The 72,089-nt window shown below is 36.3% G+C and overlaps 1 pseudogene; it reads left to right on the top strand.

Annotated features, from left to right (window-relative positions):
• Positions 1–40,165: 40,165 nt before the first annotated feature.
• LOC133090648 (uncharacterized) lies at positions 40,166–69,778 on the top strand (annotated as a pseudogene).
• The last annotated feature ends 2,311 nt before the right edge of the window (positions 69,779–72,089 follow it).

Here is a 72,089-nt window from a genome sequence, read left to right as displayed (position 1 = left end):
ATCAGGTCAAACCTCCAACAGTCATGGAAACACTGATATCTTGGAGGTACTCAGCTCTCCCAACTATAATCTCCTGCCCCTCCCTAACCTCTGTCTGTCTTTTTGTCTTGTCTGTCTGTTTTCCAGAAAGGCATGTGCATGCAACAGAGAGACCTAGGCAGGAGACCTGACTGGATTCTGGTTGCACCATTCTGCATGGCCCTGAGCATTTTCCTGGGAGTCTTTTAACTGCTCTGAGCCTCAGGACTCTGCTCAGTGACAGTCCCCTTGGCCTGCATGGGCAGAGGCACAGCTGTGCCTGCCAAGCTTGTAACCTGAGCTCAGCCCTGCATCATCTGAGCTAGAAAGGGAAAGGTACACACATAAGTTGTGCAAGATTTTATGTGAACCTCGACATGCCCCTCCCTTTGGTAGATGGTAACCCAAGAAGCAGGAAAAAAGGCTCAGGAATTTCCCTATAACTGGAAGAAACTTGTGTATTTACCTCTTATGGCAATTGGAAGAGCTTGGAAGAGCTTTGCCCATGTTAACTCATTTAATCTTCACAATTATTTAGCAAAATAGGCACAATTATTACCCTCATTTTATGGATGAGGCATGGAGTGGTTAAGGAATTTGATTAGGGACACACAGCTGACCCAAGATTCCAATTCAGGCAGCCTGTATGGGTAGTCTGGGCTTTTCATAGTGTGCTGAGTTACTGCTCACTAAGGCATTAAGCAATAAATTCCACAAATGATTTTTAAATTACTGCTCTGATAAAGGCTACAGACAAGAAATGCAGAGAGAAGATACAGGGAGGTATTCCTTAGTCTATGAGGTCAGGGAAGGCTTCCATGAGAAGTAACTTTGAAAGTGAGATGTGGCAGATGAATAAAAAGTAGCAGGAAAAAGGGAGGGGACAGGAATTTCCACATCTGGTAGGACAGAGGGGAATAGGCCAGAGTAGCACCAGACCTTGTACTTTACCTTGAGAGTCCATTTGGACAAGGATGTGGCATATCTAATTTTGTGTTTTCTAAGATGTTTCTGCTGCAGTGGGGTGAAGGGGAAGGAGTACTGGGGCTACTGGAGAGGGGCAGCAGGTACAGGGGAGATAATGGGGTATAGGGGAGGGTCAGTGCAGTTCAGTGTAAGGCAGTACAGTACACAGGAAGAGCAGTGAGATTTAGGGGTGCAGAGGAGTGGCAATGAGTTTTAGGAGAGAAACAGTGGGGTGCAGAGGAGGGGCAGTGGGGTACATTGTAGGGGCAGTGAGTTTTAGGGTAGGGACAGTGAAGTCAGGGGAAACGGGCAGTGCTGGGGATTTGGAGGAGGTGAGTTTCAAAGCTGTTGAGCTAGGACAACTGAGATACCAATCAGGAGCTGCTAACAGCAATAGAGGTGCAGAGAAGTAGAGAGATCTGAGAAATATGTGGGAAGTAAGCAGGGGAGAACTTCCTAGTTTCTGACTTGAACAGAAGGGTGATATTTTGAGGAGGAAGGAATATTTCCACATGAGTTCAGTGTGAGACTTGCTGAGTTTCAGGGTAGCCACAGGGAGGAGCAGCAGGATATGCACATCTGGAAATCAGGGAGAACTTCAGGCTGCAGGGGAAACACTTGTCACTGTAATTAAAGGTGTGAGAGTAAATGAGATGGCTATGGGAGAAAACACATAAGGGCAAGAGACCCTGGATGGAGAGTCCTAGGAAACATCTATATTTAAAAGCCTCAGTCCATACCATCAACCAAGAAAAACGCAGAAGGCTGCAAATTAGAAAAGAGTTTATTTGGAGTCTTAGAAATTGCAATTCAGGAGACAGATTCAGGTAAAATCCAAAGAGTTTTCTGGGAAGGAAAGAGTCAGTGGCTTATAAAGGCAAAAGCCACAGAGCTGTTAAAGTTGTCTGGCAAGAATTATGATTAACTCTGATACAAGAAAGAAAATATTTGATGGGTTAGCTAAAGATGGTGGAGTAGAAGGACATGTGCTCACCCCCTCTTATGAAAACACCAGAATCACAACTAATGGCTAAACAACCATCAAAAAAAAAAAAAAAACCACTGGAACCCACCAAAAAAGACACCCTACATCCAAAGACAAAGGAGAAGCCACAATGAAGCGGTAGGAGGGGCACAATCATGATAAAATCAAATCACATACCCGCCAGGTGGGTGACACACAGACTGGAAAACAATTATACAACAGAAATTCTCCCACTAGAGTGGAAGTTCTGAGCCCCATGTCAGGCTTCCCAGCCTGGGGGTCTGGCAATGGGAGGAGGAATCCCCAGAGAATCTGGCTTTGAAGGCCAGTGGGATTCATTTGCAGGACTTCCATAGGACTGGGGGAGACAAAAACTCCACTCTTGGGGGGCACACACAAAGTCTTGTGTGCACTAGGACCCAGGGGGAAAAAGCAGTGACCCCACAAGTGACTGGCCAGACCTACCTGCTAGTATTGGAGGGTCTCCTGCAGAGGCAGGCAGGGGTGGGGGGGGGGCTGTGGCTCACTGCAGGGACAAAGACACTGGGAACAGCAGTTCTGGGAAGTACTTATTGGTGTGAGCCTTCCTGGAGACTGCCATTAGCCCCACAAAACAGCCTGTAGGCTCCAGAGCTATGTAGCCTTAGGTCAAACAACCAACAGGGAGGGAACACAGCCCCACCCATCATCAGAGAAGTAGACTAATGCTTTACTGAGCATGGCCTTGCCCACCAGAGGGACAAGACCCAGCTCTACCCACCACTAGTCCCTCCCATCAGGAAGCTTGCACAAGCTTCTTAGATAGCCACATCCACCAAAGGGTGGACACCAGAAGTAAGAACTACAATCCTGCAGTCTGTGGAATGAAAACCACAATCACAGACGTTTAGACAAAATGAAACAGCAGAAGGTTATGTCCCAGATGAAGGAACAAGATAAAACCCCAGAAAAACAACTAAGTGAAGTGAAGATAGGCAACTTTCTGGAAAAAGAATTAAGAATAATGATAATGAAGATGATCCAGTATCTCAGAAAAAGAATGGAGGCAAGGATTGAGAAGATGCAAAAAATGTTTAACAAAGACCTAGAAGAATTAAAGAACAAACAAACAGAGATGAACAATACAATAACTGAAATGAAAACTACACTAGAAGGAATCAATAGCAGAATAACTGAGGCAGAAGAACGGATAAGTGACCTGGAAGACAGAATGGTGGAAAACACTGCCATTGAACAGAATAAAGACAAAAGAATAAAAGAAATGAAGACAGTCTAAGAGACCTCTGGGACAACATTAAATGAACCAACATTCACATTATAGGTGTCCCAGAAGGAGAAGACAGAGAGAAAGGACCTGAGAAAATATTTGAAGAAATAATAGCTGAAAACTTCCCTAATATGGGAAAGGAAACAGTCACCCAGAGAGTCCCAGTCATGATAAAGCCAAGAAGGAACACACTGAGACACATAGTAATCAAATTGACAAAAATTAAAGACAAAGAAAAAATATTAAAAGCAACAAGGGAAAAACGACAAATAACATACAAGGGAACTCCCATAAGGTTGTCAGCTGATTATTCAGCAGAAACTCTGCAGCCTAGAAGGGAGTGGCAGGATATATTTAAAGTGATGAAAGGAAAGAACCTACAACCAAGATTACTCTACCCAGCAGGGATCTCATTCAGATTCAACAGAGAAATCAAAAGCTTTACAGACAAGCAAAAGCTAAGAGAATTCAGCACCACCAGATCAGCTTTGCAACAAATGCTAAAGAAACTCCTCAAGGCAGGAAAGAGGCCAGCAACATAAAACAACCTTGTACATATATAGACTGCTATATCAAAACCTCATGGGAACAGCAAACCCATAAACTACAATAGATACACACATAAAAAATAAAAAACAAAACACTAAAGATGATCACCAAGCCCAAAGGGACGAGAACAAAAGAGGAAAGGAAGAAAAAAGACATACAAAAAACAAACCCCAAACAATTAAGAAAATGGTAATAGGAACGTACATATCGATAATTACCTTAAATGTAACTCGATTAAGTACTCCAACCAAAAGACATAGACTGGCTGAATAGATACAAAAACAAGACCCGTATATATGCTGTCTACAAGAGACCCACTTCAGACCCAAAGACACATACAGACTGAAAATGAGGGGATGGAAGAAGGTATTCCATGCAAATGGAAATCAAAAGAAATCTGGAGTAGCAATACTCATATCAGACAAAATGGACTTTAAAATAAAGACTGTTATAAGAGACAAAGAAGGACACTACATCATGATCAAGGTATCAGTCCAAGAAGAAGATATAACAATTGTAAATATATATGCACCCAACATAGGAACACCTCTATATGTAAGGCAGATACAAACAGCCATAAAGGGAGAAATCGAGAGTAACACAATAATAGTGGGGGACTTTAACATCCCACTTTCATCAATGGACAAATCTTCCAGACAGAAAATCAATAAGGAAACACAAGTCTTAAATGACACATTAGACCAGAAGGACTTAATTGATATTTATAGAGCATTCCATCCAAAAGCAGCAAGGGGAGTTCCCTGGTAGTCCAGTGGCTAGGACTCTGTGCTTCCACTGCAGGGGACACAGGTTTGATCCCTGGTAGAGGAACTAAGATCCTGCATGCCACGTGATGGGACCAAGAAACAAAAAACAAAACAAACAAAAAAACAAAACCAAACAAAAGCAGCAGACTACACATTCTTCTCAAGTGCACACAGAACATTCTCTAGGGTTGACCACATGTTGGGCCACAAAGTGAGCCTTGGTGAATTTAAGAAAATTGAAATCATATCATGTTTTTTTTTTCTGACCACAACACTGTGGGATTAGAAATAAACTACAAGGAAAAAAAAAACCTGTAAAAAACACAAACAAGTGGAAGCTAAACAATATGCTACTAAATAACCAATGGATCATGAAAGAAATCAAAGAGGAAATCAAAAAATACCTAGAGACAAATGAAAATGAAAACAAAACAATCCAAAGCCTATGGAATGCAGCAAAAGAAGTTCTAAGAGCGAAGTTTATAGCAATACAATCTTACCTCAGGAAACAAGAAAAACTCAAATAAACAACCAAACCTTAAACCTAAAGCAACTAGAGAAAGAAGAACAAACAAACCCCAAAGTTAGTAGAAGGAAAGAAATCATAAAGGTCAGAGCAGAAATAAACAATATAGTGACAAAGAAATTAATAACAAAAATCAATGAAAGTAAAAGCTGGTTCTTTGAAGGACTTCCCTAGTGGTCCAGTGGGTAAGACTCTGCGCTCCCAATGCCAGGGCCCCAGGTTTGGTCCCTGGTCAGGGAACTATATCTCACATGCATGCCACAACTAAGAGTCCACATGCTGCAACTAAGAAGTCCACAGGCTGCAACTAAGAAGTCCACACTCTGCAACTAAAAAAAAAAAAAGATCCCGCATGCTGCAACCAAAAATCCTGCATGCTACAACTCAGACCCAGTGCAACCAAATTAAATAAATAAATGAATGAATAAATAAAATAAATAAATAAATATTAAAAAATACAATATATAAAAGTTGGTTCTTTGAAGAGACAAACAAAATTGATAAACCTTTAGCCAGACTCATCAAGTAAAAAAGGAAGAGGGCGCAAATCAATAAAATTAGAAATGAAAAAGGAAAAGTTACAACAGACACCACAGAAATACAAAGGATCATAAGAGACTACTACAAGCAACTATATGCCAAGAAAATGGACAACCTAGAAGAAATGGACAAATCCTTAGAAAGGTACAATCTTCCAAGACTGAACAAGGAAGAAATAGAAAATATGAACAGACCAAACACAAACAATGAAATTGAAACTGTGATTTAAAAACTCCCAACAAACAAAAGTCCAGGACCTGATGGCTTCACAGGCAAATTCTATGAAAAGTTTAGAGAAAAGCTAACACCTATCATTCTGAAATTGTTCCAAAAAATTGCAGAGGAAGGAAAACCCCCAAACTCATTCTATGAGGCTACCATCACCCTGATAACAAAAGCAGAGAAAGATACCACAAAAAAAGAAAATTACAGACCAATATCACTGATGAACATAGATGCAAAAATCCCCAACAAAGTACTAGCAATGCAAATCCAATAGTACGTTAAAAGGATCATAAACCATGATCAAGTGGGATTTATCCCAGGGATGCAAGGATTTCTCAATATTCACAGAACAATCCATGTGATACACCACATCAACAAAGTGAAGGATAAAAGCCATATGAGCATCTTAATAGATGCAGAAAAAGCTTTTGACAAAATTCAACATCCATTTGTGATAAAAACTCTCCAGATAGTGGGCATAGAGGGAAGATACCTCAACATAATAAAGACCATATACAACAAACATATAGCCAACATCATACTCAATGGTGAAAAGCTGAAAACATTTCCTCTAAGATCAGGAACAATACAAGGATGTCCACTCTTGACACCTTTATTCAACACAGTTTTGGAAGTCCTAGCTATGGCAATCAGAGAAGAAAAAGAAATAAAAGGAATCCAAGATAGAAAAGAAGTTAAACTGTCACTGTCTGTAGATGACATGATACTATACATGGAAAATCCTAAAGGCACTACCAGAAAACTACTTGAGGTCATCAGTGAATTTGGTAAAGTTGCAAATTACAAAATTAATATTCAGATATCTGTTGCATGTCTATACACTAACAAAGAAAGATCAGAAAGAGAAATTCAAGAAACAATCCCATTTACCATTGTATCAAAAAAAAAATACCTGGGAATAAACCTGCCTAAGGAGACAAAAGACATGTGCTCTGAAAACAATAAGATGCTGATGAAAGAAATTGAAGAAGACACAAACAGATGGAAAGATATACCACGTTCTTGGCTTGGAAGAATCAATATTGTCAAAATGACTATACTTGGACTTCCCTGGTGATGCAGTGGTTAAGAATCTGCCTGCCAATGCAGGAGACACAGGTTTGATCCCTGGTCTGGGGAGATCTCACATGCCGCAGAGCAACTAAGCCTGTGCACCACAACTACTGAGCCTGTGGTCTAGGGCCCGTGAGCCACAACTACTGAGCCCGTGTGCCTAGATCCCATGCTCCGCAACAAGAGAAGCCACCGTAATGAGAAGCCCGCTCACTGCAATGAAGAATAGCCCCCACTCGCCACAACTAGAGAAAGCCCGTGCACAGCAACAAAGACCCAATGCAGCCAAAAATAAATAAGTAAAAAATTTAAATGACTACACATACTATAGAAGGCAATCTACAGATTCAATGCAGTGCCTATCAAATTACCAATGGCATGTTTCACAGAACTAGAACCAAAAATCTTAAAATTTGTATGGAGACACAAAAGACCCCGAGTAGTCAAAGCAATCTTGAGAAAGAAAAATGGAGCTGGAGGAATCAGGCTCCATGACTTCAGACTATACTACGAAGCTATAGTCATCAAAACAGTATGGTACTGGCACAAAAACAGACATATAGATCAATGGAACAGGATAGAAAGCCCAGAAATATATCCATACACCTATGGTCAATTAATCTATGACAAACGAGGCAAGACTATACAACGGCGGAAAGGCAGTCTCTTCAACAAATGGTGCTGGGAAAACTGGACAGCTACATGTAAAAAAAAATGAAATTAGAACATTCTTTATCACCATACACAAAAATAAGCTCAAAATGGATTAAAGACCTAAACGTGAGACTGAACACTATAAAATTCTTAGAAAAAGAGTTTTACATAAGCAGAACTCTCTCTGACATAAATCTCAGCAATATCTTTTTCAATCTGTCTCCTAGAGTAATGGAAATAAAAACAAAAATAACAAAATGGGACTTAGTTAAACTTAAAAGCTTTTGCACAGCAAAGGAAACCATAAACAAAATGAAAAGACAACCCACAGATTGTGAGAAAATATTTTCAAAAGATGTGACCGACAAGGGATTAGTCTCCAAAATTTACAAACAGCCCATGCAGCTTAATATCATGAAAACAAACGACCCAGTGAAAAAATGGGAAGAAGGCTTAAATAAACATTTCTCCAGAGAAGACATACAGATGGCCAACAGGCACATGACAAGATGTTCAACATCACTAATTATTAAAGAAATGCAAGTCAAAACTACAACGAGATATCACCTCACATCAGTCAAAATGGTGATCATCAAAAAATCCACAAACAATAAATGTTGGAGAGGATGTGGAGAAAAGGGAACCCTCTTGCACTGTGGGAATGTAAACTGGTAAAGCCACTATGGAGAACAGTATGGAGGTTCCTTAAAAAACTAAAAATAGAACTACCACATGACTCAGCAATCCCACTCCTGGGCATATATCTGGAGAAGAACATGGTCTGAAAGTATACATGCACCCCAGTGTTCATTGCAGCACTGTTTACAATAGCCAAGACATGGAAGCAACCTAAATGTCCATCAACAGAGGAATGGATAAAGATGATGTGATACATATATACAATGGAATATTACTCAGCTATAAAAAATATTGAAATAATGCCATTTGCAGCAACATAGATGGACCTAGAGATTATCATACTGAGTGAAGCAAGTCAGACAGAAAAAAAGAAATATCATACGATACTCCTTATATGCAGAATGTAAAAAAGAAATGATTCAAATGATCTTATTTACAAAATAGAAAGAGACTCACTGACTTAGAGAACGAATTTATGGATACCAGGTTGGAAAGGTGGGGGGAAGGGATAGTTAGGGAGTTTGGGATTGACATGTACACACCGCTATATTTAAAATGGATAACCAACAAGAACCTACTGTATAGCACAGGGAGCTCTGTTCAGTATTATGTAACAACCAGATGGGAAAAAATTTGACTAAGAATAGATACATGTATATGTGTAACTGAATCACTTTGCTGTACACCTGAAACTATCACAACATTGTTAATCAACTATACTCCAATATAAAATAAAAAGTTTAAAAAAGAAAGAAAATATTTGTCTTTTAAAGATAAAGTGTCATGAGTCATTTCGGGTAAGCATCCAATAAGTAGTTTGGGCTTCTGGCAGATGCCTACATTAAGACAATCAGTGGTCAAAGTTCAGAGTCCATCTGAGATGATATGTGCATAAATCATACTTCCTCAGTGGCCTCCTAGCTCTATTTTAGACAGCTCTCTTAGCAATACTGACCCCATTTTGGTTTTCCTTTCACATTCTCACTTTTGATATAGATCTTTCTTTGTGGAAAGTATTGATGATCAACCATTTTGTTATTTGTCACTGGCATCTACTTCTTTGGCCCTGGGAATGCTCATTCCCAGAGAGTCATGTACCATGGAGGAGAGGAAGAGGTGGTGTGCAAGAGGTTGTGCTCTTAGAGAGTTTTTGGCCACATTAGAGCAACAAGCAGCCATCTAAGAAGTGAGTCTTAGGTGGTATTTGAAATAGGAGGAGATGGACTTCCCTGGTGGTGCAGTGGTTAAGAATCCACCTGCCAATGCAGGGGACATGAGTTTGAGCCCTGGTCCAGGAAGATACCACATGCCATGGAACAACTAAGCCCATGTGCCACAACTACTGAGGCTGAGCTCTAGAGCCCTCGAGCCACAACTACTGAGCCCACGTGCCAAAACTACTAAAGCCTGCATACCTAGAGCCCTTGCTCTGCAACAAGAGAAGCCACTGCATTGAGAAGCCCATGCACCGCAACAAAGAGCAGCTCCAGCTCACCACAACTAGAGAAAAGCCTGCATGCAGCAATGAAGACCTGACACAGCAAAAAATAAATAAATAAATAATTTAAAAAAAGAAATAGGAGGAGTTAATGAATCTTCATAAGGAGGAACTTTATAGAAGTGCTCAATCATCTCCAGATGTCCACTATCATTATTGCTATGGAGTGTGTCCTAGTACAGCAGTGAGACATACAAAGCATAAATAGTTTAAAAGCAGCAAATAGAGAACAAATTTTTAAAATAGTCAGTATAACTAGTTGCAATCCAGATCACAATAAGACACCAGGTCCAGAGAACAGCAACTGAAGAAGATTTCCAGGATCGAAGCATCTTTTGCAGTTTGAAATATCTCTGATTATGTCACTGTGTGTTTAGGTAAACTTTCTGAGTGACTCATACAGCTTTAGGCATGAAGATTGTCTGTACATGAGCTGTTATGGTGATTTCTCTGAAGTTTATATCACATTATCCAATTTTAGCTTGAATGGCTTCAGAAAAAAAGCAGTCTTAGTTCTTAATGATTCCAAGTCAAAAGAATGGGAGAAAAACTGGAGACATTCATTTGGATAGTCATAGCCAGATAGTGGAGAAAACTAGAAGTATTAAGGAACTCTTCCAGTTTACAGGTAAATACCAAAACCTCAAAGACAATAACAGCACTAGAATGTAATATCCACAAATGTGGATAATACCGAAATATAATATTTTCTCTCTAAAATTACCCTATTTCTACCAAATATAGCCAAATTAAGACTAATTTGATTTCAAAATAAGTCTAGTTTCAATAAAATTGGCCTGATTATTTACATAAGTGTACCAAGAATAGTGATTTATCATATAGGCTCTTTTTTTTTTTTTTTTTTTTTTTAATTTTATTTATTTATTTATTTATTTATGGCTGTGTTGGGTCTTCGTTTCTGTGCAAGGGCTTTCTCTAGTTGTGGCGAGCAGGGGCCACTTCTTCATCACGGTGCGCAAGCCTCTCACTCTCGCGGCCTCTCTTGTTGCGGAGCACAGGCTCCAGACGCGCAGGCTCAGTAATTGTGGCTCACGGGCCTAGCTGCTCCGCGGCACGTGGGATCTTCCCAGACCAGGGCTCGAACCCGTGTCCCCCGCATTGGCAGGCAGATTCTCAACCACTGCGCCACCAGGGAAGCCCCTAGGCTCTTTTAAATCTGCTTAATGGGAACTTTTCATAAAGAATCTCAGATTGAACTTTTAAAGGCCTCTCAAGGCCAGGAAAGACAAGCCAATGGTTACCTTCAGACTTCACCTGCAATACCTATAGATTTAGGAGAATTCCTTTCTTCTTTAGGTTCACAAAGATCTTGATGTTCCTGGACCTGGCATAAAGTGACCTTCTTCACTTACACTGTTAGGCTGCTGGGAACCCTGTAAGCAAAGTACCAGGCCAACTTTTCAAGGGTCTTTATTGGCTTTATAAAGTCAGTCTTATTTCCTTAAAGCTGTCTGGTCATATCTGAGTCAAGGCATGTCTTGGTCAAATATGACATTCCAGTCAAAGCCTTGGTAATATACCCAATGTTTCCAATTGTGTTCTGTTGTAAGAACAGGTTCTTATTGAACTAATACAGATAACTATATTGCCATGAAAATAAAAATACTCACTAAAAGTTTCCAAATTCTGGAGGAGTCAGGCAGGAAGAAAAAGATAAATGTTTTATATTTGTTTACAAAGATATGCTTTATCAAATTGCTTCATGTCATAGCTTGAGAGAAACCATTTCCTTAAATCTGGGAGAGCAAAACGCAAAAGAAGCAGCAATGTTTAAAACAAGAAGTCATAACATTTACAATCATCTTCATTAGCTCATTCAGTTTCATGTAATTAATTCTTGATCTTGATCTTTTATTAGCAGTTTTATGAAGCCATCAGTTTCTTTGAGTTCTATAAATTCTTAATCACTTTAATGGTATTATCCAAAAGTTTACCAGAAACCTGTAGTTTAGAGTGCCAGAGTCTTTTTCATGAATCTCACTGAAGATAAAACATTTGTAAAAGCATCAGAGTTAAACAATAACTCTCTGTAAATGACAAAAACTTAAAAATTTCTGACACTGAATATCTGAGAGTTTATTTTAAAGGAATTGACAAGGAAATTTGGTTATTTCTGTGGCACACAAAATTTTAAGATAATAACTAGAATTATGAATAATAACATACCAGGACATATCAGATTTTCAGGAATTGCACATACTTTCTGAAATACTTATAACATATACCTATACAGACACAACATAAAGAAAACTTGTTTACTTCTATTTGATAATGCATCCCATGTGATTTAACAGAAAAAATAAGCCTAATTATTCTAACATCTTTCTTTTTATAAGGAGAGGAACAGATCTTTGAGATATAGCAGGACCCTCTGAAATCTCTCATATCTCAAAGTTATTTCTAAGTCAAAAAGTCTTCACTTAGAATTCAGATTTTGGAAAATTAGATTTTGAGAAAATTTTCAAAAATATCAAAAAATTAAAAAAAATTTTATTGGAATATAGTTGATTTACAATGTTATGTTAGTTTCAGAAACCTGTAGTTTAGAGTGTCAAAGTCTTTTTCATCAATGTCATGAAAAAATCTTTAAAAAAATTTTAAAAACACTTAGCCAATAGGATCATAGGTCACTGTGAAACAATGCTTAGTTATCCATTTAACCAAAATGACAAAGACTTCATAAGCAAATATAGAAGGTTATATAGTTCTGAGAAAAAATTAACTCTTTTAATATCAAGAGAACTAGGTTTACTTAGGTAATCAAAGATCTGATAAAACAACATAGAACATGAGTGTTTTGACAAAACATAAGAACTTTTTTCCCCCTAAGCATATTACTTAAAGGTAAAGATATGTATTTGTCTAAGAAAATTGTTTTTTCTTTTAACAGAGAGATTTTAATTTTACACCAGCTTACTTTGATATTAAAATTCATTTACTTAATTAAATTTATTCCAGCTCTAGCCAGTCCTGATGACACATACAATTCCTTTCTAAAGATTCTGGGGTTTTTTTCCACAAATCTTTTACAAGATTTTATATATCTTTTTATATCCATTTTATTTGTACCTTGTTTTTAGAAATAACCAGCTTTAGGACAAAATCCCTTTTTTTTCCCCCTTAACAAAATTCATTTCTTTTCCTTATCCCTTTAAAAAAAAATTCCTTGATTACCAAGATATTCTCCTTATTAGTTTTAGTAGTTTTAATTATATATATTAATTAAGATTTTTAACCCTTAGAAACCTTAATTTCTAGTAAAAACTAAGAAGTAAAAAATTGTGAACTGTTATGCTAGTATTTTTTTGGATTGGCAAACTTGTGAATACATTTTAAAATTCTAAAAACACACATTTCCTCATAGCATATTTTTTTTTTACAATGTGTTACAAGACATGTTTCTTAGGGACACAAACATCTTCAATTTTTCTGTTATAAGAAGACAAAGTCAACTTAGACTTGTTTAGCAATTAATATTTCAGTATTTTTCTTATTTGGAAATGATCTAGCCATTCAATGAATTCCCATTATTTAATTTAGCAAAAGTCTAAAATTTCAAGTTACCAAAAGATTTTGGAAGCTATTTTTCAGTAGACATACCATAAAACATAATTATTCTTAAAGAGTTCACCTAAAAACTCTTATACCAATTACATTTAATTGACTCATGAAAGTTTCATCATACCATGTTAGTTTTCTTGCTGACAAATTTTGTAACAGAGATACAGTGAACTTATTTGACTTTTAGTAAACCTAAGTACACTCAAACTATTATACTTAATGTTGATAACTCTAAAGATATGTCCATATTAATTAAATCAACAAACTTAAACTGTCTTTAATACCAAATATTTTCCCAGGTCACGTGAACCTGAAGTTCATTTGGGTTAGTTTTTATTATATTTCTGAGAGTATATTCAATTTATACAACACTTTTTGTTTTTACAAATTAATTTTGGTAACACCATCTGGAGGTAGAAAAATACGGTATCTACAGTATACATATGTACAGATAAACACAGACAGAGATCTGTTTTCATTTTAAAACTGTAGTCATGAGGGGAATTCCCCAGCAGCCCAGTGGTTAGGATTCTGTGCTCACACTGCTGAGGGTCTGGGTTCAATCCCTGGTTGGGGAACTAAAATCCCTCAAGAGTCAGGTATGATACAGAATTCACTATCTTATAAATAACAGTTGGAATAAACTAAATCTACTTGCTCAGATGGCTAAAGTCTTTTATTATTTGTGGAGAAGATTTTTAAGATATGTATTTGTCCTTGACAAGCAATTTTAAGGAGGCTGTTTGGGCAAGAGAGTTCTTTTAGTAGTTTGTGTTTTAAAAGACTTTTCCCCCCCTCCCTCCCATCAGTCTTATGAATTGGAGATGGTTGAGATAAGAGTTCCCAGAGAGTTTATAAAACTTTGGAGATAAATAAGGGAGGTTTTGGATAAAAAGAAATAAATGGAATTTGAATTGCCTCTAGAGCTGCATTTCCAGTCTTGCAAAGATTTGTAATATGTAACTTAAATGACATCATATGTTGATCCACCCTTCCAACTACATTATGCCTAATTTTGAAAGGAGGGGCATTACAGGAGGGGCAGTATGGCTAGCCTTCTGTGGAGGATCAATCTTGGTATTACAGAAAGGAAGTTCAGAGAGAGATGAGTATCAAGGAGATGAGCATTGTGGTGGACCTTCAGAGGAAGAGGAAGGAGTAGAGGGAGCTAGAAAGAGAGAGAGAGTTCTCAGAAGCTTCAGGATTTTTCCAATTTGGAAATCCTTTGAGATAATTGTGAGTTATTGCTTTCTCCAAGGGAAGCAATAATGGATTTATTATTACATTTGGAGACCTCAAAATGGCAACTGAAATAATGCTTCCCATGGTGATCATTTGTAATGTATAGAAATATCAACTCATTATTTTGTGCCCCTGGTTGTAGACCAATTGTACTTCAATTTAAAAAATGCCTCCCATTCCTGTTGTCTTATTCTATTGAGTGCACAAATAAACTAATTCAGCACTCTCAAATGAACCCCAAGGTGGCCACTTTAACTGTAAATCATCTCAGGTAATTATAGTTTAGTGAGATAAATACTTGCAGTATGAGTGCCCATAGTTCTTGTACCTAAAACTAGCAGGAGTTCCAGAAAGAAGCTGCTTTGCAGCCTTCCCCTTATAGAGTGAACTTACCATTACATTATTCCAAAAGTAATTATTCACCAAGACAACACAGGAGATAAAGTCCCAAGAACATAAACCACCACAGAGTACACCCAAAGAAACTAGAACCTCTACCAAGGCAGGAGGCTTAGGTACAGGAGGGGTCACCACTATGACCCAGGATCACTGAGGAGACTCGCTATAATATTTTATCAATGAACTCTTATAAGTACCTTACTCAAATCAGTGGTGTTGCTGGAGGAGGGGGCAGGTTGCTCTGTATCTCACTTCTGACACCATGTAATGTTGACCCCTCCCCCCAAAAAACACAGAAGGCTACAAAAAAGAAAATAGTTTATTTGGGGTTCTTAGGAATTGCAATTCAGGAGACAGATTTAGGTAAAACTGAGAGTGTTGTGGGGAAGAGAGAGAGAAAGTAAGGGGCTTATAAAGGCAATAGTCACATGGCTGTTAGAGTTGTCTGGCAAGAATTATGATTGATGCAATAAGGGAAACATTTGTCCTTAAGGGATATACTGTCATGAGTTATTTAGGGTAAGGGTGTGATAAGTAGATAGGCTGTCATGAGTTATTTAGGGTGATGGTCTGATAAATATCTTGAGTTTCTGGCATGTGTTCTGGATGCCTGCATTTAGACAATAATTGGTCAAAATTATTGAGGAATAATAAAGAGCTCTCTTAGCAATACCAATTCCATTTTGAATTTTCTTTCACCATACTGATAACTGAATGTCATGTGGAGTCCTGGAGGGATCCTAGGACAGAAAAAGGGAATTAGAAAAGAACTAAGTAAATCTGAATAAAGTATCAAAGTTACTTAGCATTAAAAACATCAAATCATTAACTGAAATTACTCTTTTTATTTAAAAAATCAATCCTTCTCATTATACCACAAAGAAAACCCACCTTCAATTATAGGATGTCTTTATTGTTTCTATGACACTTTGTAATGTCCCATTATTTAATAAAGACAAAATCATAATCCTAGGCAGAAGCAGTATTATTTACTGTTTAATAACACTGTTTTGTTTTCTTTGAGCTCATCCTCAGGCACTCTTTTTTATGGCAAATTATGCTAGTGATATGAAGCTTTCTTTTTGCACTAGTGTTGTGAAGTTTTCTTTAAATAACTTGATTAAAAGTTTTAAAGAAAAACATTAAGCATCATAGTTGAGCATATTGAATCTTTCCTCAGCCCTGTTAGTGAGGGTTGAAGAAATTCCCCCACGCTTTGTTTTCTGGAAATGGCTTCCAACAAAGAAACCCTTCTGCATACGACTTAGAGAAGATCTGTGTATGCACCCTTGTTTACCTAGGATAAAGTCAGACATGAACCTTCAAAATTCACATTCTTTGTCCCATAAAGGATTAGATGAAGTGTTTGCCTTCACTGATTATTCAGCACAAAATACTTGTGAATCAGTCTTTCGTTAAATTTCTTCCTTCCCTGGAATTTCGACCCACCCTCAGGCTGAGCCAGCAGAGCCTTCTCCTGAAAATAGTCTAGCCTTAGGGTAAAACATTCTCTGATCAACTGTCCCCTCAGGCTACACTTTCATCCCACTTCCACAGTCAGGTTATTTTTAGTCTTTATTCACTCCTCCCTGTAGGAGAAAAGCCCCTTTCTGTCTGACCTCTGAGGTGCTGGCATATCTCATGATGAGAATATTCTCCCTAATGCCATTGTTCATTACCCCAGCCCTTGAAATAATCTTTTTGAATAAAGTCTCTCCTTAATAAATCTGGATTTATGTTAAATGCTTTTTATATAGGGTATCAGAAAATGGCAGTATCATGAAAGTGGTCTGTGAAGAAATAAAGAATCAGAAGTGCTATATTCATGAAACAGAACAAGTCTGTAGTTTTTGGAGAGAATGTCCTGCATTCATTTTGAAGTCCTTGCTGTTCAATTCCATGCTGTAATTACTATGAGCCCTGTTAAAGACAAGACAATGGGCCCAAAATGAAGTCGCTTATGCTATTCCCCACATCACCTAACTGAGACTTAATTACACTTTTGGCTCTCCCAGAAACAGAATCTTAAACCAGCTAATCAGAAATCACCTGATAAGCATTAGTTAGGTACTCTGCCTGAGAAACCACTGCCATCCTCTATAAGGAAAGAAAACTTGCAAAAAGCAATCCATTTTTGCCGGGTATGACTGCCCTGTTCCTGTTCCCTTCTACCTATAAAAGTCTGTCATTTTGTACATTTGTACATTGTCATTTTGTATTCGAAGCTCCTTTGAACTGTTGGATTGGATGCTATCTGATTCACAAACCACTGAATAAAGCTAATAATATCTTTAATATGTTCTCATTTGAATTTTGTTCATTAAGAGTGCCATGTTTCTGTCACTCACTTTTGCAGCATCAAAGCCTACAGGTCCTGGATATTGTAGATGCTTAATAAATATGTTCAATAAACTCATCCTACTCACTATCTTGCATTGTGACAAGGATTCTGTAGGGGAGTGAAATTTGCCACCCCACAATATGCCTTTTTGGGGTAGGTATTATTGATGAAAAAAATAATCAACAGTCAATTTAAGAGAGAAGTAGAAAATTTAATTCAAGCTAAACTGAGGATTATAACCAGGGAGACAGACTATCACAAAGCTCTGGAACCTGTTCCACACATTAGAGGTCAAAGCAGAGTTATATATGTTTTTGAGACAAACGGTTATACATTAAATGATACATTTACAGTTTACACAATCCAGATTTGCCCATATTAAGTGAGTACTTGGTCACTGTGATCCTTTACAGGATTAAGAAGGAATGTTATCTCCTTAGGCAGTCTGGTTAATGCATATGACCAATATACACTAGAGGCGTTGGAAGAGGCTCATATAGGCAGGGGAAATTTTTATGCTCAAATTTTTCTTGTCTTGCCATAAAATATGAGTTTTATTTCATCAATTTTTCTCTTTCAGTTATTAATCTTTCAATAGTAAGCATTAAGGAACCAAATGTATGGTCCTTCAATGCCAGGGTGGTTGCTTACCTGCCCTGGGTCCATCATGTCCCGAAATTTAGTTGCCTGGTTCTTTCTTTCCTTTTAGGGGTTGTAAGATGTCTGGAAAAGACTAAAGGTCAATTCCAAATTGTCCAATAGGTCTTATGTCAATTTTGCCTTGCATGTGCATTGTGCATGTTCTTTAATTTATAAAGAACTATAGATGTGATCAATAGTTTCAAGTTGTTTTGATATCCTCTTAGTAGGAGTAGGAGATACACAGTGCAAAAGGCAAGAAACTATCGCTTTATAAGTTACACAAACTGTAATGAGAATTGCTAATAGGAGTAACAATGTTATTAATAAAGATTTAAGCTGAGATCCTCCTAAATCAAACTATTTTCCTAGTATTTTCTCAAACTGGGAAGAGGATCATTCAGAGCAGATATCTGATTCTTTATATGTGTCATCAGATGAGTTACATTAGAATACTCATCAGGTATAAAAACACAACATTCAGCATGTATTTTTTTAGCACAAGTTACCCCTTGGGAAGCAGTTAGTATACCAAAGGCCGTGAAATTCTGTAGGAACACTTTTCTCATCATGGAGATTACTGAATTGAGCAAGCTAGTGGCTTGATTGCTATCATTCAAAGCTTGTTGAGTAAATTTTGTTAAAGCCTCTGTGTAAGTAATGATATCTTCTATTCCAGGTGAAGGAACAAATATTGCAGCCAAATGGTCATGCCATTGGAAAACTGATTGAACTCAGAGTGCTCACATTAAAGTCAGATTGGCAGGAGCTGTTTCCAAGGCTACCCATAGGTGACCTTGAGCCCAAGGGAAACCAACTGTGCAACTTCCTAACCAACCTGTGGAGAGTCAAGACTATAAACTTGTTCTATAAATCTACTGGGTCCCATTAGGAGCTACCCAATATTTAACATCTGGTGAAAAGGAGTATTTATGGCCAGGTTCAGAACTGGTGTCATTCATTGGCAAGATAAGATGGTTCTACTTAGTGATATTGATGGTAGCATGCATGGTACTAGAGTTTCTTTCTTATAAAATTTCTGTCATCTAATTAAAACTTTGGAGAGGAGAAATCCACCAAGGTAACCCAGGAGTACTAGACATGAGTAATTGGCCACAAATCCAGAAATTTTGGATTGATTTTTGAAACTTGTATATGACTGAGCCCAAAAAAGAAATATATTTGGTTCATAAGAAAAGCATAAGTAATCATCAAAGTAATTAGTGTACAGGCCTGGTCTGGCATCTTGGGTCAGATGTCATCTTATTCTCATCCTGGTCTGGTGGCGCTGGTATTAGTTGAAGTTGGGTGTCAGAAACAGGAGTTGCATTCATGAAAGGAGGTCTGATATCATCCCTTTCAACGTGGCTATGAAGAATCATTTATCTGATTTCTTTTCCAGTATGTATAATCTCCTCATTGTCAGTCATGGGACATCTCCATCCAAAGAAAAATTACTGGGATAAGCTTCAGAAACAAACTTAGAATGTCCTTCTAATAATTTAATTAAACTTTACAATAATGTAACATAACAACAAGGAGCCATCTGGGAAGTGAGTCTTAGGCAGTAAATACAAAAACCTCAAATACAATGACAGAAATTAATATTTACTACATATTTTTTCATTTTAAAATTATCCCATTTCTACCAAATATAGCCAAATTAAGACTAATTTGTTTGCAAAATAAGTCTGGTTTCAATAAACTTGGCCTGATTGCTTACATAAGTGTAATAAATCATACAGGCTCTTTTAAGTTGGCTGTGCTGGAATTTTTTTTTTTTTTTCTTTCTTTTGGCCATGTTGTGCAACATGTGGGATCTTAGTTCCCTGACCAGGGATTGAACCTGCATTCCCTGCAGTGGAAGTGTGGAGTCTTAACCACTGGACCTCTAGGGAAGTCCCTGGAACTTTTTATATGGTATCTCAAATTGAACTTTTAAAAGGCCTCTCAAGGCCAGGAAAGCCATTCCAAAGGCTTGCCTTCAGATTCTGCCTGTGCCATCTATAGATTTAAGTAAATTCCTCTCTTCTTGAGGTCCCACGAATATCTTGAGATTCCAGCACCTGCCAGGAGGTAACTTTCTTTATTCATCTGATAAGGATGCTGGGAAAGAGTTTCCAATTTCTAGAGGGATCAGGTAGAGAGAAAAGATAAATCTTTCAATTCTTTTCACAAAGGTTAAGTCATAATTAGCTTGAGGGGAAATTTTTCCTTATATTTGGAAAACAAAAATTAAACAGCTTTGTGTAACTAATTCTTTTTGTTAGAAGTTATGAAGCTATCAGATTTTCTATTAGAAGTCTTTAATTTCTGGGACTTCCCTGGTGGTCCCGTGGTTAAGACTCTGTGCTTTCACTGCATGGGGCACAGGTTTGATCCCTGGTCAGAGAACTAAGATCCCACATGCTGCACGGTGAGACCAAAAAAAAAAAAGAAGAATTCTTTAATTTCTTACCTAGTTTGGCAGTATGATCTGAAAGTTATCAGAAACCTGTACTTGTCAAAATGTCCTTTCTATGAGTCTTCCTGAAGGTGAAGCATTTAAAAACACTTGGTCAAATAGGGTCACAGGTCACTGTGAAAAAATACTTATTCACTTAACCAAACTGACAAAATATTTCAAAGACAAACATAGAAAGTTACAACACGTTAATTAAAAGGTAAAGAAATTTTACAATCTATTATCAAAAGCAAATCAATATTGTAAGAAAACTTTGCCCCCTTAACAGACAAAGAAACCAAATTCAGGTTTTGCATCATGTAACCTTGTATATTAAAATTAATTTACTTTATTAAATTTATTCTAATCTTAGCCAATCCTGATCACACATAGAATTCCTTTATAAGATTGTTTTTTTCCCTCACAAGCCTTCTACAACTTTCTGTATTCATATTAATTTGTCCCTTATTTTCTATCCCATTTAGAAATAACTGACTTTAGGACAAAATTACTTTCTTTTCCCTTAACAAAATGCATTTCCATTCCTTATGCCTTCCCCCACCTTTCATACAAAGATATTTTTCTTATCAATTTTTAGTTGCTTTAATTTCCTATTTTAATTATAATTCTTAACTTTTTAAAATTTTTATTTATTTATTTTTGGCTGCATTGGGTCTTCATTGCTATGCATGGGCTTTCTCTAGTTGCGGCGAGTGGGGGCTACTCTTTGTTGCAGTACGCAGGCTTCTTATTGTGGTGGCTTCTCTTGCTGTGGAGCATGGGCTCTAGGCACATGGGCTTCAGTAGTTGTGGCATGCAGGCTCTGTAGTTGTGGCTCATGGGCTCTAGAGTGCAGGCTCAGTAGTTTTGGTGCACAGGCTTAGTTGCTCCACGGCATGTGGGATATTCCCAGACCAGGGATTGAACCTGTGTTCCCTACATTGGCAGAAGGATTCTTAACCACTGAGCCACCAGGGAAGTCCCTACAACTCTTAACTTAAAAACCTTACTTTCTAGCAAAAATTGAGAAGTAATCAATTATAGACTGTGTTTTACATTAGCATTCTGAGATTTGTAAACTAATAAATACTATTTATGGTTTCTAAAAAACGTGCTATTTTATGGAAAAATTTTTTCATTGTGGTGATGAAAATTGAATTAACTATCAAGAAGAAAAAAAAAAGAATTTTCTGTGAGCCAAATTTAGGATTATAACCAGGAAGAATATTCTCAGTAAGCTCTGAGAACTGTTCTGCCTGTTAGAAGTCAAAAGCACAATTATATACGTTTTCTAGACAAAGGATCTTACATCAAAATGACATACTGATATTTTACATAAAGTTCATGAATGATACCTGTCCAGGTAAGCACTACAAAGTGAGCAGCGAGTCACTATGACCTCCTACAGAGCTTGAAAAAAGACACTGTTCTTTTAAGACTTTACACTGCTAGCATCAGAAAAAAGGAAAAAGAAATGATCTTTATGGTCAAGCAGGCAATCCCATCTTTGTGGAGCTCTAGTTAATTTGTAATAGAGATGCACCATGCACATTAGGGAAAGAGAGAGGAGGTCCAAACAAAGGCAAAGAGAGAATTTTATGCTTAATTTTTTCTTGTCCTGCATTAACATACAAATTTTGTTTCATCATTTCCCCTTTTTGATCATTAATCTTTTGATAGCGTTAGGTGATCAAATATTTGGTAATCCAATGCCAGGATGGTTGCTTGCCTGCCCTCGATCCATTATGTCTCTTGATGTCAGGTCTTAGTAGCCCAGTTCTTTGTTTCCTTTTAGGGCGTTAGGCTAATAGAATGTTTGGTAGGGACTGATAGTCAATTCTAGGTTGTCCAATAGGACTTATGCCAATTTTACCTTGTATGTGCATTGTGTATGCCCATTATTTTATATAGAACTATATACATTATCAAAGTTGCAAGTCACTTAGATATCATTATTTCAGTTGGTGTTTTGAATCTATATGGAGAGGCACAAGAGATTATTATTCTATAAATAATATGACACAATTAATATAGCCAACAACAATGACAAATTCAGAAGCAGAGATTTAAGCTCCTTAAGCTTCCATAGCATCAGATTTGGAATGCCCTGGTGTTTTAATTATTGCTGTTTTGGCAGTTGTATAACAATTAATGACTCTGCAACCTATTTTCTATTTTTTAAAATAGGTTATCCTGTAGAGGTTAAAAACTTCATTGCTTTCGTAGCATTCCAAATTTGTGTGCCACTCCAGAGGCATAGTGCTTGTCAGTATAAATGTTATCTGGTCTTTAGCTAGTTGACAAGCTCAGGTTAAGGCAATTAATTTGGATTGTTGTGCTGATTTTGCTTCTGGTAAGTAAGAGGTTTCAATTATGTCCACTGTGAATGTTATTGTATATCCAGCTGGGTAATGGCCTTGCTCATCCCTTAAGTAGAAACCATCTGTATTTAAAATTAGGTCAATCTTATCAATATGGACTTTTGTAAGTCATTCCTGGGAGCAAGAAGTTAATCTGTTAACAAAATACAGTCATGGTTGTTTCCTTTCTGTTGTGCTGGAAGCAAAGTTGTGAGGTTAAGTTTATTACATGGAGTCAAGGAAGTATTAGGTGAAGAAAGCAAAAATACCTCATACGAAGTTACAGCTAACAGAAGAGTGTTGAGTGTGGTGAGAGTTTAGAAGAGATTCAACTGAGTGTGGGACATAAATAGTTCAAGGAGACTCTATTACTATTTCTGTAGTAGCCTTACATAAGAAAAGCCATTGCTGAAATTGCCCTCCTATAAGGTGGAAGTCCTTTTGTTACCAAGTCTAATTAATTTTGGAGCATAAAAGCAAATTATCTATAAGCACTTTGTAAAAGCATCAGAGTAAGACAATAACTCTCTATAAATGACAAAGGACTTAAAAAGCTTGATAAAGACTTGATTATAATGCACTTGTCAAGGAAATTTGGCTATTTCTTGACATACAACATTTTAAGATAATAACTAGTATTATGACTGATAACATACCTGGGCATTTCAAATTTTATTTTATATAATTTCTAAAATGTTTGTATTGATAATATTTACCCATACAATATAACTTGAGAAAGTTTATCATTATTCACTCAACAATATTTCCCATGTAATTTAATATACCAGCTAAGCCTAATTAGTTTAATGCATTTCTTTGCGACATCCAGTGACTGTCTGAAACATTCCAAAGTTAGCTTGAGGTCAAAAAAACTTCTTTTAAAATTTGATTTTAGAAAGTCTGTCAAAGGTATCAAAATGTTTTAAATGGTTGGCCAAGTAGGATCATAAGTCACTGTGAAACAATATTTATTCACATAACCAAAATGACAATAAAAGATTTCAAAGGCAAGTGCAGAAAGTTACTAGTAAAGAAACTTCACAATCTGTTATGAAAATTAGATTAACATTTCAAGAAAACTTTGTCTCTTAACAGAGAAAATAACCAAAATTCTACATAATTCTAGTTCTACATAATTTCACTTAATATTTAAAATGTATTTACTTAATTAAATTCAATCTACTCTTAGTCTTGACCATGAATAAAATTCTTTCTCAAGGTTCTATTTTAAAAACTAATTTCTAGAAATATATACCATTTCATACTATAATCTTTCAAGAAAGCATAAAATATATTTATTAATACTTTCAAATACATTTAGTGTCTCTATAATAAAAGGTCAAAAGTAGGTAAACATGGGGACTTCCCTGGTGGTCCAGTGGCTTAGACTCTGTGCTCCCAATGCAGGGAGCCCGTGTTCAATCCCTGGTCAGGGAGCTAGGTCCCACATGCTGCAACTAAAAATCCTTCATACCGCAATTAAAGATCTCGCATGCTGCAACGAATATCCCGAGTGCCACAACAAAGATCCCTCCCATGGCAATGGAGATCATGCATGCTGTAACTAGGACACTGCACAGCCAAATAAATAAATAAATAAATATATATTTTAAAGTAGGTAAACATAGATTTCTTTAGCAATTAATATTTCAGTATTTAATCTTATTGAAAATGATCTAGACTTTTAATAAATTTCCATTATTTAACTTAATTTAGCAGAACTCTAAAGTTTCAAGTTACCAAAAATTGGGAGAAACTGTTTTTAGGTGGACATACCACAAAAAATAATTATTCTTAAAGAGTTCACCCTAAAGCTTTCATCCCATTTATCTCTATTTTATTACTTATGAAAATATCATCTTACCATTAATTATCTTGTTGACAAATTTTATGACATAGATAATACGAGCTTATTGACTTTCAGTAAACCTAGGTACAATACAAGTATTATACTTAATTTTTGATGACTCTAAAGACATGTTTATACTAACTAAATCACCAATTTAAACTTGTTTTTATTCATTAAAGTTAATTCTAGATCACATAATCCTTTAAAAATTGGGGTTAGTTTAAGTTACATTTAGAAATATTTGATTTTTAAACTTTTACTTTTAAGTCAGTTAAATACAGTTCTTTTACAAATTAATTTTGATAATACCATTTGGAGGTAGGGACATATCATATTTATAACATACATACAGGTATGCATCCATCCAGATAGACACAAACAGAGACCTCATAGTTTTCCTGCTTGAGTTTAAAAAGCCTCTTTGAGAGCCTCTTTGAGAACAGTTCCACCTGTTAGAAGTCAGAGGCACAGTTATATACATTTTTGAAACAAAGGCCAAACAGCTCCCTGATGGACAGCAACTTACGGGGAACACCAGCTGGGTTTATGTATAACACTTACTGAACTAATACTTGCAAGTATTTACTAATTGGGAACTAAAGAAAATAACACTCTGATTTGGCCAAGAGGACTTCCATCTTTTTTTTTTTTTCAGCTACACCACAGAGCTTGTGGGATCTCAGTTCCCCAACCAGGGATTTAACATGGGCCATGGCAGTGAAAGCCCAGAATCCTAGCCACTAGGCCACCAGGGAACCTCCAGTACCTCCATCTTTAACTTAACTTAGCAAAACAAAATTTCAAGCTACCAAAATTCTGGAAACTATTTTTTTTGCCACTTTAAAAATTGAAGAATAGGTAATTTACAATGTTGTGTTAGTTTCAGGTGTACAGCAAAATGATTAAGTTATATATTCTTTTTCAGATTCTATGTACACCACATCTTCTTTATCCATTCATTTGTTGATAGACATTTATGTTGCTTCCATGTCCTAACTATTGTAAATAGTGCTGCTATGAACATTCAGGTGCATGTATCTTTTTGAATTATAGTGTTGTCCAGATATATGCCCAGGAGTGACATTGCAGGATCATATGGTAACTCTATTTTTAGTTTTCTAAGGAACCTCCATACTGTTCTCCATAGTGGCTGCACCAATTTCCATTCCCACCAACACTGTAGAAGGGTTCCCTTTACTCCACACCCTCTCCTGCATTTCTTGTTTGTAGAGTTTTTGAAGAATGCCGTTCTGACTGGTGTGAGGTGATATCTCATGGTAGTTTTAATTTGTGTTTCTCTAATAATTATCGATATTAAGCATTTTTTCATGTGCCTGCTGGTCATCTGTATGTCTTCTTTTGAGAAATGTCTGTTTAGATCTTCTGCTAATTTTTTTATTGGATTTTTTGGTTTTTTAATATTAAACTGTGTGAGCTGTTTGTGTATTTTGGAAATTAATCCCTTGTCGATAGCATTGTTTGAAAATATCTTGTTTTAGTCCATAGGTTGTCTTTTTGTTTTGTTTATGGTTTCCTTTGCTGTGCAAAAGCTTTTAAGTTTAATTAGGTCCCATTGTTTGTTTTTGTTTTTATTTCCATTACTCTAGGAGTGAGATCTATGAAAAATATATTGCTGTGATTTATGTCAAAGTGTTCTGCCTATGTTTTCATCTATTAGTTTTATAGTATCTGGTATTACTTCTAGATCTTTAATCCATTTTGAGTTTAGTTTTGTATATGATGTTATAGAATGTTCTAATTTCTTCTTTTACATGTAGCTGTCCAGTTTTCCCAGCACCACTTATTGAAGAGACCGTATTTTCTCCGTTGTATATTGACCATACATATATGGTTTTATTTCTGGGCTTTCTATTCTGTTCCATTGATCTAAAGTCTGTTTCTGTGCCAGTACCATACTGTTTTGATTACTGTAGTTTTGTAGTATAGTCTGAAGTCAGGGAGCGTGATTCCTTCAGGTCTGTTTTTCTTTCTCAAGATTGTTTTGGCTGTTTGGGGTCTTCTGTGTTTCCATACAAATTTTTAAATGTGTTGTTCTAGTTCTATAAAAAATGCCATTGGTAATTTGATAGGGATTGCATTGATTCTGTAGATTGCTTTGGGTCATTTTAACTATATTGATTCTTCTATTCCAAGAATGTGGTATATCTTTCCATCTGTTTGTGTCATCTTTGATTTCTTTCATTAGTGTCTTATAGTTTTCCTAGTACAGGTTTTTGCCTCCTTAGGTAGGTCCATTCTTCTGTATTTTATCCTTTTTGATACAATGGTAAATGGGATTGTATTCTTAATTTCTCTTTCTGAACTTTTGTTGTTAGTGTATAGAAATACAACAGATTTCTGTATATTAATGCTGTATCCAGCAACTTTGCTGAATTCATTGATGAACTCTAGTAATTTTCTGGTGGCATCTTTATGATTTCTATGTATAGAATCATGTCATCTGCAAACAATGACAGTTTTACTTCTTTTCCAGTTTGGATTCCTTTTCTTCACTGATTACTGTGGCTAGGACTTCCAAAACTATATTGAATAAAAGTGGTGAAAGTGGACATCCTTGTCTTGTTCCTGATCTTAGAGGAAATCCTTTAAGCTTTTCACCTTGGAGTACAATGTTAACTGTGGGTTTCTCATATATGGCCTTTATTATGTTGTGGTATGTTCCCTCTACACCCACTTTCTGAATAGTTATTATCATACATGGATGTTGAATTTTGTCAAAAGCTTTTTCTGTATCTATTGAGGTGATCATATGGTTTTTATTCTTCAATTTGTTGATGTGGTGTATTACATTGATTGATTTGTGGATATTGAAAAAAATCCTTGCATCCCTGGGATAAATCTCACTTGATTATGGTGTATGATCCTTTTAATGTATTGTTGGATTTGGATTGCTAGTATTTTGTTGATGGTTTTGCATCTATGTACATCAGTGATATTGGCCTGTAATTATCTCTCTCTTTTTTGTGTGTGTGTGGTATCTTTGTCTGGTTTTTGTATCAGGGTGATGGTGACCTCATAGAATGAGTTCAGAAGTGTTCCTTCCTCTGCAAATTTTTGGAATAGTTTCAGAAGGTTAGGTGTTAACTTTTCTGTAAATGTTTGGTAGAATTCACCTGTGAAGCCATCTGATCCTGGTGTTTTGTTTGTTGGGAGTTTTTAATTACTAATTCAATTTTAGTACTGCAAACTATTTTTAAGTAGACACATCATAAAACATAATTTTTCTTAAAGGGTTTACCTAAAAACTCTTAACCCACTTACATTTAATTTACTTATAAAAATTTTTATTATACCAAGTTATTTTTCTTGCTGACAAATTTTGTAATGAAATAATAAGATCTGATTTGACTTTTAGTAAACCTTGGTACAATGAAATTATAATAATGACTCTAAAGTCATGTCTATAATATTTAGACCACCAAACAAATTTTTTTATTTATTAAAAATTAGTCCTAGAACACAGAATCCTGAAATTCATTTTGGTCAGTTTCTTTTATATTTCTGAGTATTTATATAAGCACTTAATTTCCTTTAAGCCAATTAAATAAAGCTCTTTTACAAATCACTTCTGGCAATACCACACATCTATATAACACACACACATACATATATAGATAGATATAGATATAGACATAGATATAGATAGATACATACATGCATAAAAACACACAAACAGACCCAGAGACCTCATAGTTCTCATTTCAAATTTTCAGCCATGAATCAGGTACAATAATAGAAAACCCATTAGTTACAAAAGAGGTTGAATTCAAATTTGGTTTCTGGCAGACAGAACAAATCAACATCACCTGTTTAGATGGCTAAACTCTTTTTGCTGATATTTAAAGGGAAGTCACTTAAGATTTGTATTTGTCCTTGACAAGTCAAATTCCATATGACCTACCCCCTTTTTGTTTTACCTTCCTAAAATTTGCATTTTAAAAAGATAGCCTAGGGAATTCCCTAGAGGTCCAGTGGTTAGGAATCTGCTCTTTCACTGCTAAGTTCCTGGGTTTGATCCCTGGTCGGGTAACTAAGATCTCACAAGCTGTACTGCACAGCCAAAAAAAAAAAAAAAAAAAAAAAAATTGGTAAACAGAGGAGGTTTTGGTTTTGGGAGTGTTACAAAAAGTTAGTGGGCTTTGAATTTTTTCTGGAGCCACACCTCTTGTCCTGTAATGACTAGATTTGTAAAACAAGGATAGCTGTTTTTGATTCCTCAAAGAATTGGATGGCCACCCCAATAATATCATAGGACTGACATGCCCATCAACCTATGATGGAATGTTTTTCTTTCCCTCATTTAGCTTAGGGACGAAGGCCAAAAAACAATTTCTATCATGCTCTGAATATTAGCTATGGTCATGACTTTAGTTTGACCTGTGGCATCCCATTTTGTAATCCATTCACAAAAAGTTTTGAGGATCCTCCCTGGGTTTATGAAATTCTTTAACTATGCCCCTCAGTTTGGCCTTGTCCTAAATAGGATCACCTACAGCCTCACATGGTCCCATTTCTATAGATAACCTTTTAATCGTCTTTTCAGAGTGGAAAGGCAATTCAGACAGACGATTAGTAGAATGAGTACTCAAATAAAGGAGGATAGAGGGGAGCAGTAGTTACATCAGTCTTATAGTTTTTTGTTTTAGGTACATTTTATATCATTAATCTTTGATTAGCCTTCTACAACAAATCCTTCAATGAGATTATTTTGAAATTTTGGAGGCTTTTGGGGACTTCTGCAAACCAATTCAAATGGGTACAATAGTTTAAGATAAGAGCGCTCTAAAATTTTAACAACTGTCTTTCCAATTCAAAGTATCCAAGGAGCTAGTCCTACAAATATCTTCTCCTGCTAATCTAATTTTAGAAAAGAGAAAAAACTCTTACCACTCTTGTTTCCAATAGACCCTGCAGGCAGGGATCCAGGAGACTGACTGACATGGTAAGAAGTCTTACCTTCTGCTGGCTTTCTCTAACTGTACACACAAAAATCAGTTTTGAAATGCCAAAGGTCCCCCTATCTCAGCCATTTCAGGACAGGATTTACTTTAATTCCCAATTAAGTACTTGCAATGATCAGTTCTATGTTATACATAAATCCAGCTGGTATCCTCATAGGTGGCTGTCCATCAGGGAGCTATTTGGCCTTTGAGGCAAAATTTCCCAGTATTAATTTGGTACTCTAATTCAGATATGAGATATGATCTGAAAAACTTTCTGAGGACAGTGTGGTAGATCAAACCTGTGTTGCTTCTGAGTCTAGCTCCCCAAGGAATCACCCTTGGGTCCACTAGACTCTTTTACATGTTTCGGCTTCTCCCTCTGACAGTCTAAAACCACTGTGAGTACTTGGAGTACTAGGTGATCAGCCTCTATTGTGTATCCCTGAAAGAGGAGTATTTACTTAATGGTTGTAGTGGGGTACCTGGTGGGATGGCTCCATGTAAAAAAGATTGATCCTCAGACACTTCCACTAGGTTCTCAGTCACCCGTGGACAACTTGTGGTTGGAAGGAGCAAATGTCCCTTACTCTTTGGGGCTGAATAATTCAGTCTCTCATTTCACTAGTAAACGGCTTGTTCAGACTATAATTCAACATTTTTTTTTCCAATTTAAGCCAAATTAAAAAAAATCCCAGCCACCCCTGTTTCCCTGGGCCTCCTACCCAGATCTCCCTAGGTTCCTGCCTAGGAAATGCATCAGTGGCCCGTGAGACTCCAAGACTCAAGTAAAAACAGCTCAAATAAAAATTTTAAGATCATCATTTTAAAAAAATGAAATTCAGATGTCAGGGGAACTCATCAGAACACCTAAGGGGTACCGAGAAGCTGGTGGGGCTCAAAGGGCCCATGCTGGTACCAAGTACCAGTTCAGGGTAGACTCTAGATGTTCTTTGCTGGGTGTCTTTTATATCCTGCTGGCTCTGCCATGCAAATGTAGACCAAATATTTAATCAATATAATAGTAAATCTAAGATAGAAATGGCAAATTTTATTTAGCCAACCTGAGGATTATAACCAGGGAGACAGTCTTTCAGAAAGCTCTGAGGCCTGTTCCACCCATTAGAGGTCAAAGAACAGTTTTATACATTTTTGATACAAAGGGTTATATATTAAACACTGTATTGACAGTTTACACAATCCAGATTTGCACTACAAAGTGAGTAGTGGGTCATTGTGACCCCTTACTGAATTAAGAAGGAATGCTTTCTCCTATGGAGGACTGATTAATGCAGATGCACAATACACACCAAAGGGGAGGAAAGAGGCCTAAATTGGCATAGAAAAGTTTTATGTTTAAATTTTTGTCTTATAAAATATAAATTTTATTTTATTGGGATTATCTTATATTAGTTATTTTAAAGAAACTGCAGATATAGAAGCTCTGAAAACTGAGTAAAAGTTGCCCTTTTGTAAGAGACATTTACATATATTAGGGAAATCTCCATTTGGTGGGGGGTCTCCCTTGCTGTACCAGAAGGGGATGGCCAAATCTCTAGAAACTCTCATCAATGGAGAAGGCAATGACTTATATTTGCATAACACCCTTACCTTTGTTTATTGTGCTTTTCCTGGTAACCTTCCATAATTGACACTCCACCCTCCCTTGTTCTGTTTTAAGGGATAGTATTTAAGGTGAGGGCTTCAGGCACTGTGGTGAGTTACTCAGTTTTCTGGTTCTCTCCCTTGTGTACATGTTATTAGATTTTGTTTGATTTTCTCCTGCTAATCTGTCTCATGTCAATTTAATTCTTAGACAGCCAGAAGAACATAAAATGGTAGAGGAAAATTTCAATTTTCCTGACAATTCTCTCCTCATCCAAACTCTACTCAGTCTCTTCTGAACTCTTTTTCAACTAGGCCTGCCTTTTGAAGTTCTGTGTTCATCTCTTCATTGTCTAATTTTAGCAAGTCCAATTTTAGCATTGTTCAATCCTGCTAAGTCAGTTTGACCAGAATTCCCGCCCTTGAGATCACCCTCACTATCTGGTTCCTCATTCCCCAATATAACTCAGGCAATATCTGATCACCTGAGCCTGCCTTAAGCAAGGATTCTGTTAGCTTAGCTTGGCCAGAATCCTCCTTATTCCTGATGTTTTCTCTTATTAATTTTCCATCCACCGACAGCCCACCCCCCACCCCCGAACCCTGCTCCTTGGCTATAAATCCTCACTTTTCCTTATTGTATTTGGAATTGAGCCTAATTTCTTTCCTCTACTACAAAACCTCACTGTAGCAGCTCCTCTCTATACCTATTGTGATGATGGCCCTTGAATACTGTTTGTTACTGTCTTTAAAATGTGTCATAAATAACTTTTTACCAGCTGAGCATATCTTGGCAGAGTGGCATTTTGAAAAATAAAATGCATGTACATCTTCCTGAAAAAAAAGTTGTTTAAAAAATGTCATAGAGAGGAGGAAGATTCATCACAGTGATGATATAAGGGTGTAGAGAGTCTTGAAAAACATTAGGAGGGTGGGTGTGGGCCATGTGAAGAGGGAAAACCATTGCACTCTGGGCAGAAGAGTAGGAGGTGCATCTGTGAGCATGCTTGTGGTTACAGAGGCAAGAAGGTGTGAAAGTGTCTATAGAATGGTTTCTGTTGGAAGTAAGATGGGGGTATGCCTAAAAAGGAATGCCCTTTTTTTTTTCCCCAGTTTTATTGATTAGAATAGGAAAGATGATTTTCCCTTTACCCTTCTAGGTTCTTGGCTGAGACACCTCTCTAATAAAAGAAAGACTACCAGGAGAAAAACAAATTTAATTATGTATGTGTAGGGGTCCCAAAAATAAGTGACCCAAAGAAGTGACAAAAGCAGGTAGCTTTTATACCTTTTACACAAAGGAATAATATATTTGTAAAGAACTGACAAGACAGAGGGGTTTGGGCTTGGAGTACCAAATTAATGAAGAGGTAAAAATGTTTGTTTATACAGGCATACCTCAGTGATATTGCGGGTTCCGTTCCGGACCACTACAGTATAGGGAATATCAAAATAAAGCAAGTCACACAAACGTGTTTGTTTCCCAGCACATATAAAAGTTATGTTTACACTATACTGTAGTCTATTAAGTCTGTGATAGCATTATGTCTAAAAATAAAATGTACATACATGAACTTAAAAATGTTTTCTTGCTAAAAAATGATAACAATTATCTGACAATGTAGGGTAGCCACAAACCTTCAATCTGAAAAAAAAAAAAAAAGACAGAAAAAGAAAGAAATGCTTTATCTGCATTTTGCAACAAAGGAAAGCACCATAAAATGAGGTATACTTACACAGCCTTTCTGGCCCTGAATTTCCTATCTCTGGCAATAAGAATTCTCTCAATCTTCCAGGTGCTGGGAGGGTACCCTTCATGTGGGAAATTAATTTTCTTCTTTCAGGGGGACAAAGTAGAGTCAGAGTGTCCTTCTTCACTTGTTTCTTAAGTAACTTTAATTCAAAACAATTAATATACCAAAGTGTCATGTTTTGCAGTGGCCTTCCATGAACCCCATCAGTTCCTTTTTTAGAAGCTAAGTTGATAGATTGCTCCACATCTCACTGAATCAGTCTCTTGGTCCAGAGAATAAGTCAGTCCAGTTAAACAGTTATATCTAATTTCAGGAGGCAACTCCCAAAGTTAGGCCTGTGTTGTGCAAGAAGCTTGGAACTTAATAAGTACTTTTTATGGAAAAAAAAGAAAAAATAATAGTTAGTGATTGGAACAAATTATAAACCAGTTTCTGAGTTCTGAGGGTAGCTAGTCAAGAAGATTTCTAGATGTGAGGCTCAAAGCATCTGCAAATATAGTGAGGGAAAATAGTGGCAATCTGACAGATTTTCCAGGTTTGCAGTTTGAATGTCTTGAGTGATCTTTCTGAGTGGCCCATATAGCAACAGGCATGGAGATTGGTTATACATGGGTTGTTGTAGTAATTTCTCTTAAGTTTACATCAAGTTGTTCAACTTTAGCTTGTATGGCTTTGGAAAAAGGGAAGGTTTGCTTCTCAATGATTCCAAGGCAGAATGGTGGAATAAAAATTGAAAATATTAGTATGGAGAGTTGTAGCCAAATATTGGAGGAAACTTAAAGAATTCAGGATCCAATTCAGTTTACAGATAGAAAACAAAATCTCAAAGGCAATTAGCAGAACTAGAATGTAATATCCACAAGTGTGTATTATAATTTCCAGAAAACACATAATATTTCTCTTTAGAATCACTCCAATTTCTATCAAAGATAACCATAGTAAGACTAATTTGTTTGTAAATCAAGTCATTTCAATAAATTTGGCCTGATTATCTACATAAGTGCAGAAAGAATAGCAATTGACCATACAGGCTCTTGTACTTTTGGTTTGCTGAAACTTTTCGTACAGAATCTTAACTTGAACTTTCAAAAGGCTCTTGAAGCTAAGAAGCCAAGCCAAGGACTTGTCATCAGATTTCGCCTGCAATAAGTATAAATTTAGGTGAATTTCTCTATTCTCTAGTTCCCCCAAATATCCTGAGGTTTCTGCACCTGCCAGGAAATGACCTTCCTTACTCACCTGGTAAGGCTTCTGGGAACCCTGTAACCAAGGCACCAGGCCGATTTTTCCAAGGGTCTTTATTGGCTCCATAAAGTCAATCTTTGTATTTCCTTCTCCTCCCCCCGACCTCGAACCACTGCACAAACAAACACAATGCGTACTGTTCAAAAAGGTGGTTTGGCCAACTCCCCACACCAAAACAACATTTCTTACAAATTTTAACAAAAAGATATTTACAAAATGTCTTTTTACTACCTCTATTTTGAACATATATCAGACACTTCAGAACATCTAGAAAGACTAGATGTTTCAAAAAAGTACTTATTGTCAACTATATATACAGTAGTGAGGAGTAAAATGCACACACAAAACAATGGTTCTAATATGGAAATGTCTTCTAAGTGTGACCAGTCTGGCATAGAACCTTCTTTTCTTCCTCCTCAACATCTTCAATTCCATGTCCTCTAACCCACTGAACAAACGTGGACCTCTGTAGCTCCTGATGTATCTTCTAGAGGTGGTCAAACAATTCCATTTTGAAAAGTCATTTCCAGAAGACATTTCTTTTCTATGGTTTTTTTAAAAAAACAAATGGGCATTTACAAGACATGTGACTTTCTAACTCTATCATATGTAGGCAACCTCTTTACATCTAGAAGGCTTAGATGTAGTGAAAGTTTTCTTTTGAAACGTTGGGGGGAAAGCTGAGAGCAGCTTTTTCATACTATACACACAGGCCTTCTATAAACGGCCAGTAAATATTCCCAAAGGGTGGTGGGCACTTCCTATTGGCCACATGTGGTACGTTATTCTACCATTTCTATCTTCTGACATCAAGGTCTTGGTAGAATGATGACCAACCTCCCGATGACCTGCTAATATTCTGCCCGTCGTCAACCGGGGCTCTGCTCACCTTCTGGGCCCATTAAGGCCTTTGTCCGTCATTGTCCGGATGAGGTGAGGTCTCGTCCAATTGGGACAGAGAGTTCACCTCAGGTCCTGGATCCGTGTGGGCTCCAAGGCCTAAGGGTGGCCGAGCTGGTGTCCACGTAGACCCGCCTTCCCGGGCCCTCTGCGGCGTTCGAGTGGCTGCCATTCTTCTCACCCTGCCACTCCCGATGCCCAAAGGCACCACGTCCTTGGTGGCCTGGCAGAGGTTTTGCATAAGCCCTGCAGCATTGAGTCAAGACACCCAGTGGTGGACGGGATCGGGGCTCCGAGGGGCCGCCGCCATTAGGTTGCGGAGGTGGGGGTGGGGGAGAGGTTCGTTGCTTCTTCCAGGCTTGGGCCCTGTCTGTGGGCAGTTGTGGCGAGGGCTCTAGGGCTCCACAAGACACAGCCCGAGCCTGTCCCGGGGGTCCCTCCAGTTCACCTGCCCACCGGAGGCTGGAGGGCCTGGAGGGCCCTGGTGTAGAAGGCCGTGATCCACTTCTCGCTGTGTTCTCTGCCGGAACTCTTTCCTGTCTTTTTTTGGAACAATCTCACTAGTGTTGGCATAATTTATTCATTTTTGATAAGAGTATACTTTGAGTATCCTTACTCAAGGATTTATGGTTAGTCTTACAGGGAAATGGATATTTAGCAATAAAAATCAGGCTGTGGAGCATGCTCATTGTTCTTGTCTCTTTACTTTCAGCTACTTCAGTGAGAAAAGCTAGGTAATATATGTCAAAATCTATGATTTCATATTGCTATTTCCAGTTCTCAATGTGTTCGAGTTTATCTTACATTATATCCATGTAGAAAGTAGAATCAAAGTGTGGGGATTTTGTTTTGCTTGCCATGATATAGCCACATGAACATCCCAGGTTTGTACATTGTGGGTTACAACATTAAAAAGTTTTCAACTGAGGTGTCCCTACTTACTTTGCTCTACTTTGAAAACGAAGTATTTTTCCCCTTTTGAGACTCCTTTTTTCCAAAACAAACAGACATTGCTATGCTTTAAAGGTAACATGAAAATTGCTCATTGGGAAAAAATGAGGTAATGATATCCTTTCCATGTAACTGCAGCTTGACTCTCCTTTTTCAAGACAGACACATCCTCAAGGACCGCTTGGTAAGTGTCACTTTATTTCCCAGTCTGGGAAACAGTGAGGAGGAGGCAGGGGAAAAGAAGCTTAGATCCAAGTCTTTGATTTCAGTGATTTGCTCTCCAGCGTCTACCCAGGCAAATGTAGGTGGCAGGATTTTATCTTAAGGTGTACAATGACTTATGAGAATACTCAGAATAAATTTGGTATACTTTAGATGAAAGACTAGCTTAAGCAAAAACTTTTTAGAAACCATTAATTTCTAAATTTCTATTTATTTATATGAATGAAATCTTATACTCTTTTTTTATGCTACTTTAAAAACAACGTTTGACTTTAATTCTTTTTGAGTACTTATTTCTGGTATCTTTTGTAGAATCTGGTTATACTAAATGTAGGCCATTATGTTTCTTTAAAATGTTTACTTCTGGACTTCCCTGGTGGTGGAGTGGTTAAGGATCCGCCTGCCAATGCAGGGGACATGGGTTCGAGCCCTGGTCCAGGAAGATCCCACATGCCGCAGAGCAAATAAGCCCGTGTGCCACAACTACTGAGCCTGCACTCTAGAACCTGCGAGCCACAACTACTGAAGCCCGTGTGCCACAACTACTGAAGCCCAAGTGTCTACAGCCCATGCTCCGCAACAAGAGAAGCCACTGCAAGGAGAAGCCTGTGCACCACAACGAAGAGTAGCCCCCCATCTCCGCAACTAGAGATAGCCCTCGTGCAGCAACAAAGATCCAACTCAGCCAAAAATAAATAAATAAATAAATTTATAAAATAAAAAAAAAAATCCAAAATGTTTGAGAGTAGAAGAATACTGTGAATTTCATAATTAAAAAAAAAGTTTACTTCCTCGAATTCTAAGACCTATATATGTGTCCCTTCCTTCTCACTTAATTATTTAAAATTTTAGAGCATTATATTCAATTTGAAATGTTCCAAAGATGTTGTGAGAGGGGAGGAAAGTGGTAGAATTATTTTACTTATGTGGAAAAATAGTGTTTCATATTTTTAAAAATTCATGGTATAATATGATTTTAACAGGTGATCATATTTTTATTTTTTAAATCACTGTAATTAGTGAACAAATTCTTATTGCTTATGACATATAACTTGAGGTATCTTCTTTCTGGTGATATAGTTGATTGCACAGTTAGAAAAGTAATTCATATTTAATTAGAAAAGAGCATAAAATATCAACCACAGATTTTAATGAAACATTTTAATTTTACTATTTAAATTATGTAAAGCTCTAAGGTATGACTGACAAAGTACTTTCCATTATTTTTTATATTTCAGTTTGTTTTCACAATTAATGGATAAGAGTAAGTCAAAATAATTAGGTAAATTTCCTTTCTCTTGTTCAAAATATTTTATTTATTGATAAATTTTAATGTACTTCAAACTCAGATTGTAATTTAATTATCAAAATATTATTCATAAAATCAGGTGATTTATCACAAATGTCAATTTTAGTCATCCACAATTAACTAAATACTACCTATCCTCTATATTTTATGCTTCCACAGGAGAAGAAAATTGTAGCTTGTCCACAAATATGGTGAATAAAAAGACAGATTTGGTATAGCAGAAAATTTTCCTTCTTGGCTCTGAAAAATAAATGACAAAATATCATAGAACTCACATAAAAGAAAACTTACATTTAAGGGCATACAATAAGAAAATTTCCAGTTGTTCTTTTTTTTAAAACATCTTTATTAGAGTATAACTGCTTTACAATGTTGTGTTAGTTTCTGCTGTATGTATATATGTATACATATATCCCCATATCCCCTCCCTCTTGTGTCTCCCTCCCACCCTCCCTATCCCACCCCTCTAGGTGGTCACAAAACACCGAGCTGATCTCCCTGTGCTATGCAGCTGCTTCCCACTAGCTATCTATTTTACATTTGGTTGTGTATATATGTCAGTGATACTCTTTCACTTCGTCCCAGCTTACCCTTCCCCCTCCCCATGTCCTCAAGTCCATTCTCTATGTCTGCGTCTTTATTCCTGTCTTGCCCCTAGGTTCATCAGAACCTTTTTTTTTTTTAAGATTCCATATACATGTGTTAACATATGGTATTTGTCTTTCTCTTTCTGACTTACTTCACTCTGCATGACAGACTCTAGGTCCATCCATCTCACTACAAATAACTCAATTTCATTTCTTTTTATGGCTGAGTAATATTCCATTGTATATATGTGCCACACCTTCTTTATCCACTCATCTGTCAGTGGATGAATGGAACTTAAGTTCCTGTAACCAAGCAACTTAGGTTGCTTCCATGTCCTGGATATTGTAAATACAGCTGCAATGAACATTGTGGTACATGACCCTTTTTGAATTATGGTTTTCTCAGGGTATATGCCCAGTAGTGGGATTGCTGGGTCGCATGGTAGTTCTATTTTTAGTTTTTTAAGGAACCTCCGTACTGTTCTCCATAGTGGCTGTAACAATTTACATTCCCACCAAAAGTGCAAGAGGGTTCCCTTTTCTCCACGCCCTCTCCAGCATTCATTGTTTGTAGATTTTTTGATGATGGCCATTCTGACTGGTGTGAGGTGATACCTCATTGTAGTTTTGATTTGCATTTCTCTAATGATTAGTGATGTTGAGCATCTTTTTATGTGTTTGTTGGTGATCTGTATATCTTCTTTGGAGAAATGTCTATTTAGGTCTTCTGCCCATTTTTGGATTGGGTTGTTTGTTTTTGTGTTATTGAGGTGCATGAGCTGCTTCTAAATTTTAGAGATTAATCCTTTGTCAGTTGCTTCATTTGCAAATATTTTCTCCCATTCTGAGGGTTGTCTTTTTGTCTTGTTTATGGTTTCCTTTGCTGTGCAAAAGCTTTTAAGATTCATTAGTTCTTAAACTGATTCAAAGTGGGAAATTCTTTTCTCTTTCTCTGCTAGTGTACATGCCAGCTGATCTCATTAAGAAGAGAGGAAAGATCGAGTTTGACTGGTTCTGAATTATAGATTTTAAATCTTTTGTTTTCTTTCAGCTGACTTTCAAGGCCCTAATGTGAAAAAGTGATTATACTCTATGCCATTTTACTACACTTGTGAGCAAAGAAAATGAGGGCATAAGACTATGCAAATGGTTTGACAAAAGATATCACACTTTGCTTTCACAGTAATTTTTGTAAAATTTGTAAGTTTTGTAGTGTTTAGGAAAACATAAGCAAAACTAGAATGTACGTTTTCCATTAGTGTTATTTTCTATTTGTGGTGGAACTCCTCTGTTTTCTTTTTCCCTGTCTCTGTTTTCCTACTTTTTCTCCACAATAATATAGATGCCTTGGGATTGTAAACATCTTAGTAACAGGAAAGAACTATGAACTAAACCTTGCATTCAATTCAATTATCAAAACCTGTGCCATGGTTTTGAGAATTAGATATCATTCATTTATTGGTAGTGCATTGCAGTTGAATATTTCACAAACAAATTAGCACAGCTTTACCTTCTCCACACATGCCACAGGGATTTTTAAAATAATTCCCTCCATGCTTTTCTTGTTTTGAGGAAGTACACACCACTTATTTCCTGAGCCACTATAACCCTCTTCTCACAGTGTTACTTTTATCTCTCAAATATTCTTTAGACCTTTGTACTCATTATTTAGTTGAACAAGAGTTTTTCCCATAGATAATAGTGTAAATAACAAAATGATGATGATATAGACCAAAAAGATAATGAGAAAATAGTCTGTTACTTCATGGTTAATGTGATTTATCTCTTTATTCTGACACTGACTTACATGTTTTATATAATTTATATATTTCATACTGTACTAGGACTCTAGGGATATTCTTATTTTCTAATTTTACAACTGTGGACACAGATGCATACAACTCATTTCCTTGCTTTTCTTGATGTCCCAACACAATCACCTCTGTCAAACTCACCCTGGAACTGCTGAGTGGATATATTTTACTTTATACCCCTTCCTTTTCTTCCTTTATTTCCCCTTCCCACTGAAGCAGAACGACTTACTAGCTGCTGAATCACATGATTGGACATGATTGAGGACCAACTCTGGTGTCCAGAATTGGGTAAATGGTTTGCCATGAAGACAAGGGCTGATTGCTCCCATCAAGGTGGGACCTTGGTGAACACTGGGGCATATTCCTGCAACATTCACCTTCATCATGAAGTCCAGGCTTCATTTACTAAAATGAGTGCCCAAATTTGAATCTGAAAGCTTTAGTTGTTTTCAGATCTTAAGGTTTTGTTGTTTTACTTCAGAATCCATATAGGCTAAGTGCCAAGATATATGTCAGAAGTCACTATCCTATTGTCAATAATTACTGTTCAGTAAAAATGAATAGATATTTTCAATGTATATTTTTAGGTATAGAAACTGCTGACTCCAGATCACAGAGATTGTTGAACATTGTTGATGATAATTTGGAACATGAAGAAATAATGTTATTATCATCAGATCTCTTGTTTTTCTCCACAGATATCATTTAAGTATTTTATGAAGATGACCAAACTTCCTAGTTACATTGTCATGAGAAACTCCTTTTATTCATGAGCCAGTTGTGGAATCTCAGCAAACATTTTTCTTCTTCTCTTCCACATCCTCACCATTGTTTTTACTCACAGGTTTAAGCACCTTGACATGACAATTAGTCACTTGTCCTTGATCCACATACTGCTGCTCTTCACCATGACAATACTGGTGTCCTCAGACTTGTTTGGGTCACAGAATATTCAGAATGATGTAGGGTATAATTGTCTTTTTAAACAAGGTGCTGAGGGGTCTCTCCATTTGTACAACCTGCTTCCTGAGCATGCTCCAGGCCATCATCATCAGCCCCAACAGTTCCTCCTTGGCAAAGTTCAAACATATTTCTCCAAATCACCCCCTAGGATTCTGCCTCTTCTCATGGGTTCTCAACCTGTCTGTCAATAAGTAACCTTCTACTCTACTGTGGTCACTCCTAATGGGACTGAGTCCAGTCTTCTGTTTATTACTGACCACTGTTCTGTTTGGCCCATGAGCTATATGCACAGAAACTTATTTTTCACACTAATGACATTGAAAGATGTTACTTCATAGGGCTAATGGTCCTCTCTAGTGGCTACATAGTGATTATTTTGCAGAGACATAAGAGGTTCTCCCAGCACTTTTATAGCACCAGCCTCTTCCCAAGAGTCTCGCCAGTGAAAAGGGCTTCCCATACCATCTTGCTGGTGGTGAGTTGTTTTGTCTTCATATATTGGGTGGACTTTACCTTCTCATTATCAGTAGCTGTGACATGGAGAAGTAACCCTCTATTGGTGTGGTTCCAGATTATTGGGGTCAATAGCTATGCCACAGTTTGTCCTTTGGTGCTAATCCTTGCAGATAAGCAAATATTCAAGATTGTGCAGATTCACATAAAGAGAGACAAGATGAAAAGGCAGAGGGCTATGTACCAGATGAAGGAACAAGATAAAACCACAGAAAAACAACTAAATGAAGTGGAGATAGGCAACCTCCCAGAAAAAGAATTCAGAATAATGATAGTGAAGATGATCCAGGACCTTGGAAAAACAATGGAGGCAAAGATTGAGAAGATGCAAGAAATGTTTAACAGAGACCTAGAAGAATTAAAGAACAAACAAACAGAGATGAACAATACAATAACGAAAATGAAAACTACACTAGAAGGAATCAATAGCAGAATAACTGAGGCAGAAGAATGGATAAGTGACCTGGAAGACAGAAGGGTGGAATTCACTGCTGCAGAACAGAATAAAGAAAACAGATTGAAAAGAAATAAAGACAGCCTAAGAGACTCCTGGGACAACAGTAAATGCAACAACATTTGCATTATAAGGGTCCCAGAAGGAGAAGAGAGAGAGAAAGGACCAGAGAAAATATTTGCACAGGTTATAGTCAAAAACTTCCCTAACATGGGAAAGAAAATAGCCACCCAAGTCCAGGAAGCACAGCGAGTCCCATACAGGATAAACCCAAGGAGAAACACACTGAGACACATAGTAATCAAATTTGCAAAAATTAAAGACAAAGAAAAATTATTGAAAACAACAAGGGAAAAATGACAAATAACATACAAGGGAACTCCCATAAGGTTAAGAGCTGATTTCTCAGCAGAAACTCTACAAGCCAGAAGGGAGTGGCATGATATACTTAAAGTGATGAAAGGGAAGAACCTACAACCAAGATTACTCTACCCAGCAAGGATCTCATTCAGATTCGATGGAGAAATCAAAAGCTTTACAGACAAGCAAAAGCTAAGAGAATTCAGCACCACCAAACCAGCTCTACAACAAATGCTAAAGGCACTTCTCTAAGTGGGAAACACAAGAGAAGAAAAAGACCTACAAAACAAACCCAAAGCAATTAAGAAAATGGTCATAGGAACATACATATTGATAATTACTTTAAACGTGAATGGATTAAATGCTCCAACCAAAAGACACAGGCTTGCTGAATGGACACCAAAACAAGACCCATATATATGTTGTCTACAAGAGACCCACTTCAGACCTAGGGACACATACAGACTGAAAGTGAGGGGATGGAAAAAGATATTCCATGCAAATGGAAATCAAAAGGAAGCTGGAGTAGCAATACTCATATCACACAATATAGACTTTAAAATAAAGAATGTTACAAGAGACAAGGAAGGACACTACATAATGATCAAGGGATCAATCCAAGAAGAAGATATAACAATTATAAACATATATGCACCCAATATAGGAGCACCTCAATACATAAGGCAACTGCTAACAGCTGTAAAAGAGGAAATCAACAGTAACACAATAATAGTGGGGGACTTTAACACCTCACTTATGCCAATGGAGAGATCATCCAAAATGAAAATAAATAAGGAAACAGAAGCTTTAAATGGCACAAGGGACTAGATAGATTTAACTGATATTTACAGGACATTCCATCCAAAAACTGCAGATTACACTTTCTTCTCAAGGGCGCACGGAACATTCTCCAGGATAGATCACATCCTGGGTTACAAATCAAGCCTCAGTAAATTTAAGAAAATTGAAATCATATCAAGCATCTTTTCTGACCACAACGCTCTGAGATTAGAAATGAATTACAGGGGGGAAACGTAAAAAACACAAACACATGGAGGCTAAAGTCTACGTTACTAAATACACAAGAGATCATGAAGAAATTAAAGAAGAATCAAAAAATACGTAGAGACAAATGACAATGAAAACACGACAATCCAAAACCTATGTGATGCAGCTAAAGCAGTTCTAAGAGGGAAGTTTATAGCTATACAAGCCTACCTCAAGAAACAAGAAAAATCTCAAATAAACAATCTAACCCTACACCTAAAGGAACTAAAGAAAGAAGAACAAACAAAACCCAAAGTTAGTAGAAGGAAAGAAATCATAAAGATCAGAGCAGAAATAAATGAAATAGAAACAAAGAAAACAATAGCAAAGATCAATAAAACTAAGAGCTGGTTCTTTGAGAAGATTAAAAAAATTGATAAACCATTAGCCAGACTCATCAAGAAAAAGAGGGAGAGGACTCAAATCAATAAAATCAGAAATGAAAAAGGAGAAGTTACAACAAACACCGCAGAAATACAAAGCATCCTAAGAGACTACTACAAGCAACTCTATGCCAATAAAATGGACAACCTGGAAGAAATGGACAATTTCTTAGAAAGGTATAACCTTCCATGACTGAACCAGGAAGAAATAGAAAATATGAACAGACCAATCACAAGTAATGAAATTGAAGCTGTGATTAAAAATCTTCCAACAAACAAAAGTCCAGGACCAGATGGCTTCACAGGTGAATTCCATCAAACATTTAGAGAAGAGCTAACACCCATCCTTCTCAAACTCTTCCAAAAAATTGCAGAGGAAGGAACACTCCCAAACTCATTCTATGAGGCCACCATCACCCTGATACCAAAACCAGACAAAGATACTACAAAAAAAGAAAATTACAGACCAATATCACTGATGAATATAGATGCAAAAATCCTCAACAAAATACTAGCAAACAGAATCCAACAGCACATTAAAAGGATCATACACCATGATAAAGTGGTATTTATCCCAGGGATGCAAGGATTCTTCAATATACGTAAATCAATCACTGTGATACACCATATTAACAAATTGAAGAATAAAAACCATATGATCATCTCAATAGATGCAGAAAAAGCTTTTGACAAAATTCAACACCCATTTATCATAAAAACTCCCCCAAAAGTGGACATAGAGGGAACCTACCTCAACATAATAAAGGCCATATACGACAAACCCACAGCAAACATCATTCTCAACAGTGAAAAACTGAAAGCATTTCCTCTAAGATCAGGAAGAAGACAAGGATGTCCACCCTCACCACTATTATTCAACATAGTTTTGGAAGTCCTAGCCACAGCAATCAGAGAAGAAAAAGAAATAAAGTGAATACAAATTGTGAAAGAAGAAGTAAAACTGTCACTGTTTGCAGATGACATGATACTATACATAGAGAATCCTAAAGATGCCACCAGAAAACTACTAGAGCTAATCAGTGAATTTAGCAAAGTTGCAGGATACAAAATTAATGCACAGAAATCTCTTGCATTCCTATACACTAATGATGATAAATCTGAGAGAGAAATTAAGGAAACACTCCCATTTACCATTGCAGCAAAAAGAATAAAATACCTAGGAATAAACCTATCTAGGGAGACAAAAGACTTGTATGCAGAAAACTATAAGACACTGATGAAGGAAATTAAAGATGATACCAACAGATGGAGAGATATACCATGTTCTTGGATTGGAAGAATCAATATTGTGAAAATGATTATACTACCCAAAGCAATCTACAGATTCAATGCAATCCCTATCAAATTACCAATGGTATTTTTTACAGAACTAGGACAAAAAATCTTAAAATTTTTATGGAGACACAAAATACCCTGAATAGCCAAAGCAGTCTTGAGGGAAAAAAACGGAGCTGGAAGAATCAGACTCCCTGACTTCAGACTATACTACAAAGCTACAGTAATCAACACAATATGGTACTGGCACAGAAACAGAAACATAGATCAATGGAACAAGATAGAAAGCCCAGAGGTAAACCCATGCACCTATGGTCAACTAATCTATGACAAAGGAGGCAAGGATATACAATGGAGAAAAGACAGTCTCTTCAATAAGTGGTGCTGGGAAAACTGGACAGCTACATGTAAAAGAATGAAATTAGAACACTCCCTAACACCATACACAAAAATAAACTCAAAATGGATTCGAGACCTAAATGTAAGACTGGACACTATAAAACTCTTAGAGGAAACATAGGAAGAACACTCTTTGACACAAATCCCAGCAAGATCTTTTTTGATCCACCTCGTAGAGTAATGGAAATAAAAACAAAAATAAACAAATGGGACCTAATGACACTTAAAAGCTTTTACACAACAAAGGAAACCATAAACAAAATGAAAAGGCAACCCTCAGAATGGGAGAAAATATTTACAAGTGAATCAATGGAAAAAGGATTAATCTCCAAATTATATAAACAGCTCATGCAGCTCAATATTAAAAAAACAAACAACCCAATCCAAAAATGGGCAGAAGACCTAAATAGACATTTCTCCAAAGAAGACATACACATGGCCAAGAAGCACATGAAAAGCTGCTCAACATTATTAATTATTAGAGAAATGCAAATCAAAACTACAATGAGGTATCATCTCACACCAGTTAGAATGGGCTTCATCAGAAAATCTACAAACAACAAATGCTGGAGAGGGTGTGGAGAAAAGGGAACCCTCTTGCACTGTTGGTGGGAATGTAAACTGATACAGCCACTATGGAGAACAGTATGGAGGTTCCTTAAAAAACGAAAAATAGAATTACCATATGATCCAGCAATCCCACTACTGGGCATATACCCAGAGAAAACCACAATTCAAAAAGACACATGCACCCGAATGTTCATTGCAGCACTATTTACAATAGCCAGGTAATGGAAGCAACCTAAATGCCCATCGACAGATGAATGGATAAAGAAGATGTGGTACATATATGCAATGGAATATTACTCAGCCGTAAAAAGGAATGAAATTGGGTCATTTGTTGAGACGTGGATGGATCTAGAGACTCATACAGAGTGAAGTAAGCCAGAAAGAGAAAAACAAATATCGTATATTAACGCATATATGTAGAACGTAGAAAAATGGTACAGATGAACTGGTTTTCAGGGCAGAAATTGAGACACAGATGTAGAGAACAAACGTATGGACACCAAGAGGGGAAAGCCGTGGGGGAGGGGTGTGATGAATTGGGCGATTGGGATTGACATGTATACACTGATGTGTATAAAATTGATGACTAATAAGAACCTGCTGTATAAAAAAATAAATAAAATAAAATTCAAAAAAAAAGATTGTGCAAACTCTTTGGGGGAAGAAGTAATAAAGTTCAAAAAAAATTAATGGAAATTTACAACTAATATAATTTGACAGTCCCCAAATAATTTTACAGGTTATTTTTCTGAATAAATTCATTGAGAGTTATTACAAATTCTCTGTTATATTTGTTATATTAACCTTTGTAATGTGGTTGGCAAATACAATTGAGTCAATTGTATACACCAATTATATCTATAGGCTCTTAATTTTTTGCTTTCCATTCATTTTTGCATCTCAGACTAGACTTCTGGAATCTTTGTCTTTTTCTTCAATTAAATTATTGGAAAGTATTTTATTAAACATTGATTATAGATAAATGCTCCCTCTTGATCTAAAGTGTCTAACTTTTCTTGGTTTTTTTGTTTGTTTGTTTGTTTGTTTTGTCCATGCCATGCAGCATGGGGAACTGCAGCATGCATGATCTTATTTCCCCGACCAGGGGTTGAGCCCGTGCCCCCTGCAGTGGAAGTGCAGAGTCTTAAACACTGGACCTCCAGGGAAGTCCCTTTTCTTGATTTCTTAAAGTCAAAAAGTATAGTTGATTCTCATTATTTGTGGGAGTTATGTTCTACAATGTTATTTAAAACACTGAATTAGCAGATACTGACTCATTGTTCCTAGAAGAAATGCAAGGTTAGGTTAATGTGGCCCTGGGGTCACAACATTTTTATCAATTGATTAATACATAACTGTGTTTTATGTGTATTTCTGTTTAAAGACAATTTATTGTCTTTAATATGTTTAGTTTTTTGTATTTATTTTTATTTATTATTTAATATTTATTATTAATTAACATTGAACTCATGGCCAACAGCACTGTAACTCATGCCTCAAGGTGAGTGTAATATATAATGTTTTTGGTAAGGCACATCACAGACATCCATGCTTAGTCACACTAGACAGCACATCAGCACTACACTTGGGGGCAATCTTAAACAGGAAAATCACCAAAACGCAAAATTGTGGCTCTAAATATTTCACAAAAATGACCTTGTTTACTGTATAAAAGCTGAAACAAGAAGATGGAGCATTGCCTTGTTGACTTTTGTGGGGAATGTGCATATCAGATGGCTCAAGTTTTTTGCTTTTCTATGCACATTTCTGAATCATTATGGAAATACTGTGAATATTGTTTTGGGGGTTATAAATAAATTTTAATAAGTAAAATTACAAATATGAATATACAGTTAAAGAGGTTTGCTATATATAGTTTTATGTTTAAAATTTCTTACAGTTTTAAGATAATATTTTCTTTTCTCTTAGCTTCCATTAGAGATTTTGTAAATTGTACTGAAACTCACGATATTTTTTTAGGTAGCTTGCTTTCCTCTGTTTTGACTAAATTCATTTTTTCTCTAAACATTGGTGTTCCTATTAACTATGCTGTGTCTGTTTATGAATACCCAACTTTAAAAATCATACTTACATCTTGGTAGGTTGTATGATTCTAGGAATTTATCCATTTCTTCTAGGTTGTCCTGTTGTTGGTGTATAATTTTTTATAGTAGTTTCTTGTGATCCTTTGTATTTCTTTGGTATCAGTTGGAATGTCTCCTCTCTCATTTCTGATTTCATTTGAGTCTTCTCTCTCTCTCTTTTTTTCTTCTTGGTAGTCTAGCTAAAGTTCTGATACTTTCTTTTCAAAAAAACACAACTCATAATTAGATTGATATTTTCTATTGCTTTCTCCCCTCTTTTCATTTATTTCTGCTTTGATCTTTGTTATCTCTTTCCTTCAGCTAACTTTGGTCTTACTTTTTCTTGTTTTTCTAGTTCCTTGAAGTGTAAAGTTAGGTTATTTGAGATATTTCTTTTTTCTTAAGGAAGATCTTTGTCACTATGAACTTTCCTCTTAGAATTGCTTTTGCTGCATCCCATATATTTTGGTATATTGTGTTTCCTTTGTGTTTTTCCAAGATATTTAAATTTTTTCCGTTTGAATTCTTCTTTGACTCATACGTTGTTCAATATTGTGTTGTTTAATTTCCATGTATTTGTAGATTTTTCCATCTTTCCTCTTGTTTTTGATGTCTAGCTTCATACTATTGTGGTCAGAAAAGATTGTTGGTATGATTTCAATTTTCTTAAATTTGCTGAGTCTTGTTTTATGTCCTATCATACGATCTATCCTGGAGAATATTCCATGTGGACTTGATAAGAATGTATATTCTGTTGCTGTTGGATGGAATATTCTATATGTGTCTGTTGATCCTATTTGGTCTAAAGGAGGGTTCAATTCCAATGTTTCCTTGTGGATTTTCTGTCTCATGATCTATCCATTGTTGATAGTGGGGTATTGAAGCCCCCTGCTATTACTGTATTGTTGTCCATTTCTCCCTTCAGATAGGGTGTGTATATATTCATAACTCTTGTATCTTTTTGATGTATTGACCCATTTATCATTATATAATGACCTTCTTTGTCTCTTTTCACCATTTTTGGTTGCCACTTATTTGGAATATTATCTTCCATCCCTTTTTGGGGAAATATTATCAACCCATTACCCCAGCTGAAATAGGTCTCCTGTAGGCAATACATACTTGGGTCTTGTTTTTCTTATCCATCCAGCCACTCTGTGCCTTTGGATTGAATTAAATCCATTTTCATTTAGAGTAATTATTGATATGTAAGGACCTACCACTGCCATCTTATTGTTTGCCTTCTCCTTTGTTTTGTATCTCCAGTGGTTTTTTTTTCCCCCCTGTGTTTCTGCCTACCTTTGTAAATTGGTGGTTTTCTATGATGGTACACTCTACCTCCTCTTTTTTATGTCTAGTGAATCTACTCTAGAATTTTGCTTTGTGGTTACCATAAGGCTTCCATAAAACATCTCATACATAAAACTGCCTATTTTATGCTGATAGCAACATATATTTGTTTATCTAATAAAAGTTCCACCCTTTTACTGCTCCCCTTATATATATATATATTTTTTTGCTTTTTTATTTTTTAAACATCTTTATTGAAGTATAATTGCTTTACAATGGTGTGTTAGCTTCTGCTTTATAACAAAGTGAATCAGTTATACATATACATATGTTCCCATATCTCTTCCCTCTTGCCCCTTATATATTTTTGATGTAAAAATTTACCTCTTTTTATACTGTGTATTCATTAACAAATTATAGTATTCATAGTTATTTATAATGATCTTATCCTTTAACATTTATACTATAAGTAGGTGGTTGACATGCCATTCTAATAGAGAGTTATAGTTTTCTAATTATGACTGTCTATTTTCACCATTACCAGAGTGTTGTGTACTCTCATATGTCTTTATGTTGCTGATTGATGTCTTTTCACTTCAGCTTAAAGAACTCCTTTTAACATTTCTTTCAAGGCAGATCTAGTGGTGGTGAACTCCCTCAACTTTTGTTTATATGGGAAGCCTTTATTTCTTTTTTATATCTGAAGGATAACTTTGCTGGATAAAATATTCTTGACAGGAAATTTTAATCTTTTAACACTCTGAATATGTCATTTCATTCTCTCCTGGCTTGTAGGATTTCTGCTGAGAAATCCACTGATAGCCTAATGGGAATTCCTTTGTCAATTACTTTCTTTTTTTTCTTTCACTGCCTTTAAGATTCTTTTTCTTTTTTTTAAACTTTTGATCCCTTTCATCAATTCCCTCCCACATCCTACTCCCCTACTCTAGCTTATGGCAATTACCTATCTGTTTTCTGTATCTATGAGTTGTTTTTTTTTTAAGACTCCACATATAAGAGAAATCATATGGGTTTGTCTTTCTCTGTTTGACTTATTTCACTTAGCATAATGTCCTTGAGGTCTATCCATGTTGCCACAAATGACAAGATTTCATCTTTTTAAATGGCTGAATAATATTTATGTCTATATGTCCGTGTATCACATTTTCCTTATCCATTCATCTGTCAAATGGAAATTTAGGTTTTCATGGTTTGACTATTGTAAATGATGCTGCAATGAACATGGGGGTGCATATATCTTTTTGAGCTAGTGTTTTTGTTTTCTTTGGATAAATACCCAGAACTAGAATTTCTGGGTAAAGATCCTTTCTTAATCATTGATTTTTGACAGTTTTATTATAATATGCCTTGGAGAAGGTCTTTTTGCATTGAGATAATAAGGTGTTCTATTAGCTTCATGGGCTTGGATATCCAAGTCCTTCCCCATGTTTGGGAAGTTCTGAGCTATTATTTCTTTAAATAAACTTTCTGTCTCTTTCTACTTCTCTTCTGGTACACCAATTATTCTTATATTTGCTCTTCTGATTAAATCCAATAGCTCTCACAGAATTTCTTTACTTTTAAAAATCTGAGTTTTCTCTCCTCTTATTCTTTGTTTGATCTGGTCTGCCCTGTTAGCAATATTCTCCATTTCAATCTTTATCTCATCATTGAATTCTTCAGCTTCAGAATTTCTGTTTGGTTCTTTTTTTTTTTTTTTTTCTTAATAGTTTCAATACCTTTAGTAAAACTGCCCTTCATTAATTTTATTAATTTTATTCCTGAGTTTACTAAAATGTCTTTCTGAGTTTTCTTGTAGCTCACTGAATTTCTTCATAATGGTTATTTTGAATTCTTTATCAGTTAGATCAAAATATTTCACGCCTTGAGTTTGGTTGCTGGAGAACGATCATTTTCCTTTTGTGATACCATGTTTCCTTGATTTTAAAAATTCTTTTTGAAGGTATGTCCTTCTGCTTTCACAAGTGAAGTAGTAGACAACTCCTTAAGATTTTTTAATGTCTTCTTTTGTTCTTACAATTCAACAGATTGGCTATTAGAAACTTTTCTTTTCTATTCCAGGTGGTGGTGCTATATGTGCAAGTTTGTTGTTCCTTCTTCCAGAGCTGGCTCTTGTGGATGCCCTTGAGCGCACACAGAGAGCCAGCAGCAGAGTGTGGGGAGGTGTGGGCTTAGAACCTGAAGCTTTGTGGGTGCACATGGACTGGTGGGGGGATCGTTGAGTGGAGCATATCTATAAGTCCATGGGCAGACCTCCTGTTGAAGTCCCAAAGCAGACAGGAGGAAATGCATCTGAAGGAAATGTGTTCCTTCAATATCCTTTGCTATTTTTATCTGCTTTCCTTCTTTTTCTCTCACTCCCCTCAGCCACGGAATTTTTTCCTCAGAAATATGGGTGCTGCTGGAGAAAAATAGGTCCTTCTACCTGCAACTCACACAACTGTTACAGCTCACCAATTTTGCTTTCTTCTTGCTCTGTAGGAGAGGCTGCTGCTTCCCACCACCTCTGCTGGAGAAGCTGCTGCTAAAAGCTCAGCCCCTTGCAGTGTCACCCTGGGTGACACTTGGCAAGTGTCCACCCTCTCCTCTGCCTCCAAACTTATCTCTATTCTGCTCTGATGGCATGCCAAATTCTCCTCTCAGGCAGGCTGGGCCTCCATGAATTCTTTATTGCCTGTAGGTATTCACCCAATTTTGTACTCTCTAGCTTCCCTTTTTTCTGATTGCAGCAAGTGGGAGTGGGGCAGGCTCACCAACTCCCTTGGTTCTGTAGCTCCCACCAAGGTCCTATCCTCCCACTTTAGGTTGCACAGGGGGATAGAAATCTTCCAGGTGCCCTGGTGTAATGTGTAGAGGCATTTATTTTGGTTATGGATCTTCATTTAGTTGTTAATCAAAGGGGAGAGAAAAGAGGAATGACACATACCAACATGATGCCGAAGTCACCTGGGAATATTGTTTGGGATTGTATTTTTGGGGTCACTTATTAGTTTACAAACTTTGATGTTCAAATCTCCCTAGGTTTACGAAGTTTTCCACCATTATTTCTTTAAATTATTAATCTCCCTCTCTGCTCCTTCTGGGATTCCACAGATACCTAGATTAGTTGTACTAATGGTGTTCTGCCCTGTCTCTTCTCTGGGGCTGGATATGCTCCAGGGATCCAAGTTCCTGATGCACCTCTCTCTTAGTTATTTGGATGCCAAAATGCCTTGCCACTGTGCTGCACACTGCCCCCAGTGTTCTAAGTTACAACTTCGACCTACTATCACAGAAGCCACACTATTGTTTCTCTATGCCCTGCCCCCAGGGTCCTGAGTTGGGTCTTTAAGCCACCATCACTGAGCTATGATGTTGTTGCTCTGTGTCCTACACCCTGGGGCCTGAGTCAGGACTCTGACCTGCCATCCCCAGGGCATGCTTCCTTTGCACCCCACAGCTGGTCCAGGCCATTGCTATGCCTTTTAATCCCTGGTCCCATGCTTCTTCATCCTGCTTCCTCCCAAGGACCGAGTCACTACTACGCGCTCCAGTAACTCAGACTCTCATTCCATAGTGACTTTCACATGTCTACATTTCACACACCACCACCACTGCCACAGCAAGTCCTCCTGTGCCACAGGCCCCAGGTGTCACTATAGCTCTGCAAAACCTTGAGTCCAGGACATGAATCTGCTGATGTTCTGAGTACCTGCATCCCAGACCTGGCACTAAGAGGAATTTACTCAGCTAGAACTTTCCCAATGGGCAAAAAGGAGAACAAGAGGGCCTCCGTAGCTTTTTGCACTGACGACCTCAATAGATTTAGCCTCCACTGTCACCACACACACCTGCAGTATTACCTTAGTCTTGGTCACCATGGAACCCTAGAGTCTTTCCCAAAGTTGACCTCAGCTGATGGAGATTCAAGGAGACCATAACACTGCGCCCTCCCTGGAACCAGAGATGTTACACCCCACCTCACAGGTGCCCTCACAGCCACCTTCAACTGAAGGTCTTTCCAAACTGAAGTCAGTCCATAAAGACTGGAAGAGGTGACTGCTCACTCAAATGCACAGATATCAATGCAAAGGCATTAGAAACATGAAAAAACAAGGAAACATGACATCACCAAAGGAACAGAATAATTTTTAAGTAAACAACCCCAAAGAAATTTAGATCTGTGAGTTACCTAAAAAAAAAAAAAAAAAAAAAAAAAAAAAAAAAAAAATGAATTCCAAATGATTATATTAAGGAGGTGCAATGAGATTCAAGAAAACACAGACAACTCAATAACTCAGGAAAACAATATATTGAAATGAAAAATACAGTAAGGAGATTCAACAGCAGGCTTACTCATGCAGAATCTGTGGACTTGAATACAGATCTTTTGAAATTATCTAGTCAGAGGAGAAAAACAAAATAAGAATGAGAAAAGTGGAGACAGTCTATGTGAATTGTGGGACATCAGTAAGTGAAATAATGTTTGCATTATGGGAGTCCCGGAAGGAGAAGGGAGAGAGGGAGAAGAGGCAGAAAGCTTACTTAAGAACTAATGTGGAAAACTTCAAAAATCTTCGGTGATATATGGATATCCATGTACATGAAGCTCAAAGATCCCCAAACAGACTCAACTAAAAGAGATCTTCATTGGAAGATCAGCAAGAGTGAATAAAAAGGACAAAGCCAACTACAAAATAATCAGAAAACAATTTAAAAATGGTAATTGTAAACCCTTACTTATCAATAATTATTCTAAATGGAAATAGTTTAAATTTCTCAAGAGACATAGAATGTTGAATAGAAAAAAAAAAATTCAATTATCTATTGTCTACAAGACACTCACATAAGATTTAAGGACACACATCTGCTGAAAGTGAAGGGATGGAAAATGTATTCCTTCTGAAACTTCCACAAACTTGAAGGTGGAGGCAGTTCCAAACTTATTTTATAAGGTCAATATTATCCGGATGCAAAACCAGATAAGGACACATAAGAAATAAAATTATAGGCCAATATTTATTCCCTGATGACAATAGATGCTAAAATCTTCAACAAAATACTAGAAAATCTAATTCAAGAGCATATTAAATGCATTATACACCATGATCAAGTGAGATTTATGCTTCAAATGCAGTGAGGCTTCAATACACAAAAATCAAGTTGTGATATATGTCATTAACAGAATAAAGGATAAATTCATATGATCATCTCAGTAGGTGCAGAAAAAGTATTTGACAATATTTAACACCCTTTTATTACAAAACTCTCAATAAATTGAGTATAGAAGAAACATAACTAAACATAATAAAGGTCATATATGACAAACTGACTGCTAATATCATACTCAATGAAAAGGATTATAAACTTTTTCTCTTAGGTCAGAAATAAGAATGCTCACTCTTACCACTTCTATTCAGCATAGTACTCGATGTCCTAGCCAGAATAATCAGCCAAGAAAAAGAAATAAAAGACATTCACACTTGAGAGGAAGAAGTAAAATTGTCTTTGTAGATGACATGATCTTGTATCTAGAAAATACTAAAGACTTCACAAAAAAAACTCTTAGGACTAAAAAATGAATTCAGTAAAGTGGCAGAAAAAAAATCAATATACAAAAAGCAGTTGCATTTCTGTAAACTAACAATGAACTATCTGAAAGAGAAATTTAAAAATCAATACCATTTACAATTGCATCAAAACATTAAGATACGTAGAAATGAATTTAACCAAGGAGTTGAAAGATCTGTACACCAAAACTATAAGACTTTTACAAAAGAAATTGAAGGGGACAAAGACAAATGGAAAAAAAAATCCCACATTCTTGGGTTGGAAGAATTAATATTGCTAAAATGTTCATACTACCTGAAGCAATCCACAGGTTCAGTAAAATTCCTATCAAAATCCCAATGGCATTTTAAACAGAAATAGAAAAAAAACTATCTTAAAATTTGTATGAAAGCACAAAAGAATACAAATAGGTAAAGCCATCTTAAGCAAGAAGAACAAAACTGGAGACATCACAATTCCCTTTTTCAAACTGTATTAGAAAGCTATAGTAATCAAAACAGTATGGTACTGGAATAAAAGCAGGCACTTAGACCTATGGAACAGATTGAGAGCCCAGCAGTAAACCTACACATACATGTTCAGCTAATCTTTGACAATGGTTCAAAAAACACTCAATGGCGAAATGATATCCCCTTTAATAAATGATGTTGAAAAATTGGATATCCACATGCAAATGAATAAAACTAGACCCCTATCTTACATAACTCAGAAAAATTAACTCAAAATGGATTAAGGACTTAAATATAAGACCAGAAATTGTAAAACTCCTAGAAGAAAACATAGGGAAAAAATCTCTTGGACATTTGTCTTGGCAATAAATTTTTTTTGATAGGATGCCCTAAGCACAGACAACAATAGCTAAAATAAACAAGTGGGAATTCATCAAACTAAAAAGCTTTTGTACAGCAAAAATTGAAAAGGTAACCTACAGAATGGATGAAAATATTTTCAAACCATATATCTGATAACAGGTTAATATCAAAAAATATAAAGAACATATATAACCCAATAGCAACCACCAACATAATCCAACTAAAAATGGGCAAAGGACTTGAATAGACATTTTTCTAAAATAGAAATCCAAATATCCAACCAGTACTTGAAAAAATGCTCAATTTTACTAACTATCAGGGAACTGCAAATTAAAACCTCAATGAGGTATCAACTCACACATGTTAGGATGTCTCTTGTCAAACTGACAAGAGATAAAAAGTGTTGGAGAGAATGTGAAGAAAAGAGAATATTTGCGGACTCTTGGTGGGAATGTGTCAGTAAAACCATTATGGCAATATATTGATACATACGTTCCTTAAAAAATTAAAATTAGGACTATCATATGATCAAGCAATCCCACTCCTGGTATTGCCCAAAGGAAACAAAATCAGTATCTTGAAGAAATATCTGTACTCCCGTGTTCATTGTGGCATTTTTCACATAGCTAAGATACGGGAAAAAAATTGGAATGGGTTAAAAAAGTGGTTTAAAGTGTTCAAAGGTGAAGTGCTCTTCAACACATGAATGGATAAAGAAAATGTGATGATACATACAAACACACACAGAGAAATATTATTCAAAAAAGAAGAAAATCTTGTCATTTGTGACAACATTGATGAAACTGGAGGACATTATGCTAAGTGAAATAAGCCAGAAAGAGAATGACAAATACTATTTGATGTTACTTAAAAGTAATTTAAAAAGCTGATTTTATGAAAAAAGGGTGTATAATAGTGAGGGGCTGTGGGTAGGGAAAATGGGGAGATGTAGGTCAAAGCACAAAAACTTTCAGTTATAAGATAAACTAGTTCTTTTGGGAGGGGGGAGGTATAGTTGTTTACAATGTTGTGTTAATTTCTACAGTATAGCGAAGTGAAGTAGAGTTCCCTGTGCTATACAGCAGGCTTTCATTAGTTACCTATTTTATACATATTAGTGTATATATGTCAACCCCAATCTCCCAATTCATCCCAGCCTCTCCTTCCTGCCTTGGTGGCCATACGTTTGTTCTCTAAGTCTGTGTCCCTATTTCTGCCTTGTAGACAGGTTCATCTGTACCATTTTTCTACATTCCACACATATGTGTTAATATATGATATTTGTTTTTCTCTTTCTGACATACTTCACTCTGTATGACAGTCTATAAGTCCATCCACGTCCCTACAAATGAGCTAATTTCGTTCCTTTTTATGGCTGAGTAATATTCCATTGTATATATGTATCACACCTTCTTTATCCATTCATCTGTCAATGGGCATTTAGGTTGCTTCCATGACATGGCTACTGTAAATAGTGCTGCAATGAACATTGGGGTGCATGGGTCATTTTGAATTATGGTTTTCTCTGGGTATGTGCCCATTGGTGGGATTGAAGGGCCATATGGTAGTTCTATTTTTAGTTTTTTAAGGAACCTCCATACTGTTCTCCATAGTGACTGTATCAATTTACATTCCCACCAACAGCGCAAGAGGGTTCCCTTTTCTTCACACCCTGTCCAGCATTTATAGTTTGTAGAATTTTTGATGATGGCCATTCTGACCGGTGTAAGGTGATACCTCATTGTAGTTTTGATTTGCAATTCTCTAATAATTAGTGTTATTGAGCATCTTTTCACATGTTTGTTGGCCATCTGTATATCTTCTTTGTAGAAATGTGTATTTAGGTCTTCTGCCCATTTTTTATTGGGTTGTTTGGTTTTTTGATGTTGAGCTGCCTGAGCTCTTTGTATATTTTGGAGATTAATCCTTTGTCAGTTGCTTTGTTGGCAAATATTCTCTTCCATTTTGAGAGTTGTCTTTTCATCTTGTTTGTGGTTTCCTTTGTTGTGCAAAAGCTTTTAAGTTTCATTATTTCCCATTTGTTTATTTTTGTTTTTATTTCCATTACTCTAGGAAGTGGGTCAAAAAAGATCTTGTTGTGATTTATGTCAAAGAGTGTTCTTCCTATGTTTTCCTCTAACAGTTTTGTAGTGTCCAATCTTACATTTAGGTCTTTCATCCATTTTGAGTTTATTTTTGTGTATGGAGTTAGGGAGTGTTCTAATATCATTCTTTTACATGTAGCTGTCCAGTTTTCCCAGCACGACTTATTAAAGAGACCATCTTTTCTCCATTGTATATTCTTGCCTACTTTTTCATAGATTAGTTGACCATAGGTGCATGGGTACGTGAATATATCTCTGGGCTTTCTATCCTGTTCCATTGATCTATATTTCTGTTTTTGTGCCAGTACCATAGTTTCTTGATTACTGTACCTTGGTAGTATAGTCTGAAGTCAGGGAGCCTGTTTTCTCCAACTCCATTTTTTTCGTTGTTTTTTTTTTTTTCCTCAAGACTGCTTTGGTTATTCATGGTCTTATGTGTCTCTATACAAATGTTAATATTTTTTGTTCTAGTTCTGTGGAAAATGCCATTGGTAATTTGATAGGGACTGCATTGAATCTGTAGATTGCTTTGGATAGTATAGTCATTTTCACAATATTGATTCTTCCAATCCAAGAACATGGTATATCTCTTCATCTGTTTGTGTCATCTTTGATTTCTTTCATCAGTGTCTTATAGTTTTCTGAGTACAGGTCTTTTGCCTCCTTAGGTAGGTTTATTCCTAGGTATTTTATTCTTTTTGTTGCAGTGGTAAATGGGAGTGTTTCCTTAATTTCTCTTTCTAATCTTTCATTGTTAGTGTATAGAAATGCAAGAGATTTCTGTGCATTAATTTTGTATCCTGCAACTTTACCAGATTCATTGATTAGCTCTTGTAGTTTTCTGGTGGCATCTTTAGGATTTTCTATGTATAGTATCATGTCATCTGCAAACAGTGACAGCTTTACTTCTTCTTTTCCAATTTTGATTCCTTTTATTTCTATTTCTTCTCTGATTGCTGTGGCCAGGACTTCCAAAACTATGTTGAATCATAGTGGTGAGAGTGGACGTCCTCGCCTTGTTCCTGATCTTAAAGGAAATGGTTTCAGTTTTCCACCATTGAGAATGATGTTTGCTGTTAGTTTGTTGTATATGGCCTTTATTATGTTGAGGTAGGTTCCCTCTCCGCCCACTTTCTGGAGACATTTTATCCTAAATTGGTGTTGAATTTTCTCAAAAGCTTTTTCTGCATCGTTTGAGATGATCATTTGTTTTTTATTCTTCAGTTTGTTAATATGGTATATCCCATTGAATGATTTGCATATATTGAAGAATCCTTGCATCCCTGGGATAAATCCCTCTTGATCATGGTGTATGATCCTTTTAATTTGTTGTTGAATTCTGTTTGCTAGTATTTTGTTGAGGATTTTTGTGTCTATATTCATCAGTGATATTGGTCTGTAATTTTCTTTTTTTGTGATATCTTTGTCTGGTTTTAGTATCAGTGTGATGGTGGCCTCATAGAATGAGTATGGGAGTGTTTCTTCCTCTGGGAAGAGCTTGAGATGACTCATTCTGAGGACAGTGTACAGCATGGTGATTATAGTTAATAATATGGAACTGAATACTTGAAAATTGCTGAGAGTAGATATTAAGCATTCTCACCACACACACACATACGAACATACACACACAAAACACACACACACAGGATTTAACTATGTGAGGTGATGGGCATGTTAATTATCTTGATCTTGATAATATTTTCATAATCTGTATGTTAATCAAATCACCACATTGTGCACTTTAAATATATATGATTATATTTGTCAATTATTCCTCATTAAACCTGGAAAATAGTAATAAAAAGATGAAAAACCCCATTGAAATGTGCAAAGGATTTGAATAGACATTTCTCTAAAGAAGATATACAAAGGCTACACAAGCACTGAAATGATGGTTGACATCAGTAGTCATTACGGAAACGCAAATCAAAACCACAATAAAATATTACTTCATACCTGCTAGGGTGTCTAAGACAGAAAAAACAGACAACAAGTGTATGCAAAGATGTAGAGTAATTATAACCCTCATACATTGCTGGTGGGAGTGTAAAATGGTGTGGTCACTTTTAAAAAGTGTGTATCACTTTCTCAAAATGTTTAACATAGAGTTACCATTCGATCAAGCAATTTTACTTTTAGTTATATACCTGAGATAAATAGAATTATATGTCCACACAAAAACTTGAGCACAAATTTTTTCATAACAAATTATTTATAATAGACAAAAATGAAAACCAAATACACACAATCTGATGAATGTATAACAAACTGTGTTATATCAATAAAATAGATTATTATTTAGCATTAAAAAGGAATGAAGTACTGATTTGTGCTATAACATACATAAACGCTGAAAACATTGTGCTAAGTGAAAAAAGCAAACTACAAAAAACTGCACATTATATGATTTAATTTCTATGAATTTTCCAGATTAGGCAAATGTATGGAAACAAAGTAAATTAGTGAGGGCTTATGGCTGGGGAAAGGGAGGATGAAGATTGACTGTTACTCGGTATGGTGTTTCTTTTTGCAATGATGAAATGCTCTAACATTAGATTGTGATGATAGTTGTACAACTCTAAATTACTAAAAACAATTTAATTGTATATATTTTACATAGGTGAATTTACAATATTTGAATTATATATCTATAAAAATGTTTTTGAAAATTCATGATTAAGAAAATTACAAGACATAAACCGGGAAAAATATATTTTCAAAACATATAGCTGATAAAGAACTTGTATGCAGAAAACATATAAAAGGTTATTCCCTGGTGTTCCAGTGGTTAGGACTCAGTGCATTCACTGCTGGGGCCTGGGTTGGCTCCCTGGCTGGGGAACTAAGATCCTGCAAGCTGGACATATTTAAAGTGATGAAGGGGAAAACCTACAACCAAGATTACTCTACCCAGCAAGGATCTTATTCAGATTTGACAGAGAAATTAAAACCTTTACAGACAAGCAAAAGCTAAGAGAATTCAGCACCACCAAACCAGCTTTACAACAAATGTTAAAGGAACTTCTCTAGGCAGGAAACACAAGAGAAGGAAAAGACCTACCATAACAAACCCCAAAAAATTAAGAAAATGGTAATAGGAACATACATATTGATAATTACTTTAAATGTAAATGGATTAAATGCTCCAACCAAAAGACAGACACTGGCTGAATGGATACAAAAACAAGACCCATATATATGCTGTCTACAAGAGACCCACTTCAGACCTAGGGACACATACAGTCTGAAATTGAGGGGATGGAAAAAGATATTCCATGCAAATGGAAATCAAAAGAAAGCTGGAGTAGCAATTCTCATATCAGAAAAAATAAACTTTAAAATAAAGACTATTACAAGAGACAAAGAAGGACACTACATAATGATCAAGGGATCAATCCAAGAAGAAGATATAACAATTGTAAATATTTATGCACCCAACATAGGAGCACCTCAATACATAAGGCAAATGCTAACAGCCATAAAAGGGGAAATCAACAGTAACACAATCATAGTAGGGGACTTTAACACCCCACTTTCACCAATGGACAGATCATTTAAAATGGAAATAAATAAGGAAACACAAGCTCTAAATGATACATTAAACAAGATGGACTTAATTGATATTTATAGGACATTCCATCCAAAAGCAACAGAATACACTTTCTTCTCAAGTGCTCAAAGAACATTCTCCAGGATAGATCATATCTTGGGTCACAAATCAAGCCTTGGTAAATTTAAGAAAATTGAAATCGTATCAAGTACCTTTTCTGACCACAACGCTATGAAACTAGATATCAATTACAGGAAAAAATCTGTAAAAAACCCACAAACACATGGAGGCTAAACAATACACTACTAAATAACCAAGAGATCACTGAAGAAATCAAAGAGGAAATCAAAAAATACCTAGAAACAAATGACAATGAAAACACGATGACCCAAAACCTATGGGATGCAGCAAAAGCAGTTCTAAGAGGGAAGCTTATAACAGTACAATCTTACCTTAAGAAACAAGAAACATCTCAAATAAACAACCTAACCTTACACCTAAAGCAATTAGAGAAAGAAGAACAAAAAAACCCCAAAGTTAGCAGAAGGAAAGAAATCATAAAGATCAGATCAGAAATAAATGAAAAAGAAATGAAGGAAACGATAGTAAAGATCAATAAAACTAAAAGCTGGTTCTTTGAGAAGATAAACAAAATTGATAAACCATTAGCCAGACTCAACAAGAAAAAAAGGGAGAAGACTCAAATCAATAGAATTAGAAATGAAAAAGGAGCAGTAACAACTGACACTGCAAAAATACAAAGGCTCATGAGAGATTACTACAAGCAACTATATGCCAAGAAAATGGAAAACCTGGAGGAATGGACAAATTCTTAGAAATGCACAACCTTCCGAGAGTGAACCAGGAAGAAATAGAAAATATGAACAGACCAATCAAGCACTGAAATTGAAACTGTGTTTAAAAACCTTCCAACAAACAAAAGCCCAGGACCAGATGGCTTCACAGGCGAATTCTATCAAACATTTAGAGAAGAGCTAACACCTATCCTTCTCAAACTCTTCCAAAATATAGCAGAGGGAGGAACACTCCAAAACTCACTCTATGAGGCCACCATCACCCTGATACCAAAACCAGACAAAGATGTCACAAAGAAAGAAAACTACAGGCCAATATCACTGATGAACATAGATGCAAAAATCCTCAACAAAATACTAGGAAACAGAATCCAACAGGACATTAAAAGGATCATACACCATGATCAAGTGGGGTTTATCCCAGGAATGCAAGGATTCTTCAATAAATGGAAATCAATCAATGTGATACACCATATTAACAAATTGAAGGAGAAAAACCATATGATCACCTCAATAGATGCAGAGAAAGCTTTTGACAAAATTCAACACCCATTTATGATAAACACACTCCAGAAAGTAGGCATAGAGGGAACTTACCTCAACCTAATAAAGACCATATATGACAAACCCACAGCCAACATCATCCTCAATGGTGAAAAACTGAAACCATTTCCACTAAGATCAGGAACAAGACAAAGTTGCCCACTCTCACCACTATGATTCAACATAGTTTTGGAAGTTTTAGCCACAACAATCAGAGAAGAAAAAGAAATAAAAGGAATCCAAATTGGAAAAGAGGAAGTTAAACTGTCACTGTTTGCAGATGACATGATACTATACATAGAGAATCCTAAAGATGCTACCAGAAAACTACTAGAGCTAATCAATGAATTGGGTAAAGTAGCAGGACACAAAATTAATGCACAGAAATCTCTTGCATTCCTATACACTAATGATGAAAAATCTGAAAGAGAAATTATGAAAACCCTCCCATTTACCATTGCAACAAAAAGAATAAACTATCTAGGAATAAACCTACCTAAGGGGACAAAGACCTGTATGCAGACAATTATAAGACACTGATGAAAGAAATTAAAGATGATACAAATAGATGGAGAGATATACCATGTTCTTGGATTGGAAGAATCAACATTGTGAAAATGACTATACTACCCAAAACAATCTACAGATTCAATGCAATCCCTATCAAATTACCACTGACATTTTTCACAGAACTAGAACAAAAAATTTCACAATTTGTATGGAAACACAAAAGACCCCAAATACCCAAAGCAATCTTGAGAAAGAAAAACGGAGCTGGAGGAATCAGGTTCCCTGACTTCAGACTATACTACAAAGCTACAGTAATCAAGACAGCATGCTACTGGCAAAAACCAGAAATATAGATCAATGGAACAGGATAGAAAGCCCAGAGATAAACCCATGCACATATGGTCACCTTATGTTTGATAAAGGAGGCAAGAATATACAGTGGAGAAAAGACAGCCTCTTCAATAAATGGTGCTGGGACAACTGCACAGCTACATGTGAAAGAATGAAATTAGAACACTCCCTAACACCATACACAAAAATAAACTCAAAATGGATTAAAGACCTAAATGTAAGGTCAGACACTATAAAACTCTTAGAGGAAAACATAGGCAGAACATTCTATGACATAAATCACAGCAAGATCCTTTTTAACCCACCTCCTAGAGAAATGGAAATAAAAAATAAGTAAACGAATGGGACCTAATGAAACTTAATAGCTTTTGCACAGCAAAGGAAACCATAAACAAGATGAAAAGACAACCCTCAAAATGGGAGAAAATATTTGCAAATGAAGCAACTGACAAAGGATTAATCTCCAAAATTTACAAGCAGCTCATGCACCTCAATAACAAAAAAACAAGCAACCCAATCCAAAAATGGGCAGAAGACCTAAATAGACATTTCTCCAAAGAAGATATACACATTGCCAACTAGCACATGAAAGAATCCTCAACATCATTAATTAGAGAAATGCAAATCAAAACTGCAATGAGATATCATCTCACACCAGTCAGAATGTCCATCATCAAAAGATCTACAAACAATAAATTCTGGAGAGGGTGTGGAGAAAAGGGAACACTCTTGCACTGTTGGTGGGAATGTAAATTGATACAGCCACTATGGAGAACACTATGGAGGTTCCTTAAAAAACTAAAAATAGAACTACCATACGACCCAGCAATCCCACTACTGGGCATATACCCTGAGAAAACCATAATTGAAAAAGAGTCATGTACCACAATGTTCATTGCAGCTCTATTTACAATAACCAGGACATGGAAGCAAACTAAGTGTCCATCTACAGATGAATGGATAAAGAAGATTTGGCACATATATACAATGGAATATTACTCAGCCATAAAAGGAAACGAAATTGAGTTATTTGTAGTGAGGTGGATGGACCTAGAGACTGTCATACAGAGTGAAGTAAGTCAGAAAGAGAAAAACAAATACTGTGTGCTAACACATATATATGGAATCTAAAAAAAAAATGCTCATGACAAACCTAAGCAGAAGACGGGAATAAAGACACAGACCTACTAGAGAATGGACTTGAGGACACGGGGAGGGGGAAGGGTAAGCTGGGACAAAGTGAGAGAGTGGCATGGACATGTATACACTACCAAATGTAAAATAGATAGCTAGTGGGAAGCAGCCGCATAGCACAGGGATATCAGCTCGGTGCTTTGTGACCACCTAGAGGGGTGGGATAGGGAGGGTGGGAGGAAGAGAGATGGAAGAGGGAAGAGATATGGGGACATATGTATATGTATAACTGATTCACTTTGTTATAAAGCAGAAACTAACACACCATTGTAAAGCAATTATACTCCAATATAGATGTTAAAAAAAAAAATTTAAGGAAAAAAAAAAAAGATCCTGCAAGCTCTGCAGCACAGCCAAATAAATAAATAAATAAATAAATCAAAATTTAAAAATTAAAAAAAATTTTAATCTCTGAATTATCAATAATTACAATATATATATAAAAGATTTGACCTGAAACTTTACCCAAAATCAATTAAAAGATGATCAAGTCTGTTAGTAATGTGAGTAATACAAATGACATTTAAATCACATAGCATAGCCCTACATATCTGTTAGAATAGCTAAAATTCAAATAACTGAGAATACCAACTGCTGGCCAGAGTGGGAATACAAAATGGTACAGCACTTTCAAAAGCATTTTCACAAATGTTTATCAAGTTAAATACAGACTTGCTAAAAGCCAACAATTCTCCTTCTAGGTATTTACACAGTGAATAATAAATAACATGGTGTTGGATTATAACACAAAGTTGAATATACATATACGTGAGAGCATACTGATAAAAATAAATGGTTTAATAAACAAATGGGGAAGAAGGGATAAAACTTCCTTACAGGATTCCAAATAATAAATATGTGGATACTCACTCCCTGAAAGTGGAGCTTAAGCCCTTATCCTCTTAAGTGTGAACTGGATTTAAAAGACTCACTTCCAAAAATAGAGTACAGAAGGGGAAAAATAGTAGCTTTGAAATGGAAACGAGCTGGCTAACACTACCTTAACTAAGTGATGAATGTTAACAAGCCACCAATAACTCATGTTGACGTCACGTATCCCCTGATAAGACATAATATTATCTATGTAATAATCTTCTCTAAATACATAACTCTAATCTAGTCATAGCAAAACATCTGAGAAACTCAAACTGAGGGATATTGTACATAATATCTGACCAATACTCTTTAAATTTTCAAAGTCTTTAAAAATGGAAACACAGAAAATGTCACAGATAGGAGGTGATGAGGAAGCATGATGACTAAATGAAACATGGTATCGTGGATTGAATCCTGGAAGGGAAAAAGATAACATTAGTGGAAAAATTGGTGAAACCCAAATGAGGTCTGGAGTTTAGTTAATAGTAATATACCAATGTTAATTTCTTAGTTTTAACAAACACATTAACATTAAGTGAAGCTGGTATATGGGAATTCTCTGTATTATTCTTGCATCTTTTCTGTAGATCTAAAATCATTTCAAAATAAAAATTTATTTTAAAAAGCTAGAAATGAAACAGAGAGAAATCTCATATATGGTTGGAAAGACGTACAACAATTTGTTATCAATAACTACCTCCAGGGAGGGTATGGGAAGAGATAGGAGAATAAGTAGATTTCACTAGTTACTTCTTATAACTGTGTATTTTTAAAAAGCTTTATCACTGATAATATATTTATATATTACTTGTGGAAAACCATTAAGAAAGAAATTATTTGAAAGCAAAGATGGCCAGTTTTCATGATGATGAAGAGCTATGTTTGTCCTGAGCGACAACGTGTTTTGAATCTGCGAGAGAGAAAAATCCCTTCTGTATGTGACTGCTACTGGAGAAAGTAAAATTTACCATCTTCAGGTAAATTCAGTAATGGTTTACCAGAACATAATTTCTTGTTGATGAGTCAGAAAATCCATCCCAAATAAATGAGGCTTCATGAGAAGCCAAAATGTGGGACATATTTAAGCAACACAGGAGAATAAAATCCCGGATAAACATGGTAATCCTCCCCACCCCAGAGTCTTGTTTTAAGGAAAACCCAATGCAATAGAGAAAAACATATCACTTAATGGGTATCTAGGGACTCACTTCCTCTGTGGTTTCCTATTTGCCTCAAGGATCCTCTGGGGCACTTGCTGTTGTCATGTGTACATGTAATTGTCTATATGATCTCAGAAATACCACTTGCAGGTGGAAAACAAAATGCTCCAGTCTCCTAACACCAAGCCTTCTTCAGGAAGCAACCAGGAACATCACTACTTTGGGGAAGCATGTTTTTTTGAGGAAAATCCACTGTGTATAGGTAAACAAGCGCAGGTAAAATGATGAAGAGACTGGCCTGGCTTCCAATAATTATATCTACTGTTTTGCCTCTCTTTGGGGTAAATATTTCCCCTTAATAGAGTCCTTTGTAGCAACTTGAAAAGCCAAGGGGGAATATTTAGTTCAATTAACCTGGTGCAACTTTAAGGATACAGGACAAATGTTAAGAACATTTTTACTAAATTAAATCACCTTTTGGATCTGGTTCTTTCTTCAACTTTCACCTCCTTGTCCCACTGTTCTTAAGAGCTTTCCATAACCTCTATCTGGAAATTTAGTAGTCAGCTCATGGGAAAACATAATTATTGGGTCCCAGAAGTAAGTAAACCTAGTAAACATCAATGAAGCAGCATTAAGTGTAAATCCTCAGTGTCACCTTCATTTTTCAGTGGGAATTTACACATCACCACTGTTGCCACCAGGTGGTACCACTTGGCAGTGTTGGTTGCGAAAGTGGGAAATCTTAATGAACTTTTCATGTACCAATCAGAGTTTTCCTTTTGAAATTTGTCCCTTACCCCACCCCTTAACTGCATTTTCCTACCCTACAGATTTGTTGTAGATTGTTTTCTTAACGCCTAAATACAATCTGCGTAACTAGTGACATGGTCATAAAAATTACATTTCATGCTTAGTTGCTTCTAGCCTGTTTCAAGCTGCTTAGAGTAGAAAATTCTCCATTTCTCTTTCCACAAAATTTTAGGGAGGAATATGTTTCCTCTTGAATGCAGGCACAATCTTATTTCTCATTTAGAGCTTATGAAATCTGATTTAGTTATTATTTCTGAATTTATCCTGATGTGGTTTATATAAGTTTCTATGAATAAATCTAAAGGAAAACACACCACTGACTATATCGGTTCATTCCTTGGCTGATGTGTGTTGTTTTAGAAAATGACCTCGTAGATTCAAGTACAAGGACAACAGATTCATTTTGCTGCACTCTATTTCACATTTATCTATGGTTTCTTCCATGGATTTATGTAACCAGATCCATAGGTAGAGGACTGCTAAGAAAAAAAGCTTGTGTGTTTACCTGTTGCATATCTAGCCGTGGCTATAAGAAATGGCTGCCTATGATCTCAAGGCATTCTCTATAGTGAAAATAGTTTGTGATCATAGGAAACCCATAGATCTTTATTACTGAGGCTTAACAGAACACATTAAACAGAAGACTAAAAATTAAATTATGAAACATCTGAAAACCCAGCATCAAAATCATGAAATTGAGGTTGGTGGAGGTAGGAACTATGAGAAATATAATAGATCACGTTAGTTGTTTCCGTTTCTCTCTTCATGTCTCATTCTTTTGTGGTTCACTGTGGGTGGAGTTTATTTCCCCACCACATTGATGTTGGGCTTCTACGTGTGACTAGCTTTAGTCAGGGGAATGTGGTAGCAAGTAATAGAGTCAGTTCTAAGTTCAGGCATTAGGGGGAATCATGTAGTTTTTCTTGCCCATTTTTGGTTTCTGCCATCTTCCTTAAGAAGAGCAAGCCCCAGAATGAGAGAAGTATTGGTGGAGTATATCTGTACTTGATTGGCAGCCTAAAGCAAAATGCTCCACCTGACTTACAGACATGGTAGCAAGAAAATACATGTTTATTGTCATAAGCCATTGACATTTGTGGAGTCATTTTTTATCTCACATTATTACAGCAATACTTGACCAATAAAAATATTTTTAAAGGATTTAAAGTATTTAATTTGACTTTTGTTCCCCTTTCCTTCTTCTTTTGGTTCAACCAGATCAGTCATAGCCATTGAGGAAGAAAATGAGACATTAACAACAGGTGTTATTCTCTCAGGACTCTTCCCCAATATGAAGTATGTCAGTATTCTTATCTACCTTATCATCCTGATCTACGTTGCTGCAGTAATTGGAAACTTCATCCTGCTCCTCCTGATATGGATGGACTTGAGGCTCCACACTCCAATGTACTTTCTGCTCAGCCACCATTCTCTCATAGACCTGGCCCTCATCAGCGGCACTGTTGCAAAGATGATGGTAAACTTTTTCTCTGGAAGGAAGGACATCACTCGTGTTGGCTGTGGAACCCAGCTATTTTTCTTTTTTACTCTTGGGGGTGCTGAATATATCCTCTTGACCCTCATGGCCTATGATTGATATGTAGCTGTTTGTAACCCCTTGAGATATGCAGTCATTATAAACCAAGGGGTCTGTGCAAATGGTCATAGTGTCTTGGTCTGGGGGCATTTTAGCTTCTACAGCCCACACATTCTATACTATGAATCTGCCTATCTGTGGCTCCAGAGAAATCCACCATTTCTTCTATGAGATACCAGCAATCATGAAGATCTCATGCAAAGACACTTCCACCTATGAAGTAGTGGTCTCTGTGATGGGCGTCACATTTATCATCATCCCTTTTGGATTTATTATGGCTTCATACACCTTCATCTTCCTCACTGTCCTGCATATGAAATCCCCCCAAGGCAGGAACAAAGCCTTGACCACCTGCTTCTCCCATCTTAACAGTGGTAAGCTTTTATCTAGGACCATATGTTTATATGTACATGACACCTGGTTCCTCTCATACCCCTGATCAGAAGCAGGCTGTGTCTGTATTTTGCACTGTCCTCACACCCATGCTCAATCCACTCATCTACAGCTTGAGAAACAAAGATGTGTTAGGAGCTTTCCAGAAGGTCCTGAGGAAACATCCAGTCTCTAAATGGAACACATACATATCAAGGTGGAAAACAGTTATCTAGAGGGTCTAGAACAAAGACTCCAGGAGCATCACATTTGCATTTTCCAGCATGAGGTACTTTGCTGTAGCCCTATAGGCAAACCACATGGTTGAATTCGATTGACAATATTAATTCAATCATAAATAGTTTGTAAGGAGCTTTTTCTCAATCAGTTTCTAGTAATGTGTTTTCAAAATGGGTCAATTCAACTGCTATTCATCAAACCAGTTCATAAACACAAAGTTCCAATCTTCTCTTTTTATATCTGAAATATTTAGACATTTTTCAGTGTCCTTGAGGCTCAGCTTTATTTGATGTTATTGGTGCTTCAGGTCTTGTTAATTTCCATTGTTAGAAGTACCAAGTTCCTGTGAAAGACATATGTGACTGACAATGTAAAAAAAGAATTGGTTTTATCATGGACAATAAAAACGATATTTTTTTCTCTTAAATACCCTAGAAAACTCAATATTTTGGCTCTATTCTCCCTGCCTGTCTTGGATAGAAGCTTTTTTTGGTCTAGCTTCAGATCCTTCATCCAGTAAGTGCACTGGTAACTCAAGATAGAAAGTGGAAATAAGGGTCTCAAAAAGCTACATCTACCTGTCACCTATTTAGAGAAGGTACCCTCTGCCCATGCCAAATATTCCCCAGATTCTCTGGAATCAGTGCATATTCATAGCTGTCTTTTTCCTTATGGGATACTTTTAAGCTCTTAGGAGTCACTGTCATTTATCTATAATGAATGCACAAATAGGTGAAATTTGATGCACAGAGATAAAAATAATTGGAGTGTTTTTGAGTTTGGTAGTCTATGTAAAGTAATTATAAGGTTCATCAAAAAATGAAACAGATTGAACTATGAATAAGGCTGAACTAACCAATAGAGATAAACAACATTTCACAGTTGGTTATATGAGTATTAGAGAGGTGTTGTATTGGACTCCCAAGAGGAGATCCATGACTGCATGTGGAAACACATGCAAACCCAGATGGCTACCTAAGGCCAGAGTGGATGATGTCCCTATTGCTTAGAACACAGAATACAAGCAGGAAGGCTGACCAGCTGCAACTGAGAACAAGGGCTGTGAAAGGCATCCAGGTAAGGCTCTTCTCTGACATTGTGAAAGTGCCATCTGGGGCAATCCCACATTTCACATGACAAAAGAGGATAAAGTTTTGTTGGAATTGTGAGTCTCAGCAATAAGGTCCAAGTCAAGATTCTCTTGATGTAGAAAAGATTTTTTTTAGTTTTCTGTGACTAAGGAAATTGTCCTTGATAGCAGGCCATATGAATCATAATAAAACTTTGTGATTGAAATAAATTGCAAAATCCAGTGTCAACAATAACCAGTTATGCCCCACAAAGAAAAAAATTAAATTGTGATATATATTATTTACCAACCTTCAGCTCATCAGAAGCCAAAAAGCACTGTAAAATCTACTGGTGGGTATGATGTGTAGAAAAGGGCATTTATATGCTTCGCAGGTATAAATGTGCACTGTTATGGCTTTTTTGGAATCCAATTTATTAAAATTAAATTGTGTTCTTTTCAGGAATTCTCCTTTTAGGAACTTTCCAAAATAAATGAAATAAAAGTATCAAAACTTAAAATATGTGCTTTCATGTTTTTTGTGGAATTATTTTCTCAAAGATTAACAACAACAAATATGATAATGACTGAATAAATTGTGGTACATCCATATCATGGAAACTGCACAGCTACTATAAAGAATGAGTAAAAAATATTCTAGATAATTAGAAGGATCCCCAGAAGAAATTTGGGGGGAAGAACACGACGTTTGGGGGGGAATGTTATAATAAAAATCTGTATTATGGAAAAATGAACAGTGTCTCCAGCATTGCTATATACATGTACATTAGTGTTTTAAGTGTATTCAATAATGTTTTTTCAAGCATTATTGAGATATAATTGACATATAACATTGTGTGTATTTAATGTGTACAATATGATAATTTGATACACATATATATTGCAAAATGTTTACCTCAATAAGTTAAGTCAACAAATCATGCACCTCACATATTTACAATTTTGTTGTTGTTATGGTGAGAACATTAAAGATTTATATTTTGTGCATTTTTTAAACTTTTTTTCAATTGAAGTATAGTTGATTTTCAACATTGTATTAGTTTCAGGTGTATAACAAAGTGATTCGGTTTTATACATATTTTTTTCAGGTTATTTTCCATTATACGTTATTATAAAAGGAGAAGCCACAATGAGATGGTAATCACATTAAAATCAAATCACATAACTGCTGGGTGGGTGACTCACAAACTGGAGAAAAATTATACCACAGAAGTCCA

Source organism: Eubalaena glacialis, chromosome 4 (assembly GCF_028564815.1).
Source record: "Eubalaena glacialis isolate mEubGla1 chromosome 4, mEubGla1.1.hap2.+ XY, whole genome shotgun sequence".
In the NCBI taxonomy this organism is placed as follows: domain Eukaryota; kingdom Metazoa; phylum Chordata; class Mammalia; order Artiodactyla; family Balaenidae; genus Eubalaena; species Eubalaena glacialis.
This window is presented reverse-complemented; position numbering and strand designations above follow the sequence as displayed.